Genomic DNA, 72,089 nt, shown 5'->3' with positions numbered 1-72,089 from the left:
TAAAAAGGCGGACATATATTCCGGGCCTGTTCGTTGTCAACCGATCTCACGAGGCATAAGGTGGATGAACCTTGTGTACATTGGCTCACACACAGGGCACATCACACCATATACCCCTCGAGGTTGGTTGACCACTTGTAATGTGCCGCCGCTGCCTTGCCAATATCTACTAAAATGGTTGTAACATCCGATATTGACATTGTTAACAGAATTGTTACACCGCCGCTCTTAGAGGGCGAGACCCGTGAAGATCAGGGGTAGAATAGGTCTTCAGCAACCAATGTTTGCCGTAAAAGGCGACTATGCTTGTCGTAAGAGGCGACTAACGGGATCGGGTGGTCAGGCTCGCTGACTTGGTTGATACATGTCATCGATCTCAATTGCGTGGATCGATGCTCATGATGTCAACCACTGGATTGTCTGGTCAAGACTCGATTATTTTACAGACCGCCGTCATATAGCTGGAATATTGCTAAGTGCGGCGTTAAACAACAAACAAACAAAAGAAACAAACTTAGAGGGGGGGCCTCCATGTCTAGTGTTACCATTATGGGTTCTGGCAATGACATTGTTAGGATAAAACATTGATCAGACGACTGACCAAATATTATTTTGTATATTTTCAGTAACAACATTCACACCACTTTATATGAAGCACAGTTAATTTTCCGCTGGTATATATATCTGTTTCCTTAATAGAATCGCTTTCGCCATTCATTATCGGCTGTTAAGCAATTGCGTGCCATGTAAAGCAATGGTTTCAGTAGCATTGTATAAAACAAACTAAGTCTTAAACAAGCCGGATTCATTTTTCCTCCTTGTTATCACGAAATATTAGGTAATGATTTGAAAATAGGGAAGAACTGAACGTTATCATACTCATACATTTCCGAGTATGTCTCATATTTTGCCTGAGGAAACAAGGCCTGGTTTCTTGTAATTGAGGGTCTGGTGAGGTGAAATGGGGTTTAGAATAACGTCGCGTCCAAGATTATTGCACTTATATAGCCACGTTCATGCACGCGAGTTTGTTTGTGTGGCTGCCTGTACCAGTCGGGACTAGAGCCGATTTATAGTGCTATTCCACTGAGATTCCATGCCGCAGTTTAACATGAATGCCCTACTAAGGCACAGTATACTGACTCCGAGCCGACCAATCCTTGTTTTAGCCCCTTATTGCCTAGCGCCAGACATGGTAACAACAAGTACCATGTTTTAACGTCTTTTGGTAGGACGCAGCCAAGCCCAAATAATATACTAAAAGCAAACAATAAGATCAATTATACATTAAATTTTCTATCTGCGTACGGGCAACAAATTGCAAGGATGTCATAATTACTTCACTGTTCACGGTTCTGTGTTGGGTCGAAGCTTGTTCTTGTCGATGGTTAGGTTTGACAGTGTCAGAGGGTTGGGGTTAGGTTGGGGGGTAGGCACACTGTAGTCGGAGTCGTCCCGGTTGTGGATCCCGGGAATAAGGCTCTTGGTAGAAAGTTGGCGAGGAGGGTCCGTCTCCCGATGTTGATGGGGTAAGGAGTAGATGGGCTCAAGGGCGTCATTCCCTTCAGGGGTAAACCGTAGCGAAGGTGAAACAAAGGTTGGGATGCTTTGTCTCCTGGGTAAAAATAGAATTCATAGATGGTTCTGTGATAACAATTTAATAATATGCGTATATTGATAATTATAAATAGATTTGTCTGCATGCATATATTGAATTTAGACATGTCGTTTCGGAAAATATAGATTTGTCTTGCCACGAATGTCTTTCATATTGACAAACGTCCATGCAAAAAATGTATTGGTGTGGTACCAACCTTTTCATATACAATTTGAAGATAATACCAACAGTTACAAATCCAACCAAAATGCCAACAGAAAGGAAAACAAGCCTTGATCCAACTGAAACATAATTTGACAAATGTGTACATTTAAAAGGAGGTTAAATATAACTTGGCACAGCAGTTGGTAGACGGACTTTACCACCGATACACAGACTTGTCTGAAACAAGCACACACTGTTATTCTATTAACCGAATCACTTGTACCAAACCAAGAACGGCCTTACCTGATGACACTGATCGCGTCCTATCGGTGTTTGGATCTGCTTCTGTCGCTGAAAAAAAAGAAATCGACAATATGTGTGAAATATAATTCGTGTCATTATTATTCTCGTGTCGATATTATTGACAGAGTGTTGGGGTGAGGTTTGAGGGTAGTACGAGTATCTGTACTTTGCTAAGAAAGTGTTATCCCAAATATAACATGTGTTATATTTGACCTCTTTCTAAATGCCATTGTGTGTTCGTATTATTATTCTCCTGCTGATCAAGAATATTTAGATTATCGGAATCCTGACGTTCCCCAAGAAAATACACTGATGTGTTTCTTATACAGACTTTTAGATTTTTAGAAGAAGAATAGTTGTCTAATATCAGTCTCATAGACATGACATAGATAACGATATTATCATGATTGCCTTACAACAGAATAATCTATAATGTGTCAAGGGGCTGAACCATTTATACTCTATCATTTACACTTCATACGAATAAACTCTCCTTTTTCCATTAGTGAAGATAATATAGAGTTAGATGTTGGAGTGATTGTGTTGTGTCACAACAACCATTGGAAAGGGTTTGATAGGCATTACTTAGACGTTGACGGATGACAAGATAGACACAATTTTTATGGATAACAACTTCTTTAATACAGTGAAAGTATAAGGATCTATACCGAAACGTCGCTTTTCACAGTATTAAAGAAGTTGTTATCCATACAAATTGTGTCTATCTTGTCATTAGAAAGGGGAAGTAGCAAAGGGCATACCTGTACACGCGACTGTGACGTCAGATCCGTTGTGTCCTGTGGAAAAAGAAGTAAATTAATTAATCAATTGGCTTCAATGGTATACATTTGAACTATTATTACTATTTTGTAATCAATGTAACCTTCTGAAAATTATTACCTTCCAGTCTCATCCAAATCTTGTCAGGGAGATAGTCACGGACAACATCCACCTGTAAACTCCACTCTGGTTGGCTGATGTTAATCTCCTCCATGAAGTGGACTGTCTGGTCGCCACCATGGATTGTGTACACTGTACGTGTCTTGTCCCTGATGGACAGTGTGGTCACGTGGCTGTTGCCCAGTCTGACGTCCAGCAGGGTGACGCGGCTCGCAGCTTCACTGACTGTACAGGTGCAGGTGCTTGTTTCCCGAGATGACATCTTCAGTCGGTTGCTGCTGATGTAGACCTCCTTGCCTGTTTTGGTATTGCTGTCACACAACATGACACTCGCAACTTGGTCTGAAATTATGTACTCTACTTGTCTGAGAAAGTAAATCACTTATAACTCGATTTGTCGATGTTATACTATTTATACAAATAACAGGAAGTATGTTGTCATTATTATCCATCCTGTATGCTAGCACACATCTAAAATCATTTCAAAGTAACCAATGATAATATTGAATACACAATGCCATTTACAAAGTGGTTAAATGTTACAAATGTTATATCTGGGATAACACTTTCCTAGTAAAGTACAGATTCTCATACTTTTTTGGATTGAGTCCCGTCCGGGATTCGAACCCACACTTGCCAGAGTCAGGCACCCAATCGCCAGCACACAAAGTCAGCGATCTAAGTGTGGGTTCGATTAGGGATATCCTGGATTCGACCCCACTTTCATGCTTCTGGTACCCCTAAGGGACTAAACCATGCACAGCGATTGGCAGTCCTTAGGCGACTGGGTCATTCGTTCACCACCATCCCCCACGGTCCCATACTGGCCTCAGAACTGTCTATGCAATATCTGTGGTGAGCCCATCCAACACACATCATCACTGACCTTCGCCCATATGGGTTTTGCTGTGCTGTGGTACACTGCTGGGAGCGATCCAGTGCACGTCACCAGGTCATTTAGTAGAAGGTAGAAAGTAGAAGGTGTTTGTGCTATATGCTGAATATATGTTCCACAATGATAGGAGTTATCACAACCACGACCATGCTATGTTCACGAATCACATTGGTTACCGGGGCGGTCGGGTAGCCTAGTGGTTAAAGCATTCGTTCATCACGCCGAAGACCCGGGTTCGATTCCTGACATGGACACAATGTATGAAGCCCATTTCTGGTGTCCCCCGCCGTGATATTGCTGGAATATTGCTAAAAGCGGCGTAAACCCATACTCACTCATTGGTTTACCGATGCAAACTGCACAGCCTTGCAATCACACTAAGTCATCAGCAACCCAACGGAGTTAGGCACGATCGGTCCTGCACATTGCTACCATGTCCTCTGTGTCCTTTAGTCCTGTATTATCATACCACGATGGTTACTGTTACAAACACTTTGTCATTCTTGCATTTTCTTACGCTAAAAGATTCATTCAACATGCCAGAATGGTATCTGCGTGTATTTCCGCGAATACGATGTGTTCGTGATCATGCAACTTGCAGGTATCACTGCATGTCATCACTATGTTAACTGTTATCACTCCTATTGCATCACTTACATTTTTATAACTACATGTATTTAACAACAAGCTATCTTCTTTGCAGTTTTTGATTATCTGGCGAAACAGATTCATTAGGGGTAAAAGGCAAAATAGGTGTGAAAAGTATATGAATCCATCACTGAAAATCAGTGAAGACGCCAGACGTTCGCCAAAAGGTAAAGCATGTCTTGCCCTATCGGCAGCCCCGCCATTCACACAATTTGCATAGAAAACCTGGATATGATATGGGTTATATAACAAAGTGGAGCTCCTGCATTTGAGAACGCAATTGGCGCTGTGATGTACAATCTGGAGATAAATATAATCTTAAGATTTTTCTCATATGCCGAGATTGTACAAATATTGTCACAATTGTTAGTGTTAACATGGATGGGTACACTCCTTTGAAATGAGAAGGCTTTGTGAAAAATGTTAAGACAGCTGTGGAGTGGTGATATCAGATTCCGGTCACACAATAGATTACTCAGAAAGTAATGTTCCCAGCTGCCATTGATGGAATCAGCGTGCTTCATTTGTTCATAACACATTAACCACGTGGTGATTCCAAGTTAGAATAGATCCCAGTTACCTTGTGGAATGAGGTTAGGGTGGGCAGGGTGAATCTAGCGTTAAACAAACAAAAAACCTTTAGGAGTGTCATCGCATGTTTTAGGTCATTCTGTTATTATGTGTACAATATGAAGGCAGAAAGGAATGAAACAGAATATATAATACACATGTGAGTGGTGAGGGTAGGACCACAACGTCTACAACGTGGAGCATACTCTTAACATTAAAACTTGCACTAAACATTTCCATAGCTATATCACGATCTTTACCTTTGACACACTGATGCAATACAAAAAGATGTGACGGGCGTTTCTTTCCCTCTCCTACTGGGAGGTCCTTCAGACCATGGATAGAGGAACTCGTGTCACTCTCCAGGATACAATACCTCTTCTGACTACACTCCTCCAGGACCTCCGTGATCGCTGCCTGATAAGCCCTCTTCTGATGCACATCCGATGCATTTAACAAACATTCCCCAACGTCATAATATTCATCATTGGATTTTTCTACACAGGATCTGTCGTCTGCACCGTCTGCATGAGCTTTTTGCAAGAAGCGTTTGACCAACACTGATTCATTTCTGTGACACTTGATCTCTTCACTCCCCTGATTGTAACAAACGCTATTAATGTCCCCTTCTATTTCTGCCGCATCCACTTTGTCACAAATGATGGAACCTGAAGTATAACAGAAAAAGTGCATGAGATTATTTCACAAAGATTATTGATATGTATTTTGAATTCAGGAACAGGGAAGTTCAGGACAACGTCAGTGTGAAGAGTGAGTACATATTCAACGTCGCATTGGCAAGAAGCGAGTCACGCAGGTTTTCCAGATGCCATCCGGCGGGAAATGAAACAGAAGGAAAAAGAGAGGTTCCAGATTACCTATTCAAGGTGGTCAAAACGTACAATGTAAAACCAAAGGGCTAACATCCAGTCTCAAGGCTTTGACGATGTACACCAAATATTTGACAAAATTTAAACGTGGTCTGGTCAACCATTGAGAGCAAACTGAAAACTTGAAAAACTGAAATATTTGAAAAGGGTCCAAGAGGAAAGCAGTTGCAGATAAGAAAGCAACCGTCACATAAAGCACAGGAGTCCGTATCTAAAAATAGTCGCCCTCATGCATATTCATGACCATCTCCACACGCGAGCCCGAAGGAGATGGTCATGAATATGCATGAGGGCGTCTATTTTTAGATACGGAGTCCTGTGTATAAAGTCATATTGTAATTAAAAGACACTCTTACTAATGACCTATTTCAAATTTTTATGCTGCATAAAACACGGTATAAGCAGATTTAATATTTGAAACGCATTTATACAATAAAGTCCGACATTATTTGCCATTGTCGCAGATTTTCATGCCATGTACTTTCTCAAACATCAACACAGCTCCCCGCTTTATATCAGACCTATAGTGGAATCTAATCCTATATGCAACACAGAGATATAAGTAGCATATAGGTGCTTCCAGTTCACTTGAAGAATTCATTTATGTATACGACCGTGTTTCTTAACACATATGAATTGTCAAACTTGATACTTTTTTTCAAGAAGCGCGAAATACAGATGGACGGCGGAAATTTAAGAAATAAGTTAATTCTTTCGGCTGAGGGAAATATTTGACTCACCATACCAGAGCCATACAGCGATATAGAGTGAGCATATTCAAAACACTACAGGTTCATAACAAATACAGTTGACCTCAAAACCGTATCACAATGTAATTACCAGTGGCATGGATTGTTTCATTGAAATATGGTGTCCCCCGCCGTGATATTGCTGGGATATTGCTGAAAGCGGCGTGAATATTAGTCACAAGTACATTAAACTGTATAAACTTGGCGTTGTTAGACCACACATTTTCTTTAACCTGTTTGATTGTCAAATACATCTGATCTTATTATATGGCGAAGAATTATGGGGCTGTCGAGAGTTATATTCTATCGAAAAGGTTCACAAAAGATTTCTTAATGTGGGCATGTCAACTCCCAGTAATATGGTTTATGGTGAATGTGGGAGGTTCCCACTATATATAGCATCTTATACTCGATACCTAAGCTATTACCTGAAGTTATTATGTGTACCTGAACATCGTTTACCAAGGAAAGCCCATAATATGCTGGTATATCTTGATAACATTGGGAAGAACACATGGGCTTCCCGTATACGCTTAACTCTTATTAATTTTGGCTTTGGATTCACATGGATTTCGCAATCTATTGGTGACATAAATATGTTTTTACAACAATTTCGTACTCGCGCTGTAGATATGTTCCGACAGGATTGGCATTCTACACTTTCAGGAAGTTCGAGATACGACACATATCGTAATATTGAGTCTCTCCTTGAACCAGAGTCGTATCTTTCAAATTTAAGATGCAAACACCACCGCAATACATTTATACGCTTTAGGCTTGGTCTGAAAAAGTCACTAAGAATTTGCCCCGTCTGTAACCTTGGTGCTGAAGACGAATTTCATTTTATGTTTATTTGCCCTGTATATAACAAAATAAGAATGAAATATCTTCCCGCCTGGTCATTTTCAATTATACCTACTAATAACTTTGAATGGATGTCTACTGTCAAGTAAAACGTATAGCGTTCAACTACAAGTAACTTTATACATTCACCATGCTTTTGTGTTACGTCAGTTGTTGTCTTGATAGTCCGTATACTTCAATATTTGGTAAAGTAACTGTATGTCTATTATGTAACTCACTTGTATATGGGCCAATGGCCTTTCATGAAAAATACCATTGAATTGAAGTGAATTAAATTCATTAATGCTAACAGGAAATCGGCCTAGATGATGTTTTTGCGTCTCAATGAAGTGGTTCAAGTATTATGGGGAAGGTTTAGGTTTGGGTACATGAAGCGAATATAGATTTGGATTATAACCGATCTTCAGTAATCCCAAATTCGCCATTGCAACCTGCAGAAAATATCAACCGATACCTGAACACTCCTAATTTTGCCATATTAGAATGGAAACCACCTGTGTTATGATTACAGGTTTTACACTTTGATTCGATTATCTTTTATTTAATTCGAAACCACACGCTGAACATATATCTAATCTACGTGTGAAACCTCGACATTGAAAACACGAGATTTATCTCCCAGTTCTACATCCCTGGTGTCCAGGACAGGTCAGATTGCAAGATTCAAAAATGTCATGGTAAAAAGGTTTTCAAATTCATGATTAGGGTTATCCATGTTTGACAAATGGTCGCCTGCTTAACAACGACTAAAATACGTTTGTCAGTATATTGCATTTGAGTCAAGCATTAGGTGGGAAGGAGTAACTTTAGCGACGGACACCCTATCCATTATCATTATCAAACAATACGTAATGTGATGAACAGGACAAATTGTTATTTGTGCGCATTAATCTACTTACCAGAGCAATAGGATACCATTAATACCAGTATTGTTCCAGACACCCTCACGTCGCCCATGGCTGCACACGCGTGCTGTGGCTTCAAAACACTTCCTCATATCGACTCTCGGGTGAACAGGTCACGTGACTTATTTCTTGTGACCTGTGATAGTTTGCCCGTTTGAAAATGGCTTTGTCTACAGAAATGTGTTTTTTCACAATTATTTTATTTCTCCTCATGTTTTTGCATCAATAACCTTTACATCTTGTATTTCTATAACACTACAGTACAACTAATATCTCTTTCACTTAATTAACTAACAGCCTCTGCTGATAACATTGTAAGATTGTGTCCATTAACAGTCGTGTGTGATCACAGGAAGTTAATGGGGCGCCGGCGAGATCTACCCAAATAAGGGAAGATGTTAAGCCCTTTTTTAGTGTCCCGTCGGGTATTGCTTGAACATTGTGTAAAACCTAACTAACGCACTCTTTCTTACAGGATAGGGATAAGGATAAGTTATATTTCATACTGAAAGGCCTCAGGCCCATAGTACAATTCTGTTTTCGAGAGTGGGTGCTGATATGTTTAACAGGTCGTAATCTGATTAACATAGCATGATAAATGAACATTGATAGTTTTTTAGAGTGTCTTTATCAGTTGTTGACATGATCTATATAAAGTTTTGTTGAGTTGGATGCACATAAAAATGTAGTTCAATATATTTAGTTTTAGATGGTCGTATTTTGGACAGACCAACAGAAAATGAAACTCATCTTCAATCACATTTAACCACATTGCTCACATATTCTCAATTCTCTGGCTCTGTTTCTATGTCTGGCTACCTCGATCCTATGTCTATTAGAGCTGCATCTAAATTGTGCTAAAATTGATATCAAACAAATAGTATTCTGGGGGAATAGTTGTCTTAAAAAGCTTGTATAATTGCATTTTTCTGAACTTTTATGTAAGTAAATATCCTTGAGTCTTGGGAGTATAGATACTGAAAACGAATCTGCATTGTTAGGTACACATTGATTATACAAAATATACCCCTTCTTACATATGATGTAACACAAAATCGAGGGACATATTCAAACCTGCCTGGAGTGTTAATTTTTCCCAGCCTCATGTTCCTTGAACTGTCAACTCGTCCTTACCAGAACCTCATATCACACATTGTCCATGTTGGGTGTCGAACAAAGGCTGATGCAGACACTATACTGAATATATCTAACTTAGCAGCAAAAAGATTCAGTGATGTACACTTTAAATGCTTTGTCAATGATTTTAAGAGTGAGTTCCTGTGAGTGAGTGTTAAACTCAGTCTGGACGCAAACAAAACAGTACTATTCTTTGTTAGTGTTGATTGCCAAATTGAAACAATGTGTTAACCCCGAAATCTGTACGTAAAAGAACTGTTTGTGAAACCAATCAACAACCAACAAGAAGTATACAATCAACAAATGTATTACAAAAGTAATTAAGTTTACAAATCAATACAAATTACTGCAAAGCAATTACAATGGCAGTAAACAGAAGAGTTGTAGTACAATATTCAATGGCAATATATAATCGCAGCGGTCAGTACCAAATACAAAAATACTGTGGTGATAGCAAAAGTCAGTGATAATAATATATATTCACCCAGTGGCGACAGTGGTCAAGCTTCCGAGATGGGCTAAGCAGGGATTCAGGGACGATGAGTGATCCTCACATGAAAGCTGGTTCCGATGTATTGAAGAGACACGTTAACGCGTTATTGTCCCCTTAGATACAGCTCAACTAGCTGCTGGAAAGTTCTACACAGTTCCTTCACCAGTATAACGGCACAAGAACATTACAGAGGTTTCTATAACAAACTATCACCGTCCGCGGTATACCGGACCGGAAGTTTACCCACCACACTAGCATCTAAATATACTAACTTCCTGGCGACTGATCACTGTCCAAAAACAATGCAATGAGCATCTACCGAATCTCAACAGAAACAATGCAACACAGTCACAATCATTGTTAAACAATGAAATACGCTGCCATATAACAGCTTGTAAACATCAGTCATATTGCCAAGTCGTTTGTAACATTCGCTAGAAATACAGACGGAATTGACGTGTGGTAACTTGTACTGCGCACAAACCACAACTCAGGCAACATAAAGTAACATTGGTCGCGGAGAGTGGTTGGATGGATGGCACTGTTTGGCAAGTTTGACTCCTACCACACCCTGAAGCACATGTGTCACATGCGGTGTCTCCTTAGGTAAGAGACTTTGTTCGCAATATGAATCTGTTCAACCAGCAGTGAATGGGTACCCGTTTGGATGAGATAATACTTTGATTGTTTACATTCTAGGGCGTCATAAGGCAGCTTGGGTTGTATATTCCCCAGGGAGCTGAGAGTTAAATTCGCGTGCACACTGACCCTTTGATCAAGCGCTTTGAGCATGCTTCAGGGCGTGGATACGGTATGCACATGTTTGTTTGTTGTTGGTTGTTGTTCTTCTAATTCTTCTATCATCATCATCATCATCATTGTTATTATTATGATTATTATTCATAGCAGTGAGAATAAGAAAACAGCGTATCCCGCCGTGTTGCGTGTCAAATGCTACGTCCAGCACAAGATGACCGGTTGCCTTTGCATTGAGTGATTGAGTGAGTGATTGAGTGAGTGAGTGAGTGATTGAGTGAGTGAGTGAGTGAGTGAGTGAGTGAGTGAGTGAGTGAGTGAGTGAGTGAGTGAGTGAGTGAGTCACAGTAACAAGTGTGACCATCCTGGTTTTTGTCTTCGTACCCCGACGGCATGATCCTTACTCATGCTGTCAACCACTGGTTGCCATGCCAAGACGAACATGACGATAAATCTGGCATACTGCAGACTGCGTAGCGTAAAACAACATTCACTCAGTCACTCGTTGTATGGGAAAACCATCGTTTCAAGCAAGGAGACATTGATGAAATCACCAAAAAACAAGGTGGTTTCTAGTGTATCTGGGGTGTCACAGAATATGAAACAACGGAAGTAGGTACAGTGATAGAGATTCACTTTTCTGGTGTTCCCAGCTGTGATATTGCCGGAATATTGCTAAAAGCGGCGTAAAACCTTACTCACTCACTTTTACAAAATAGCCTTTCATCTGTGTCTCTCATACTGTGCCGTTTATGTCAAGTTTCATACTTTTCACATAAAGACCTGGTAAGGATTCAGTTTTTATTGCCGTGTCATGTAACGTGTTATTTTTTAATATTCATGACTTGATGGCCAAGTTCGAGTCGCCTGATATGCGCACATCAATGTTATGTTGTAAACGGACAAGTTTAACGTGGTTTCAGATATTTTAGTCAAGTTATTTAGATACGTGCTATTTCTGATATGGTGCATGATGAATCATAATGTAGTGAGAATAAAAAGCTCTTTAAATCCGAAAACCGAAGATAATACTCAGATAACTCAGCCACGCAAAAAAATTATGAAGCAGTTTGAACATTGAGAGACGAGGAAATACTTTGATAGAAGTAAATACTTAGAGAGTTAAATTTCTGTTATGTATATATACATGTGTAACCGGGGCTGTTCATAAATAACACGGGTTGTTGTATGTGAAGAGGATTTATTGACGGTCTGAACAAACGCCCTGAAACAAATACCTAAAATAATAAATATACACTTAAATATATATTTATATATAAATATACACAGACATAAATATGCAATCATATTATATTATGTTCAGTCACATCGTCAAACCGATGACATCATGGAAATAGATGGAACTCATGTTTTTAACAAAGTACATTGAAGTGAGTCAGTGAATATGGTTTTACGCCGCTTGTAGCAATATTCCAGCAATATCACGACGGGGGACACATGAAATGGACATAGCATTGTACCTATGTCGGGAATCGAACCCGGGTCTTCGGCGTGACGAGCGAACGCTTTAGGCTAGGCACTAGGCTACCCGACCGCCCCAAATACATTGAAGAATGTGTTATAAGTCGCAATAACTGCATATGCATTTCTATCCCTATACATGTGTAATGATATGCTAAATACAACTAATGTTAACATTAATACACAAGAAAATACAAGCATACCCTGATGGTGAAACCGGCGCGCAAACTGAGTTCACCCAACACAAACTGACAAGACAATGATGCCTGCATCTAAATACAAATACAAAGACAAACATACTCACTTAGGTAAAACTTGTAATCTTAGCAAACACACATTATGTGTTACACAAAACATACACATGAACGAACCGCCTCCGTGTTTTAGTGGTAGAGCGTCCGCCCGGAGAGCGGAAGGTCCGGGGTTCGATCCCCGACCGCGTCATACCAAAAGACGTTAAAAGATGGTACTTGTTGTTACCATGTCTGGCGCTAGGCATTAAGGGGCTAAAACAAGGACTGGTCGGCTCGGAGTCAGTATACTGTGTCCGAGTGGGGTATTCATGTTAGACTGTGGCGTGGTATCTCAGTGAGCTAGCACTATCAATCGGCATCAGTCCGGACTAGTACAAGCAGCCACACAAACACACACACACACGTACATGCACGTCGCTATATAAGTCCAAAAATCTTGAACGCGACGTTAAACCCCATTTCACCTCACCTCACCTACACATGAACGCTTTTGTGAGTGTGTGAGTGAGTTGGATTTAACGCCGCTCTTAACAGTGTTCCAGTTATATCACGGCGTGTCAGCTTAATGTGGGAGGAAAGCCCGAAGTGATGCAGGTCTCAGACGTTTACCACATCGGTGAAACCCACGAGCACGGGTATGGTGCTGACAAACCTAGAAACATAATTGAGGCGAACCGGAATTTGAACCCACAATCATAGGTTTCTGGCGTGCCCAAGGGATGCAACTCTGCACAGTAAATCGCGGCGCCTTAGACGACTGGCCCACCCGTGCCCCCTATAAACGCTTTATAGTATACATAAATAACATAGCTATAAGTAAACACATACATGATAAATACATACGCTCTCGCTCACCACTAGACCACGAAGACTCTCATAATGCAGGCATCATCACATGTTCGTATGTGACAAGTATTTTACAGCCCACCACTAGACTCTTGCTGACTATACAAGCTTTAAATCACCATTCTATAATAGTGAAACCCCGCTGTTATATATGATTTGAAGGTTCACTGCGATTGGCTTGTCAGATAACAATTGTATTAAGGATAACGATAATGGATGGAATGAATTATTCAGATTATGTGGAATCAGAAACAACATCCAGGCTCGACAGCTTGCTATTACAGAGGTTCAAGACTGGTTTTGCATGACAACTGCCTATTGATATAATATGTCACACCAGGCTACTCCTTTGTGCCCAACACGACGTTAGATCGAGGGCTGTCTGTGTCATCCCTATCTGTACCGCAGGACCGCGATAGAGCGCTGTGCTCAGTTTTTGGAGGGGGTGCAATTAGAATCTTCGGAGCACTGTGATCAGTTTCAGGGGAGGATTCAACTTGAATCTTTACACATTGTTGTCGGTTTCAGCGGAGAATTCAAGTTGAATCGTCATAGCGTTGTGGTCTGTTTTAGGGGAGGATTCAAATTGACTCTTCATAGCGTTGTGGTCGGTTTCAGCGGAGGATTCAAGTTGAATCGTCATAGCGTTGTGGTTGGTTTTAGGGGAGGATTCAAATTGACTCTTCATAGCGTTTAGTCGGTTTCAGAGGGGGATTCAATTTGAATCGTCATGGCGTTGTGGTTGGTTTTAGGGGAGGATTCAACACTTGAATCAGTGGGATTCAGGGGACGTAGGCCCCCGGCTGTGGGTTGATGAGAGGAGGACACACCCAGAACCTGGTTGGGTACGGCGTAGATAGGATCCTCGTAGTCGTTGTCTTCCGGTGCATCGTGGGCCGGTTGTGGAGCAGCAGTCGTTTTGAGTTCAGCATTCGGTTTGACTTGGCGCTGCTTCCTGTACACAATAATAACTAATGTACTAGTACACTGTAATAACTGTTTGATGTCATAGTGGCTACCTGTAAAGGAAGGAATAACTGACGGTAGCGAAACCCGGGCGCAATACGCTAATGTTCATAATGTTCACAACTGATTTTTTTAGAAAGAGCTCTTTATGAAACGCCAATATATGATATCAGTTAAAAAAGGGTTGGGATTTGTCATGTTACGCATTATCCGTGCCCCAGAATACGTTCATTGCGCGACCCAATTCCTATCATGATCACTAGATCAGCGTGCACTCATATGACATTCCCCGCTCCATGGGGAGCATACAGCTCGAATTGCCTTTACCATCACATCCATTTGGGTATCCTGCTTATTTTAAGTATCCAAGCTTATTTCGAAAGTCATTTAGGAGACATCACATGTAACATGTGTTTCAGTGTCGGGCAGGACAAGAGGCCTAGAACATTTCAGGAGTCACCCATCCACAACTCTACGAAGCCGGCGTTGCTTGACTCTTAACTAGGAAGTTAACAGCAAGAAACATATCTAATCATCTTTGGGAATGTAACCAAAACATATTGGAGAGAGTTAAAAGGTGAAGTCTTTTGTTTGGTTCCTTTGTTTGTTGTTTAACGCCGCACTCAGCAATATTCCAGCTATATGACGGCGGTCTGTAAATAATCGAGTCTGGACCAGACAATCCATCGACTGACATCATGAGCCTCGATCTGCACAATTGGGATACGATGACATGCATCCACCAAGTCACCCGATCCCGTTTTTCAGCTCACAGTAAAAATATGATCATATTTAATTAAATGGCAGTTTAAATGCTTCTGCTCGCAGGGTCAGCTGTTTGTGACGAGGTGCAATTAGGTGATCTAAAAGAAGAAAGCATAAACGTTTGTTACAATAACCAGCACAAAAGCATCCAGTGCTCCAGGAATGAGAAACTCCTGGTGCTGAAGATACTGCAACGGGCAACAGTAGATGCGGACTGTAAAGACTCCAGTATGGAGTACAGTTGTTGTCGCGCTAAGCTCGGTGACAAACTGTATGACATTGGAGGATGTTCTCTCAACCAGACAGATGCTGCTGCCAAGAGGACCTACCAGGCAGCCATCACGGAGGTTCTTGAGGAGTGTAGTCAGAAGAGGTACTGTATCCTGGAGAGTGACCTTGGATCGTCAATCCACGCCCTCAAGGATCTTACAGTGGGCGACGTAGGGGCACGACCACCACATCTGATGGTCATTTATAAGTGCATCAAAGGTAAAGTGAGTGAGTGAGTGAGTTGGGTGGTTGAGTGAGTGAGTTTGGTAACGCTACTTTGGACAGTATTTCAGTTCATGCAGGCTTTAGACATCTACCATTTCTTTGAGGACGGCGACACGCAATAAGACGGGCATGTTGCAAACAACGGTAGACACGGCAGACACACGGTAGACACTAGGAAGACACACGGAAGACACACGGTAGACACACGGTAGACACACGGAAGACACACGGTAGACACACGGTAGACACACGGTAGACACACGGCAGACACACGGTAGACACACAGTAGACGCACGGAAGACACACGGTAGACACACTGTAGACACACGGAAGACACACGGTAGACACACGGTAGACACGGCAGACACACGGTAGATACACGGTAGACACACGGTAGACACACGGTAGAGACACACGGTAGACACACGGTAGACACACGGCAGACACACGGTAGACACACAGTAGACGCACGGAAGACACACGGTAGACACACTGTAGACACACGGTAGATACACGGTAGACACACGGTAGACACAGGGTAGACAGTTACGTATTCTATCATGAACTGCAGATGGCAAAACAACACAAGTAATAACTTTTTTAGTGCTCCAATTAGGCCATTTACAAAAAGGTCCAGTGAACATAGTTCACAGGAGCTAATGCATTGCACACAACCGGACATGTCATATTGGCGGGGGATAAGAGTATTTCATGCTTGTTACTCCTGTGTTTTGAATCGTTGGCGTAAGGACCTGGGCCATATTTGTTACGATGTTAATGTTCAAGGAATCGCAAATCTGGATGGTAAGTCAGCTGGTAAAATGGGTGTCGTGACGCTCGCCTACTACATCAGCACCACCGTCGTGGCCCTGGTTGTCGGCCTCACCCTCGTCCCCGCCATCAGACCGGGACGGGGAAACATGATGCAGTCCACCACACAGGAGGCTGGAGCAGCTCCCCATCTCTCTCCCAAGGATGCTTTTCTGGATCTCCTCAGGTTTCATTTCATATCAACGCAATTGCCAAAATTGTAATATGCCTACTGGGCCATGGATATGTGTGAATTATTTTCAGATATTTTCACAACCCACTCTTGCCGTAAAAGGCGACTATGCTTGTCGTAAGAGGCGACTAACGGGATCGGGTGGTCAGGCTCGCTGACTTGGTTGATGTATGTCATCGTATCCCAATTGCGTGGATCGATGCTCTTCACATCAATAACTGAAATGTCTGGTCCAGACTCGATTATTTGCAGACAGCCGTCATATAGCAGGAATATTGCTGAGTGCGGCGTTAAACAACAAACAAACAAATCTGACTGTAGGGCTACCACTGAAATCTGTAAAAAAAATAATGTATTTAACGTGGTTGAAGCCACGTAAAATCATGACTTTTTACACAAATAGGTATTTGGTATTGTATATCACTCTGTTTAGTATCAACAATGATTATAGTTCATATTTTTAACTTTGCGAAACACTTTAATTTAGACAAGAAACATGTTATAGTACTCGGAAATCCTTTTCAGAAATGTCGTCCCGGAAAATATCGTACAGGCAGCCATTCAGCAAACAGGGACAAAGTATGTTTACATGGACAGGAGTGTCGTGAATAATTCCCATGTCGTACAGGGACCTGGAAGAAATGCTTCTTTGGAGGATATACTAACCCCCAATACCACCGGACTGAGGCCACAGAGGCCGGCACACTGGGAACAGAAGAGTGTTTATATGATAGGGATGAACACAATCGGTGAGAGAACATTTACTTTAAACAGACACTGACTTTGGGAATTCGTTTAGTTTATCGCCACTTACAATATCTCCGTTATATCACGGCGTGTTAACCAGTAAGAAAGCAGTCGGGCGAAAACTAAATGTTTTCTCACTACTTGTGTAATTTATTTTATAACATTTCAGGTGACTTGGTTGATGCATGTAATCGTATCCCAATTGCGTGGATCGATGCTAATGATACTAATCACTGGATTGTCTGGTCCACACTCGATTTTTAACAGACCGCCGTCATATAGCTGGAATATTGCTGAGTGCGACGTTAACAACAAACCAACAAACTAAGATGAGGGTCGTGTTGTCGCTGGCTGACGCTTTGTCACAAATAGTTGCTCATGTTATCAAGCACTGTTCCCCCTCTCTCAGGTATACTGGCGTACTGTGTCGTGTTCGGGCTCTGTTTGGGAAGACTAGGAAAGACCGGTGAAGTGATGCTAAGATTCTTTACCTCGCTCAATGACATCACCATGACAATGGTTACGCTTGTTTTTTGGTACGTATGGAATACAGGTTACGTAATATATGTTAGCTAAATGCTGATAGCTTCTGATATGTGATAATATAAAAATAACGACATGCAAGAACGAAGTTACAAATGCTTTTTAAGAAATGTGTTCATGTCCGCAAACAGGATCGAGAACCAGTGCCAACAAGCAATATGCAATCTCAATCACACATGATATGCAAGAGGCGACTAACGGGATCGGGCGGTCAGACTCGTTGACTTGGTTGATGCATGTCATCGTATCCCAATTGCGTAGATCTATGCTCATGATATCAGGCACTGGATTGTCTGGTCCAGACTCGATTATTTGCCGACCGCCATCATATAACTGGAATATTGCTGAGTGCGGCGTTTAACAACAAACAAACAAACAAACAAATAGACACAGAGACCTAAATAAGAACACTGTGACAATAAAACATGAACACATTAACATGAAATGAAATAATATAAGATTTTCTGAAGTAATGATTAAGAAATACGTGAAATATGGTCATTTTATAATGCATTCTTTCATGTTTCATTTGTTTTAGCCATTTATATGTAAGTGTTTCGTATGGCTAACTTGAAACGCACATGTTTGCACAGTGGAGTAATATCTCTACCTAGGTATTCGCCTATAGGGATCCTGTTCCTCACAATGTCCAAGATCCTGGCTGTGGAAGACTTGCTGACCACAGGTCGTCAGCTTGGCATGTACATGGTCACCAACCTTGTCGGGTACGCTGTCCACTCCGCTATCGTCCTTCCCCTCATCTACTTCGCGCTCACCAGAAGGAACCCCTACAGGATCACTCGTGGAATACTACAGGCTCTGGTCACTGCAGTCGGAACAAATTCAAGGTTTAATTTGCATCGTAATTATAAGAATATCAACGCACAATGCCATTCAGAAAGTGGTCAAATGTGACAAATGTTATAGTTGGGATAGGGGGCACGGGTGGCCCAGTCGTCTAAGGCGCCGCGATTCGCTGTGCAGAGTTGCGTTCCTTGGGCACGACAGAAACCTATGATTGTGGGTTCGAGTCCCGGTTCGCCCCGATTATGTTTCTAGGTTTGTCAGCACCATACCCGTGCTTCTGGGTTTCACCGAAGTGGTAAACGTCTGAGACCTGCATCACTTCGGGCTTTCCTCCCACATTAAGCTGACACGCCGCGATATAACTGGAATACTGTTAAAAGCGGCGTTAAACCCAACTCACTCACACTCACTATAGTTGGGATAACACTTTCTTAGTAAAGTACAGATTCTAGTCCTTTTGGGCGGTTAAGGCACATTCGGGACTCGAAGCCACACTGCTATATTGAAGCACCTAAACGCGAGCACTCAAAGTCAGTGGTTTCAACCTCGAAGGTTTGGTTGTCTAGATCACGTACTTTGTGTACCCCTATGACTTGGTAAGTGTAACTTGGCACGGCTCCCATGGCCGAAAGTGGCTGAGTGGGTTAGATAACTGAATTTGTGTGCTGGCGATCAGGTGCCTCACTCTGGCATTACGGGTTTAAATCAAGGATAAGATTACAATCAAACGTTAACAAGCAGACGGGCAGACAGTCAAATACGCGTGGGGTCATCAATGAAAGTCACTTTCATAACACCTGACAAGGCAAGTGTGTAAAACGTCAGAATCCTCATCATAGTGTAACGTTAATATCGTGTATGTCCACTTTGAGCATTAACTCACGCCAGAACACTTCGGCGGACCGATGACGTCAAACGTCGGATGATCTTGGTTGGGGGGGTGGGGGGGATCGGGGAGGTGGGGGGGGGGATGCGTTGCCATTCGGCAAGGAGGCATTGTTCCAATTCCTGGCGGTCGACCGGAGACACTGGGTGACTTGGCGATCGAGGTGGTGCCATAAAAATTCAACAGGGTTAATGTCCGGCGGACATGACGGCCATGGTGAAACCTGATTGTTCGCGTTCTTCAGAGAGTTCTGCGTCAACCATGCCGTGTGCGGCGTCGCATTGTCGGGCTGGAAAATGATCCCACGGGAGTGTTGCTGGATGAATGGTTCCGCAAACTAAATCTCGATATCGCTGTACATTCATGTTACCATGAATAACCACGTCTGAGACCTGCATCACTTCGGGCTTTCCTCCCACATTAAGCTGACACGTCGGTATATAACTGAAATACTGTTAAAAAGGCCGTTAAACATAGCTCACTCACTCACACTTTACATTTGAACCTTTCTAAACGGCATTGTATATTCATGATGAACATTGTTGATAACAGCGCTGCTACACTTCCGGTGACCGTCCGCTGCTGTGAAGACAACTTGAAGATTGACCGGACCATCTGCCGCTTTGTGCTGCCGATTGGGGTCACCATCAACATGGACGGCACCGCCATCTTCCAAGTCGTCACCGTCGTCTTTATCGCACAACTGAATGCGATGCCGCTAAACGTCATCGACATCTCCATAATCTGGTATTTAACTGAGTTACAAACAGTTAGTTACAAAAAATGTTAAATGATGCTTAACTTAAGATCATTAGTGTCCTGTCCTGAGTAAGTGAGTAAGTATGGTTTTATGACGCTTTTAGCAATATTCCAGCGATATCACGGCTGGGGACACCAGAATGGGCTTTACACATTGTACCCATGTCGGGAATCGAAGCCGGGTCTTCGGCGTGACGAGCGAACGCTTTAACCACTAGGCTACCCCACCCACCCAGTGGACTGAATCAAAGAAGTGGGATATGTACGTGTAGTATGGTGCACAATCGAAGAAGAATTCCTGGCTAAATCCTGATCATAACAAAGATACACGCCCGCACGCACGCACGCACGCACGCACACATAGGAAGTCCCTCAACGGTTAAGTGGTCCCATGAGACCAAACCGACATATATTTTAAATATTTTTTATACACCACTGATGAATAAACTTCAATCTTTTTCATTTATCATTCGTGATGGAATAGTCATTCATGGACGAAATAATTTTAGTACAGCATGCCATCCAGCTATATGATCGACTCGCTGTTAGGCATAAGTCATAATCCTTATATACGATGTTTCATCGGTTTTGCTGGGACCTGTTGTTCGTGTTTCGAAAGTGCAAGTGGACAAATCGGGTTTTTTGTCAGAAAGGATACAGAAGACCCATACTGTCAGATCATTTTCTTCAACATCACGTCTTTTGGCCGCCATTCGTCTAAGCCGCAGCGATTCGCTATGCAGAGTTCTGTCTCTTGGTCACGCCAGAAACCTATGATTGTGGGTTCGAATCCCGGTTCGCCGCGAATATGTTTCTAGGGTTGTCAGCACAATACCCGTGCTCGTGGGTTTCACCGAAGTGGTAAACGTCTGAGACCTGCATCAATTCGGGCTTTCCTCCCACATTAAGCTGACACGCCGTGATAGAACTGGAATACTGTTAAAAGCGGCATTAAACCTCACTCACTCACGCCGAGGAGGCGTGTTTTATCCAACTAATGAACCGTCAATGCAATGTTCTCTATGCAAGAAATACCAGAACAAGATAAGAAAACATCGACATACCTTATAGAGAAATAATACAGTGTATCGCGGTATAAAAGGAATTCGCTAAAACCGTGCGAGAGAAAAAACACGTGCAGCATGAACGAACCAGGAGTCATGACATGATAATTTGAACAACTCTTACCTGCCTCGTTAGCTCCGTTGGAAAACAGTTGGTTACAAAACTTAACACGATATGTGATGTAGCAGGTTCGATTCACGTCATGGAATTTTCATGTGAAAAGAAATTGTGACTTTTAACCAATTACCGAAGACAAATGTGTTCACATCAAGAGGCAAGTTCATAAAACGTAATTTGTGAAACCAAGGTATTACACTTGAAAAGTACAACCTCTAAGCAGGTTTAGAAGAGACCCATTCAAAACCTAGGTCTGGAAGAGAACCGCTTCTTAACCTGGATTGGGAAGGGAAGATGAGCTGCTTACAAGGTTTACCCGAGGTTGTCAGGAACCTAATTTAAAATAGGGTAATACGGTGATAGGTTTATAAACGGCGTTAACGTGACGCAGCCGTAACATCCCTGCCCCTGCCAACAGGCCGACATGTCCAAAGTCCCGTGAAGATCCGGGGTAGAATAGGTCTTCAGCAACCCATGCTTGCCGTAAAAAGCGACTATACTTGTCGTAAGAGGCGACTAACGGGATCGGGTGGTCAGGCTCGCTGACTTGGTTAATGCATGTCATCGATCCCAATTGCGTGGATCGATGCTCATGTTGTCAATCACTGGATTGTCTGGTCCAGACTCGATTATTAACAGACCGCTGTCATATAGCTGGAATATTGCTGATTGCGGTGTTAAACAACAAACAAACAAGGACTTGCCCATATGTACAGCTACATTACAATAAGCATATCTTACTTAATCATACCCTTTATTCATTTTCAGCTTGTGTACAACTTTGACCAGCGTTGGCTCGGCAGGGATCCCCGGGGGCGGCTTTGTAACGCTGTTTGTGATCATGTCCGCCGTCGGCCTGCCTCCTGATGACGTCTACTTCGTCCGGCCCGTTGTCTGGATCCTGTAAGTCCTTATTAGATAGTAAGGGTGCGCGGTATTACCTGTATATCGGTAAACTGCGGTTCAGTTTTTTCCATGATACGTATCATAACATCATGTTTTAGTGCTCGGTATCGGGTGATTTCAAAAAGCGATTTTTATCATGTTAAATTATTAACTTGCCAAATGCTTGTACCTTTGAAATGTTTCCGTAATTCCAAAATGCATTCCGGAGTCCTGTGGCAGTGGTGTAATGCCAAGTCATCACTCTCCCAAAGTGTGTATATTTGCGTATTTGTTGAATGAGTAAACATTAAGCTGTTCCAGCTTCTTGTTTTGTTCCATTTATGAACTTCAAATCCTGCATTGATGTTTCAAATTGCTAAAAAATTTAGAATTGTACAACTTATTGTGATACGTATCGTATAAGCATTGTAAAATAGTGTAATACACTTTAAACATCCAATACCCAACCATATTTAATATTATTTCACATTCTATTTTTTGAGGTTCTATATGTACGTACATTATTACACCGATAGAACCCAGTAGAACACACTGTGTGAAGCCCAATGTTATTAAGGCGTTGTAAAACCATCATCACTGACCACTCACTCATTTCAGGGCCCGGCTTCACAAAGCGGTCTTAGTGCCTCGTTGGTCGTAGCTCCAATACTTTAACATATTACTGCGACTGGCGTAACTCTACGATCTCCTCGTGAAACGGTCCCCAAAACAATAGTGCAGTGCATATTCCACCGTGTCTTCATTATCGACTCCCTGGGAATTCCTGACCGCAATAGGCTTATAATACCATGAGCTGACAACACGTGGGTTGTAACATTATGTGACTGATTGCATATTGGTTAATTGTACCCGACAAGTGTTTATAGTTGTTCTTGCTTTCAACCACTGGTTTGTCATCCCCGTATTCGTCCATGTATTATCCGCCACGATATCTGTGTCACATTATTGTCCGTATATCGTCCCCGTATGTGTTCCGCTCTGAAGCTCCCGGGGGACTAGACCAATTCAAAGACTGGTCCCTAGGCATTTTTTTATAATCACATTCATTAGTTTCGACTTTCTTTACATCTGTTGTATCGAAATAGCATTCACTTTCGTACATAGCTGACAATGACTTAATATTTATATATCGTGCGTTACTAACCAATAATATCACTATGCATTTCCTCTGAGAAATATCAGAGATATTGAAATCTTCGGATGTAAATTGTAAAGGAGATAAAGAAAGTCATTCATTCCATAATGTGGGAAAAGGACCCAGGGCCTTCGGCGTGACGACAAAGACCCGGCTACCCCATAACCCTATGATACACTGTATGTACGTCTTTCTATTGGGAGGTGGGTAGCCTTGTGGTTAAAGCGTTCGATCGTCCGGTCCGGGTTCGGTTTCCCACATGGTTACAATGTGTGAAGCCCATTTCTAGTGTACCCCGCCGGGATATTGCTGGTATATTGTTAAAAGTGGCGTAAAACCATACTCCCTGATTCACTTTTCCAGGGGCCGTGTCATCACCATGGTGAATATCAGCGGAAACTGTGTGGCGGCGGCCCTCCTTGCTCACTACCTCCCCCGACAAGGTGCTGGAGCTGTACACAGGGAGCAAGAGGAGAATATGATAGACCACGCAGACATTGTGTAATGGGAGCCAAGTCGTCTTCAGACATTGTGTAATGGGAGCCACGTCGTCTTCAGACATTGTGTAATGGGAGCCAAGTCGTCTTCAGACATTGTGTAATGAGAGCCAATTGCAAGTCGTCTTCAGACATTGTGTAATGGGAGCCAAGTCGTCTTCAGACATTGTGTAATGGGAGCCAAGTCGTCTTCAGACAGTTGCGCACCTAAGCGTGCTGAAAACCTTATGGGTTCGAATCGCGGTCCGCCCTGAATTATGTTTCTAGATTTGTCAGCACTTTACCTGTGCTCATGAGTCTCACCGAAGTGATAAATGTCTAAGACCTGCATCACCTCAGGTTTTTCTCCCACATCAATCTGAAATACCATTGAAATGCCGTTCGATGCGGCTTTAAAACAAACTCAATTGGTTTTTAATTAGTGATGAAGATGCGAATGCTGTTTGTAATATAACTGAATCAAAGTCCGGTTATATGACATCGAGACTAACGTTCCTAAGGTATGAGCGACATATGTTTGGATCCCACCTTACATTAAAATACTAGCCTCTGATTGGTTAAGGAGAGGGCAATTATTTTATATATAGCCGCTCATGTAGCCCGCAGAGAAATCAATCGGAACACATCATAGGTAACCTGCATATATCGAATAAGTATCGAAGAGTTCAAATGAACCGATGTTTAGCACACGCGTGGGGTAAAGGGAAGTAACTCGGTTCGTTTGCGCCCTCATCTGCAACAAGGTTTCCAAACTCAGTGTAAATGCGGACATATAAGGTCCTGCTTGAATGAATGTCTGTAAGGTTTTTCGTTCTCGGGGCATATGGTGTGATGTACCCTGTGTGTAAGCCTGACGGCTCGGGGTACATAGGCGCACACACAGGGTATATCACACCATATGCCCCTCTAGATCTGTTGACAACTTATAATGGTAATATATATTTTGGAGGACTGTTCTGAATGACGTAAACCCCGCCAGCCTTCTTCCACATTGATACGTCGTCATAATGACACGATGAGACCTATTACAACACGTACCATGGAGTGAAGCAGTACAGACCCAGTGTTTGACATCAGGTAGACACCAGACCCGTGATGACCCGGGTGAGAATAGGTCTTCAGCAACCCATGCTTGCCCTAAAAGACGACTTTGCTTGTCGTAAAGGCTAACGGGGTCGGGTGGTCCGGCTAGCTGACTTTTTAGTGCATGTCATCGTATCCCAATTGCGTGGATCGATGCTCATGATATCAATCACTGGATTGTCTGGTCCATACTCGATTATTTACAGACAGCCGTCAAATAGCTGGACTATGGCTATTTGCGGTGTTAAACAACAAACAAAACAAACAAAAACGTTCTATGTTTTGTGTGTTTATAATTTACGCTACAGCAGGCCAGTAATTGATAATAACCAACGTCCCACAACGCCGGGCTACGATGACAGGCAATCAACCAAGTCACTAAGCCTGACAACCAATCTAATTTAGCCTGTCGTCTCCTACGACAAGAGCTGGAGAGTTGGGGTGTTCACCTTCAACTCACGACAAGACCTGGAGAGTTGGGGTGTTCACCTTCAACTCACGACAAGACCTGGAGAGTTGTGGTGTTCACTTTTAACTCACGACAAGAGATGGGGAGTTGGGGTGTTCACCTTCAACTCACGACAAGACCTGGAGAGTTCGGGTGTTCACCTTTAACTCACGACAAGAGTTGGGGTGTTCACCTTCAACTCACTACAAGAGCTGGAGAGTTGGGGTGTTCACCTTCAACTCACGACAAGACCTGGAGAGTTGGGGTATTCACTTTTAACTCACGACAAGAGATGGGGAGTTGGGGTGTGCACCTTCCACTCACGACAATACCTGGAGAGTTGGGGTGTTCACCTTCAACTCACGACAAGACCTGGAGAGTTGGGGTGTTCACTTTTAACTCACGACAAGAGCTTGGGAGTCTGGGTGTTCACCTTCAACTTACGACAAGACCTGGAGAGTTGGGGTGTTCACCTTCAACTCACGACGAAATGAGAAACGCCCGGTGACACCATAATCTAAGTCGCTTCCGTCATGCTGAGTGCGTTTTCATTTTTAACTTCGTATACTTACAATTTCCCGTTTCAGGACCAGGGTGCCGTTTCACAAAGCGATCGTAGCGCAACGACAAATTCTTTGTTATAGTATGGTGGTTACGAGTTTCCTTATCGCTACGACAGCTTTGTGGAACGGAGCCCTGTTTTCTTCCGCGATACAACCGGTGGCACGTGACTGTGTGCACATTTAGGTCATACGCTCATGAAATAGCAAAAAGTAGGAGAATTAACTTTGTGTCAGGTCGTTGAAATATAAACAGTTATAGTTAGCGAGTGAGTTGGGTTTAACATCGCTTTAAACAGTATATCGGTTATATCACGGCGTGCCAGCTTGACGTCTGAGGAAAGCTGGAACTGAAGCCAACGGTAAATAATAATGAACTTTTACTTTGTGTGACTTTCTTGGGCCGAGAGAGTGAAGGGCGATGTGTTGTATTGTTAACATTTCCTACTGATGAATTAAACTAATTATGTGAGCTGATAGTGTTTTGAAAGAAACCAAAAATGATATGGATTTGACAGTATCCCTTCCTTCCAATTGTAACATGACACTTCAGTGGCAGTAAAACAGTATTTTTATTAAAGCATTATGATAAAAGAAAACCTTTTCAGGAAACTATGCATTATATTAACAACTAAGAATAATAGTTACACTTATGCATTATAGTAACAATTATGCATTATTGTAACAAAGATACATTTTTGCAACAACTAAGAATTATAGTAACAATTATGCATTATTGTAACAACGATGCATTATTGCAACAACTATGAATTATAGTAACAATTATGCATTATTGTAACAACGATACATTTTTGCAACAACTAAGAATTATAGTAACAATTATGCATTATTGTAACAACGATACATTATTGCAACAACTATGAATTATAGTAACAATTATGCATTATTGTAACAACGATACATTATTGCAACAACTAAGAATTATAGTAACAATTATGCATTATTGTAACAACGATACATTATTGCAACAACTAAGAATCATAGTAACAACGATGCATTATAGTAACTACGATGCATTGTAGTAACAACGATACATTATTGTAACAACGATGCATTATAGTAACAACGATGCATTATAGTAACAACTATGCATTATAGTAACAACGATGCATTATAGTAACAACGATGTATTATTAGTAACAACGATGCATTATAGTAAAAAACGATGCATTATAGTAACTACGATGCATTATAGTAACTACGATTCATTATAGTAACAACTATGCATTATAGTAACAACGTATTAACAATAAAAAATGCAAAGGACATGTTCCCTGTGCATTTATACATAGAAACATTTAGATGCTGCACCATTATCAAATAAATCCAAGATAAGCGTCATATGTAAACCATCAATGAATAAGAATGTGCTTATACGTTTCTGATTTTGAACTCAAAAAACATTTATTTAAACCTGGAGTCCTTATTCAATTTTCAACTTACAAATGTATATCATACTCATCTATAATTTTTATCTACCGATAAGAGGTTGTATTATCGGGTGGGATATAACTATTAGCTGTCTTATATAAGTCTAGTTTGTGAAGAAAACAGAAATATTTTTTTTCAGAGATCACTGGTCTCGTCAAAATTAGGATAAGTACTATCGTATTAGTTTTGTATTTATTAATGTTTATACGCAATAAAATTGGCTTGGTAGTATTCAATTTCTATTGTTTTGAGAATATAACTGTCTATATGACGGTGACATATACATAATCGAGTCTGCTACCAGGAAATCTTGTGATTGATATCATGAGCAGCGATCCACGCCGACGTATAACGATGACGCGCAATCAACCAAGTCACCGAGACTGACCACTCGATCCATTTAGTCGCCTCTTTGGCAGGCCGCCTCCGTGGTCTTTTGGTCGAGCGTCCGCCCGGAGATCCCCGGCCGCGTCATACCAACAGACGTTAATAATGGTACTTCTTGTTACCGTGCCTGGCACTCGGCATTAAGGGGCTAAAAGAAGGACTTGTCGGCTCGGAGTTTGTATACTGTGTCTGAGTGTGATGTCTAAGCTGAGGCTTGGTATCTCAGTGGGATAGCGTTTTAACATTTGCATTTGGCATTAGTAAAAGCACACACACACACACACACACACACACACACACACACACACACACACACACACACACACACACACACACACGTGCATCACCTTACGACCAGCATTGGTAGGTTTGTAGAATCTATTCGAATCCCCACGGATAACTGCCTCTGGTATATCCATCAATCAACGGCAACCAGTACACCATCCAAGAAACAAACAGGTTGAAAACTTCGACACACGGGGACAAAGTTAGTATGCAAGAAACCACGGAACCGCACAAAGCAGTTGATGCATCTGACATCGAGTTATGCGGCCGGAAGTGAGTGAGTTTGGCTGTAAGCCTTGTTTAAAAATATTCTTGAAATATCACGGCGGGGGGCTTCACACATTGTTCCAAAGTGTGGAATCGTGACCCGGGTCTTTGGAGTGACGAGCGAACGCTTTAACCACCAGGTTTCGTCAGTGAGTGGGTTGTGTTTAACGCCGCTTTTAACAGTTTTCCCGTTATATCGCGGCGTGTCAGCTTAATATGGGAGGAAAGCCCGAAGCGATGCTGGTATCAGACGTTTTCCACTTCGGTGAAACCCACGAGCACGGGAATGGTGCTGACAAACCTAGAAACATAATCGGGGCGAACCGGGATTCGAACCCGGCCGCAAATGGCATATACAAGGACGGATCCTCATGGTGTTTCTCGCGTTGTTTCCTGGTGTGCTACTGATATGTTCTGTCATTATAATGTGAAACTTGCACATTTCAAGTGTTTCTGTATCCTTGTCTTTGTCTATACACACTGTGAAACACGAGCACAAAAGAGGCGGAAATAAAACGAAACGATTTCCCGAATTTCTCTGCGTAGTCAGTTTTATATTTTTCTCTGTAAAATGTATAGGCTCTTAGTATAGAAAATTAGTATAGGAAATAAGTATAGGCTGGAATTATAAAAAATAAGTGAAGAATGTAAGTATAGGAAATATGTTTAGGCTGTAAGTGTAGGAAAAAAGGAAAGGCTGTAAATATAGAAAATAAGTATAGGCTGTGAGTATAGGAAATGAGAGGTTGTAAGTATAGGAAATCAGTATAGGCTTCAAGTATAGGACATAAGGAGAGGCTGTAAGTAAAGGGAACAAGGAGAGGCTGTAAGTATAGGAAATAAGGAGAGGCTGTAAGTATAGGAAACAAGGAGAGGCTGTAAGTATTGGAAATAAGGAGAGGCTGTAAGTATAGGAATTAAGGAGAGGCTGTAAGTATAGGGAACAAGGAGAGGCTGTAAGTATTGGAAATAAGGAGAGGCTGTAAGTATAGGAAATAAGGAGAGGCTGTAAGTATAGGGAACAAGGAAAGGCTGTAAGTATAGGGAAGAAGGAGAGGCTGTAAGTATTGGAAATAAGGAGAGGCTGTAAGTATAGGAATTAAGGAGAGGCTGTAAGTATAGGCAATAAGGAGAGGCTGTAAGTATAGGAAATAAGGAGAGGCTGTAAGTGTAGGAAATAAGTAGAGGCTGTAAGTATAGGGAACAAGGAGAGGCTGTAAGTATTGGAAATAAGGAGAGGCTGTAAGTATAGGAATTAAGGAGAGGCTCTAAGTATAGGAAATAAGGAGAGGCTGTAAGTATAGGAAATAAGGAGAGGCTGTAAGTATAGGAAATAAGGAGAGGCTGTAAATATAGGAAATAAGGAGAGGCTGTAAGTATAGGAAATAAGGAGACGCTGTAAGTATAGGAAATAAGGAGAGGCTGTAAGTATAGGGAACAAGGAAAGGCTGTTAGTATAGGGAACAAGGAGAGGCTGTAAGTATAGGAAATAAGGAGAGGCTGTAAGTATAGGAAACAAGGAGAGGCTGTAAGTATAGGAAATAAGGAGAGGCTGTAAGTATAGGAAATAAGGAGAGGCTGTAAGTATCGGAAATAAGAAGAGGCTGTGGATTACAAATTGACAATTAAGCATCATCCCGGTTATAAAGATCAAGTATAAAGTGATACTTCAATGTAGTGTCACATTGAACAGAATTGTGTTCTGACAAGTTTCCAAATATTATCATGATTTATCATGAAGTTGTTTGTTGTTTAACGCCGCACTCAGCAATATTCCAGCTACATGACGACGGCTTGTAAATAATCGAGTCTGGACCAGGCAATCCCGTGACTGACATCGTGAGCAACAGTCCACGCCGTCGGGGTACGATGACACAAACCACCGACCCTGATCACACGATCTCCTCCAACGACCAGCATAGGTTGGTGGGGTCTTTTTATTACCCCGGAACCCCAACAGGGATAACTTTCTCTGATATATCAACAACCATCAGTACACCATCCCACTCACCAGGAGGTTGAATACTTCGACTCATGGTTCGACGCATGAATGAGGCCACGGGGCCCCACAACGCCTCCTTCTCTCTCTTGTTTCTAGGTTTGTCAGCACCATACCCGTGCTCGTGGGTTTCACCGAAGTGGTAAACGTCCGAGACCTGCATCACTTCGGGCTTTCCTCCCACATTAAGCTGACATGCCGTGATATAACTGGAATACTGTTAAAAGCGGCGTTTAACCCTACTCACTACTCTCTCTTCTCCCTCCCCACTCGATGACCCTGCGTTATGCGGGATTATGCAGCGGACGATGGTGACAATAGTTATGACCCCTGTTCCATAACACGGTCTTAAGTTCGTGTCAAGATATGTGAGTTAGGAAATCTTCGCGAACACGGACCCCTTCCACAACAAGGCCTGAACCACGTGTGCGTGAATACACGCTACTGCGTATCAAGTGGTATCTAAATCCTTGTCCTTGTGCATGCTCACTGTGACTGTTTGTCATACAACACAAGCACAAAAGAGAAGGAAATAACAGGCCACGATTTCCCGAAATAGATATTTCTCTGTAAAATTGAAACTGTTCGCTCACATCTGATTTAAAACATTCATGGGGCATATGTATCAGCTATGACATTATGAAAATTACGCATCACCATGATGAGTCTGCCTGCGAATGGGATGTGATACTACAAATAGGTGTTATGATGAATAACATTGTCCAATGACATCATGTGTAATTGGCTATAAGGTTCATGTACGACACAACATTACATTTATAACATGCGATATTGATACAACATAATTAATGAAAGATATGAAGTGGTAGGACAATGCATGGAATGGATAGCGGATTACACGATCATACTTTCGAACAGTTCAGTAAAATATACAACTAAAAGGGTAAAAACTTTAATCGATATTAATACAAATGAAGGGACTAACACCGACAAAACGATATCATTATGTCCAACCATTGGTTTTTTTAAACTTTTGCGCTAAATGTGAAATCCGCAATTGTCGTTGCAGAGAACTGAACATTCCACTGAAATATTCTAAACATTCTCTACCCAGACAACAACGCACTGGACATTCCACTGGCTAAACATACTGTACACACACAACTACGAACTGTACTTGCTACAAGCTAAACATTCTGTACACACGCAACTACGAACTGTACATGCTACAAGCTAATCATTCTGTACACACGCAACTACGAACTGTACATGCTACAAGCTAAACATTCTGTACACACGCAACTACGAACTGTACATGCTACAAGCTAAACATTCTGTACACAGGCAACTACGAACTGTACATGCTACAAGCTAAACATTCTGTACACACGCAACCACGAACTGAACATTCCACTAGTTAAACATATTGTACATAGACAAAAACGAACTGAATATTCCACCAGCTAAACAAACTGTACACACGCAACTACGAACTGAACATTTTACTAGTTAAACATTCTGTACATAGACAACAACGAACTGAATATTCCACCAGCTAAACATGCTGTACACACGAAACTACGAACTGAACATTCCACAAGTTAAACATTCTGTACGTAGACAACAAGGAAATGAATATTCCACTAGCTAAACATTCTGTATACACAGAGCTGCGAACTGAACATTCCACTAACTAAACATGCTGTACACACACAACTGCGAACTGAACATTCAACCTGCTAAACATTCTATACACAGGCAACAACAAACTGAACATTCCACTAGCTAAAAAATGCTTTACTCACACAACTGCGAACTGAACATTCAACAAGCTAAAATTCTGTACACAGGCAACAACGAACTGAACATTCCACTAGTGAAACATTCTGTACATAGACAACAACGAACTGAACATTCCACCAGCAAAACATGCTGTACACACACAACTGCGAACTGAACATTCCACAAGCTAATCATTCTGTACACAGGCAACTACGAACTGAACATTCCACTAGCTAAACATTCCGTACATAGATAACAACGAACTGAACATTCCACTTTCTAAACATTGTGTACATAGACAACAACGAACTGAATATTCCACCAGCTAAACATGCTGTACATAGACAACAACGAACTGAACATTCCACAGACTAAACATACTGTACACACGCAACTACGAACTGAACATTCCAGAAGCTAAACATGCTGTACACACACAACTGCGAACTGAACATTCAACCAGCTAAACATTCTGTACACAGACAACAACGAACTGAACATTCCACTAGCTAAAAAATGCTGTACACACACAACTGCGAACTGAACATTGAACAAGCTAAAATTCTGTACATAGGCAACAACGAACTGACCATTCCACAAGCTAAACATTCTGTACATAGACAACAACGAACTGAACTTTCTACAAGCTAAACATTCTGTACACAGGCAACAACAAACTGAACATTCCACTAGCTAAACATTCTATACATAGACAACAACGAACTGAACATTCCACTATCTAAACATTCTATACACAGACAACAACGAACTGAACATTCCACCAGCTAAACATTCTGTACACAGGCAACGAACTGAACATTCCACTAGCTAAACAGTATGTACACAGGCAACAACGAACTGAACATTCCACAAGCTAAACATTCTGTACACAGGCAACAACGAACTGAACATTCCACTAGCTAAAAAATGCTGTACACACACAACTGCGAAGTGAACATTGAACAAGCTAAAATTCTGTACACAGGCAACAACGAACTGAACATTCCACTAGTGAAACATTCTGTACATAGACAACAACGAACTGAACATTCCACGAGCAAAACATGCTGTACACACACAACTGCGAACTGAACATTCCACAAGCTAACCATTCTGTACACAGACAACTACGAACTGAACATTCCACTAGCTAAACATTCTGTACACAGGCAACATCGAACTGAACATTCCACTAGCTAAAAAATGCTGTACACACACAACTGCGAAGTGAACATTGAACAAGCTAAACTTACTGTACATAGACAACAACGAACTGAACATTCCACCAGCAAAACATGCTGTACACACACAACTGCGAAGTGAACATTGAACAAGCTAAACATACTGTACATAGACAACAACGAACTGAACATTCCAACAGAAAAAACATGCTGTACACACACAACTGCGAAGTGAACATTGAACAAGCTAAACATACTGTACATAGACAACAACGAACTAAACATTCCACTAGCTAAACATTCTGCACACAGGCAACAACGAACTGAACATTCCACCAGCTAAACATTCTGTACACAGGCAACTACGAACTGAACATTCCACTATTTTAACATTCTGTACATAGACAACAACGAACTGAATATTCCACCAGCTGAACATTCTGTACATAGACAACAACGAACTGAACATTCCACTATCTAAACATTCTGTACATAGACAACGAACTGAACATTCCACTAGCTAAACATTCTGCACACAGGCAACAACGAACTGAACATTCCACAAGCTAAACATTCTGTACATAGACAACAACGAACTGAACTTTCTACAAGCTAAACATTCTGTACACAGGCAACAACAAACTGAACATTCCACTAGCTAAACATTCTATACATAGACAACAACGAACTGAAAATTCCACTATCTAAACATTCTATACACAGACAACAACGAACTGAACATTCCACCAGCTAAACATTCTGTACACAGGCAACTACGAAATGAACATTCCACTATCTAAACATTCTGTACATAGACAACGAACTGAACATTCCACTAGCTAAACAGTATGTACACAGGCAACAACGAACTGAACATTCCACAAGCTAAACATTCTGTACACAGGCAACAATGAACTGAACATTCCACTATCTAAACATTCTATACACAGACATCAACGAACTGAACATTCCACCAGCTAAACATTCTGTACACAGGCAACTACGAACTGAACATTCTACTATCTAAACATTCTGTACACAGGTAACAACGAACTGACCATTCCACTAGCTAAACATTCTATACACAGACAACAACGAACTGAACATTCCACCAGTTAAACATTCTGTACACAGGCAACTACGAACTGAACATTCCACTATCTAAACATTCTGTACACAGGCAACAACGAACTGAACATTCCACTAGCTAAACATTATGTACACAGGCAACTACGAACTGAACATTCCACTATCTAAACATTCTGTACACAGGCAACAACGAACTGAACATTCCACTAGCTAAACATTATGTACACAGGCAACTACGAACTAAACATTCCACAATCTAAACATTCTGTACACAGACAACAACGAACTGAACATTCCACTAGCTAAACATTCTGTACACAGGCAACTACGAACTGAACATTCCACTAGCTAAACATTCTATACACAGACAACAACGAACTGAACATTCCACCAGTTAAACATTCTGTACACAGGCAACTACGAACTGAACATTCCACTATCTAAACATTCTGTACACAGGCAACAACGAACTGAACATTCCACCAGCAAAACATGCTGTACACACACAACTGCGAAGTGAACATTGAACAAGCTAAACATACTGTACATAGACAACAACGAACTGAACATTCCACTAGCTAAACATTCTATACACAGACAACAACGAACTGAACATTCCACCAGTTAAACATTCTGTACACAGGCAACTACGAACTGAACATTCCACTATCTAAACATTCTGTACACAGGCAACAACGAACTGAACATTCCACCAGCAAAACATGCTGTACACACACAACTGCGAAGTGAACATTGAACAAGCTAAACATACTGTACATAGACAACAACGAACTGAACATTCCAACAGAAAAACATGCTGTACACACACAACTGCGAAGTGAACATTGAACAAGCTAAACATACTGTACATAGACAACAACGAACTAAACATTCCACTAGCTAAACATTCTGCACACAGGCAACAACGAACTGAACATTCCACCAGCTAAACATTCTGTACACAGGCAACTACGAACTGAACATTCCACTATTTTAACATTCTGTACATAGACAACAACGAACTGAATATTCCACCAGCTGAACATTCTGTACAGAGACAACAACGAACTGAACATTCCACTATCTAAACATTCTGTACATAGACAACGAACTGAACATTCCACTAGCTAAACATTCTGCACACAGGCAACAACGAACTGAACATTCCACAAGCTAAACATTCTGTACATAGACAACAACGAACTGAACTTTCTACAAGCTAAACATTCTGTACACAGGCAACAACAAACTGAACATTCCACTAGCTAAACATTCTATACATAGACAACAACGAACTGAAAATTCCACTATCTAAACATTCTATACACAGACAACAACGAACTGAACATTCCACCAGCTAAACATTCTGTACACAGGCAACTACGAAATGAACATTCCACTATCTAAACATTCTGTACATAGACAACGAACTGAACATTCCACTAGCTAAACAGTATGTACACAGGCAACAACGAACTGAACATTCCACAAGCTAAACATTCTGTACACAGGCAACAATGAACTGAACATTCCACTATCTAAACATTCTATACACAGACATCAACGAACTGAACATTCCACCAGCTAAACATTCTGTACACAGGCAACTACGAACTGAACATTCTACTATCTAAACATTCTGTACACAGGTAACAACGAACTGACCATTCCACTAGCTAAACATTCTATACACAGACAACAACGAACTGAACATTCCACCAGTTAAACATTCTGTACACAGGCAACTACGAACTGAACATTCCACTATCTAAACATTCTGTACACAGGCAACAACGAACTGAACATTCCACTAGCTAAACATTATGTACACAGGCAACTACGAACTGAACATTCCACTATCTAAACATTCTGTACACAGGCAACAACGAACTGAACATTCCACTAGCTAAACATTATGTACACAGGCAACTACGAACTAAACATTCCACAATCTAAACATTCTGTACACAGACAACAACGAACTGAACATTCCACTATCTAAACATTCTGTACACAGACAACTACGAACTGAACATTCTACTATCGAAACATTCTGTACACAGGTAACAACGAACTGACCATTCCACTAGCTAAACATTCTATACACAGACAACAACGAACTGAACATTCCACCAGTTAAACATTCTGTACACAGGCAACTACGAACTGAACATTCCACTATCTAAACATTCTGTACACAGGCAACAACGAACTGAACATTCCACTAGCTAAACATTATGTACACAGGCAACTACGAACTAAACATTCCACAATCTAAACATACTGTACACAGACAACAACGAACTGAACATTCCACTATCTAAACATTCTGTACATAGACAACGAACTGAACATTCCACTAGCTAAACATTCTGCACACAGGCAACAACGAACTGAACATTCCACAAGCTAAACATTCTGTACATAGACAACAACGAACTGAACTTTCTACAAGCTAAACATTCTGTACACAGGCAACAACAAACTGAACATTCCACTAGCTAAACATTCTATACATAGACAACAACGAACTGAAAATTCCACTATCTAAACATTCTATACACAGACAACAACGAACTGAACATTCCACCAGCTAAACATTCTGTACACAGGCAACTACGAAATGAACATTCCACTATCTAAACATTCTGTACATAGACAACGAACTGAACATTCCACTAGCTAAACAGTATGTACACAGGCAACAACGAACTGAACATTCCACAAGCTAAACATTCTGTACACAGGCAACAATGAACTGAACATTCCACTATCTAAACATTCTATACACAGACATCAACGAACTGAACATTCCACCAGCTAAACATTCTGTACACAGGCAACTACGAACTGAACATTCTACTATCTAAACATTCTGTACACAGGTAACAACGAACTGACCATTCCACTAGCTAAACATTCTATACACAGACAACAACGAACTGAACATTCCACCAGTTAAACATTCTGTACACAGGCAACTACGAACTGAACATTCCACTATCTAAACATTCTGTACACAGGCAACAACGAACTGAACATTCCACTAGCTAAACATTATGTACACAGGCAACTACGAACTGAACATTCCACTATCTAAACATTCTGTACACAGGCAACAACGAACTGAACATTCCACTAGCTAAACATTATGTACACAGGCAACTACGAACTAAACATTCCACAATCTAAACATTCTGTACACAGACAACAACGAACTGAACATTCCACTATCTAAACATTCTGTACACAGGCAACTACGAACTGAACATTCTACTATCGAAACATTCTGTACACAGGTAACAACGAACTGACCATTCCACTAGCTAAACATTCTATACACAGACAACAACGAACTGAACATTCCACCAGTTAAACATTCTGTACACAGGCAACTACGAACTGAACATTCCACTATCTAAACATTCTGTACACAGGCAACAACGAACTGAACATTCCACTAGCTAAACATTATGTACACAGGCAACTACGAACTAAACATTCCACAATCTAAACATTCTGTAAAGAGACAACAACGAACTGAACTTTCCACAAGCTAAAAATTCTGTACAGAGGCAACAACGAACTGAACATTCCACTACCTATAGATACTGTACACAGACAACAACGAACTGAACATTCCACTAGCTAAACATACTGTACACAGACAACAACGAACTGAACATTCCACTAGCTAAACATTCTGTACATAGACAACTACGAACTGAACTTTCCACTAGCTAAACATTCTGTACAGAGGCAACAACGAACTGAACATTCCACTAGCTAAACATTCTGTACATAGACAACTACAAACTGAACTTTCCACTAGCTAAACATTCTGTACATAGAAAACTACGAACTGAACTTTCCACTACCTAAATATTCTGTACATAGACAACAACGAACTGAACTTTCCACAAGCTAAAAATTCTGTACAGAGGCAACAACGAACTGAACATTCCACTACCTATAGATACTGTACACAGACAACAACGAACTGAACATTCCACTAGCTAAACATTCTGTACATAGACAACAACGAACTGAACATTCCACTAGCTAAACATTCTGTACACAGGCAACTATGAACTGAACATGCCACTATCTAAACATTCTGTACATAGACAACAACGAACTGAACATTCCACAAGCTAAACATTCTGTACATAGACAACAACGAACTGAACATTCCACTAGCTAAACATTCTGTACACAGGCAACAACGAACTGAACATTCCAGTAGCTAAACATACTTTACACAGACAACAACGAACTGAACATTCCACTATCTAAACATACTGTACACAGACAACAACGAACTGAACATTCCACTAGCTAAACATTCTGTACATAGACAACTACGAACTGAACTTTCCACTAGCTTAACATTCTGTACAGAGGCAACAACGAACTGAACATTCCACTATCTAAACATACTGTACACAGACAACAACGAACTGAACATTCCACTAGCTAAACATACTGTACACAGACAACAACGAACTGAACTTTCCACAAGCTAAAAATTCTGTACAGAGGCAACAACGAACTGAACATTCCACTACCTATAGATACTGTACACAGACAACAACGAACTGAACATTCCACTAGCTAAACATTCTGTACATACACAACAACGAACTGAACATTCCACTAGCTAAACATTCTGTACACAGGCAACTATGAACTAAACATGCCACTATCTAAACATTCTGTACATAGACAACAACGAACTGAACATTCCACAAGCTAAACATTCTGTACATAGACAAGAACGAACTGAACATTCCACTAGCTAAACATTCTGTACACAGGCAACAACGAACTGAACATTCCACTAGCTAAACATACTTTACACAGACAACAACGAATTGAATATTCCACTATCTAAACATACTGTACACAGACAACAACTAACTGAACATTCCACTAGCTAAACATTCTGTACATATACAACAACGAACTGAACTTTCCAGAAGCTAAAAATTCTGTACACAGGCAACAACGAACTCAACATTCCACTACCTATAGATACTGTACACAGACAACAACGAACTGAACATTCCACTATCTAAACATACTGTACACGATAACAACGAACTGAACATTCCACTAGCTAAACATACTGTACACAGACAACAACGAACTGAACATTCCACTAGCTAAACATCCTCTTCATAGACAACTACGAACTGAACTTTCCACTAGCTAAACATTCTGTACACAGGCAACAACGAACTGAACATTCCACTAGCTAAACTTTCTGTACACAACATACAACAACGAACTGAACCTTCCACCAGCTAAACATTCTGTACATAGACAACAACGAACTGAACATTTCACCAGCTAAACATTCTGTACACAGACAACAAAGACTGAACATTCCACTAGCTAAACATTTTGTACACAGGCGTCTACGAACTGAACATTCCACTAGCTAAACATTCTGTACACAAGTAACAACGTACTGCCATGGGCGGCTATTTCTCCAGACCTCTCCCACATAGAAGATGTCTCGGGTGAGATTGAGAAATCAATCGGAACACATCGTAGGTAATTTCCATATCTCGAGTATCGATAAGTTGAAATGAACCGACGTTTATCCGAATGCTTAGGTAAAGGCGAGTAACTCGGTTTGTTTGCGTCCTCCTGCTTCGAGTTTGGCTAACTCAGTAAAAAGGCGGACATATATTCCGGGCCTGTTCGTTGTCAACCGATCTCACGGGGCATAAGGTGTGATGAACCTTGTGTGCATTAGCTCACACACAGGGCACATCACACCATGTACCCCTCGAGGTCGGTTGACCACTTGTAATGTGCCGCCGCTGCCTTGCCAATATCTACTAAAATGGTTGTAACATCCGATATTGACATTGTTAACAGAGTTGTTACACCACCGCTTTTAAAGGGCGAGACCCATGAAGATGAGGGGTAGAATAGGTCTTCAACAACCCATGTTTGCTGTAAAAGGCGACTACTATGCTTGTCGTAAGAGGCGACTAACGGGATCGGGTGGTCAGGCTCGCTGACTTGGTTGATACATGTCAATTGCGTGGATCGATGCTCATGATGTCAACCACTGGTTGTCTGGTCAAGACTCGATTATTTTACAGACCGCCGTCATATAGCTGGAATATTGCTGAGTGCGGCGTTAAACAACAAACAAACAAAACAAACAAACTTAGAGGGCGAGCCTCCATGTCTAGTGTTACCATAATGGGTTCTGGCAATGACATTGTTAGGATAAAACATTGATCAGACGACTGACCAAATATTATTTTGTATATTTTCAGTAACAACATTCACACCACTTTATATGAAGCACAGTTACTTTTTCCGCTAGTATATATCTGTTTCCTTAATAGAATCGCTTTCGCTATTCATTATTGGCAAGTGCGTGCCATGTAAAACAATGGTTTCAGTAGCATTGTATAAAACACACTAAGTCTTAAAAAAGCCGGATTCATTTTTCCTCCTTGTTATCACGAAATATTAGTTAATGATTTGAAAATAGTGAAGAACTGAACGTATAATGTACAATCGAATATAGAAAAGGTTATGTCTCTGTGACTGAACACGACCGATCATACTCATACATTTCCGAGTATGTCTCATATTTTGCCTAAGGAAACAAGGCCTGGTTTCTTGTAATTGAGGATCCGGTGAATGGTGAAACGGGGTTTAACGTCGCGTCCAAGATTATTGCACTTATATAGCGACGTGCATGCACGCATGTTTGTGTGTGTGGCTGCTTGTACCAGTCGGGTCTAGTGCCGATTTATCGTGCTATCCCCCTGAGATACCATGCCGCAGTTCAACATGAATGCCCTACTAAGACACAGTATACTGACTCCGAGTCTAAAAGTCCTTGTTTTAGCCCCTTAATGCCTAGCGCCAGACAGGGTAACAACAAGTACCATATTTTAACGTCTTTTGGTAGGACGCAGCAAAGCCCAAATAATATGCTACTAGCAAACAATAAGATCAATTTTACATTAAATTTTCTATCTGCGTACGGGCAACAAATTGCAAGGATGTCACAGTTACTTCACTGTTCACGGTTCTGTGTTGGATCGAAGCTTGTTCTTGTCGATGGTAAGGTTTGACAGTGACAGAGGGTTGGGGTTAGGTTGGAGGGTTGTGGATCCCGGGACTAAGGCTCTTGGTAGAAAGTTGGCCAGGGGGGTCCGTCCCCCGATGTTGATGTGGTAAGGAGTAGATGGGCTCAAGGGCGTCATTCCCTTCAGGGGTAAACCGTAGCGAAGGTGAAACAAAGGTTGCGTTGCTTTGTCTCCTGGGTAAAAATAGAATTCATAGATGGTTCTGTGATTACAATTTAATAATATACGTATATTGATTATTATAAATAGATTTGTCTGCATGCATATCACGAATTTAGACATGTCGTTTCGGAAAATATAGATTTGTCTTGCCACGAATGTCTTTCATATTGACACACGTCCATGCAATAAAATGTATTGGTGTGGTACCAACCTTTTCATATACAAGATGAAGATAATACCGCCAGTCACAAATCCAACCAAAAAGCCAACAGGAAGGAAAACAAGCTTTGATCCAACTGAAACATAATTTGACAAATGTGTACATTTATATATATAACTTGGCACAGCAGTTGGTAGACGAACTTTACCACCGATACACAGACGTGTATGAAACAAGCACACAATATTAGTCTATTAATCGAATCAAACAGATACATGCACTTGTACCAATCCAAGAACGGCCTTACCTGGTGACACTGATCGCGTCCCATCGGTGTTTGAAGCTGCTTCTGTCGCTGAAAAAAGAAAACGACAATATCATTTAACCAAGCTGTTTAGGACTTCCTTTTCAAACGTAATATGACGAAATGTGAAATATAATTCGTGTCATTATTATTCTCGTGTCGTTATTATTGACAGGGGGTTGGGGTGAGGTTTGAGGGTAGTACGAGTATCTGTACTACCCTGAGAAAGTGTTATCCCAAATATAACATTCGTTACATTTTACCTCTTTCTTAATGGCATTGTGTGTTCGTATTATTATTCTCCTGCTGATCCAGAATATTTAGATTATCGGAATGCTGACGTTTCCCAAGAAAACACACTGATGTGTTTCTTATACAGACTTTTAGATTTTTAGAAGAAGAAAAGTTGTCTAATATCAGTCTCATAGACATGACATAGATGACGATATTATCATGATTGCCTTACAATAGAATAATCAATAATGTGTCAAGGGGGCTGAACCATTTACACTCTCTCATTTACACTTCATACGAATAAACATTCCTTTTTCCATTGGTGAAGATAATATAGAGTTAGGCGTTGGAGGAATTGTGTTGTGTTACAACAACCATTAGAAAGGTGGAAGTAGCAAAGGGCATACCTGTACACGCGACTGTGACGTCAGATCCGTTGTGTCCTGTGGAAAAAGAAATAAATTAATTAATCAATTGGCTTCAATGGTATACATTTGAACTATTATTACTATTTTGTCAACAAAGAAGCCTTATTAAATAGTTACCTTCCAGTCTCATCCATATCCTGTCAGGGAGATAGTCACGGATAACATCCACCTGTAAACTCCACTCTGATTGGCTGATGTTAATCTCCTTCATGAAGTGGACTGCCAGGTCGCCACCATGGATTGTGTACACTGTACGTGTCTTGTCCCTGATGGACAATGTGGTCACGTTGCTGTTGCCCAGTCTGACGTCCAGCAGGGTGACGCGGCTCGCAGCTTCACTGACTGTACAGGTGCAGGTGCTTGTTTCCCGAGATGACATCTTCAGTCGGTTGCTGCTGATGTAGACCTCCTTGCCTGTTTGTGTCTTGCTGTCACACAACAAGACACTGGCAACTTGCTCTGAAATTATGTGCTCTACTTGTCTGAGGAAGTAAATCACTTATAATTCGATTTGTCGATGTTATACTATTTATACAAATAATAGGAAATATGTTGTCATTATTATCCATTCTGTATGCTGGCACACATTTCCAAGTAACCAATGATAAAATTGAATACACAATGACTTTTAGAAACTGGTCAAATGTAACAAATGTTATATTTGGGATAACACTTTCTTAGTAAAGTACAGATTCTCATACTTTTTTGGATTGAGTCCCGTCCGGGATCCGAACCCACACTGCCAGAGTGAGGCACCTAATCGCAAGTACACAAAGTCAGCGATCTAAGTGTGGGTTCGAATCCCGCACGGGACTCAATCAAAAAAATTACGAGAATCTGTACTTTTCTAAGAAGTGTTATCCCAAATGTAACATTTGTTACAATGATAAAATTGTCTAAAATCGTAGGTAATTTGTGTCTGGATATGAACTTCATTTTCACTGGACACATTTTTCCAATACGTTTCATGTTTCACATTTTGAAGTTTGCCGATCAATCAATTCGACAGGCAGTTTTCCCTTTTAACCAAAATGGGTGACCTTTGTGCCGGTTTTAAGAAGAGCAGTATTCCTTAACGTAGAGTAGTATTGACTATGACAATTTGAATCATATTTCAGTAATATCATGGCTGCAGAAAAGCCCAAAGTGATGCAGGTCTTGGATGTTTACCACTTTGGTAAAAACCACGAGCACGGGCGTGGTGCTGACAAACCAAAAAACATAATTAGGGATATCCTGGATTCGACCCCACTATCATTCTTTTGGTACCCCTAAGGGACAAAACCATGCACAGCGATTGGCAGTCCTTAGACGACTTGGTCATTCGTTCACCACCATCCCCCACGGCCTCAGAACTGTCTATGCTATAACTGTGGTGAGCCCACCCAGTCCACATCGTCACTGACCTACGACCATATGGGTTGTGCTGTGCTATGGTACACTGGTGGGAGCGATCCAGTGCACGTCATCAGGTCATTTATAAAGTAGACGATGTTTGTGCTATATGCTGAATATATGTTCCACAATGATAGGAGTTATCACAACCACGACCATGCTATGTTCACGAATCACATCATTGGTTACCGGGGCGGTCGGGTAGCCTAGTGGTTAAAGCGTTCGCTCGTCACGCCGAAGACCCGGGTTCGATTCCTGACATGGATACAATGTATGAAGCCCATTTCTGCTGTACCCCGCCGTGATATTGCTGGAATATTGCTAAAAGCGGCGTAAAACCATACTCACTCATTGGTTTACCGATGCAAACTGCACAGCCTTGCAATCACACTTAGTCATCAGCAACCCAACGGAGTTAGGCACGATCAGTCCTGCACATTGCTACCATGTCCTGTATGTCCTATAGTCCTGTATTATCATACCACGATGACTACTGTTACTAACACTTTGTCATTCTTGCATTTTCTTACGCTAAATGATTCATTTGTGACGAAAACATGCCAGAATGGTATCTGCGTGGATTTCCGCGAATACGATGTGTTTGTGGTCATGCAACTTGCAGGTATCACTGCATGTAATCACTATGTTAACTGTTATCACTCCTCTTGCATCACTTACATTTTTATAACTACATGTATTTAACAACAAACTATCTTCTTTTTTTATTATCTGGCGAAACAGATTCATTAGGGGTAAAAGGCAAAATAGGTGTAAAAAGTATATGAATACATCACTGAAAATCAGTGATGACGCCAGACGTTCGCCAAAAGGTAAAGCATGACATGCCCTATCGGCAGCCCCGCCATTCACACAATTTGCATCGAAAACCTGGATGTGATATGGGTTATATAACAAAGTGGAGCTCCTGTATTTGAGAACGCAATTGGCGCTGTGATGTACAATCTGGAGATAAATATAATCTTAAGATTATTCTCATATGCCAAGATTGTACAAATATTGTCACAATTGTTAGTGTTTACATGGATGGGTACACTACTTTGAAACGAGAAGGCTTTGTGAACAATTTTAAGACAGCTGTGGAGTGGTGATATCAGATTCCGGTCACACAATAGATTACTCAGAAAGTAATGTTCCCAGCTGCCAGTGATGGAATCAAAGTGTTTCATTTGTTCATAACACATTAACCACGTGGTGATTCCAAGTTAGAATAGATCCCAGTTACCTTGTGGAATGAGGTTATTGTGGGCAGGGTGAATCTAGCGTAAAACAAACAAATAACCTTTTGGAGTGTCATCACATTTTAGGTCAGTCTGTTATTATGTGTACAATATGAATGCAGAAAAGAATGAAACAGAATATATAATACAAATGTGAGTGGTGAGGGTAGGACCACAACGTCTACAACGTGGAACATACTCTTAACATTAAAACCTGCACTGAACATTTCCATAGCTATATCAAGCTCTTTACCTTTAACACACTGATGCAATACAACCAGATGTGACGGGCGTTTCTTTCTCTCTCCTACTGGGAGGTCCTTCAGACCATGGATAGAGGAATTCGTGTCACTCTCCAAGATACAATACCTCTTCTGACTACACTCCTCCAGAACCTCTGTGATCGCTGCCAGATAAGCCCTCTTCTGATGCACATCCGATGCGTTTAGCAAACATCCCCCAACGTCATAATGTTCATCATTGAATTTTTCTACACAGGATCTGTAGTCTGTACTCCTGTCGTCACCGTCCTTTACATGAGCTCTTTGCAAGAAGCGTTTGACCAACACTGATTCATTTCTGGGACACTTAATCTCTTTACTCCCCTGATTGTAACAAACGCTGATAACGTCCCCTTCTATTTCTGCCACATCCACTTTGTCACAAATGATGGTACCTGAAGTATAACAGAAAAAAAAGTGCATGAGCTTATTTCACAAAGATTATTGATTTGTATTTTGAATTCAGGAACAGGAAAGTTCAGGTCAACGTCAGTGTGAAGAGTGAGTATACATTCAACGTCGCATTGGCAAGAAGAGAGTCACGCAGTTTTCAATGTGCAGAAATAAAGAAAGTTTATGACAAATACGGCTGACCTAAACAAGTATTAGGACAAAACTGTCTACCTTGAAGCAGTTGCATATGATATATTCTATCCCTGACAAGAAACTCCCCCAGACATTAACTCACCCACTCTGCATATAAGATTGACAGGAAATAGAGAAAATGAACATTTCCTGTTATTGATCGCGGGGGAAATATTTACTAAAATTCTGATTTCACTGTCTAATATTTCTCTTTAACATTCATCAAATATCTTAATAGAATATGCATCGCCAGTGAAAATAGTTTTGTTTGAAGCCTTATTCAATACTTCATCAAGAAAATCTGAAGATAGTCAGGGAGGAGACTGGGATTTTGTTTTGAGACCAGATACTTTTTCAGCTATAGATGCAATACCAGATATTATTTATATATAAAGCTATGAGCCCAAATATGTATTTATATATAAAGCTATGAGCCCAAATATGTATATATTTTAAACACATATGCAACAATGTCACATTGGCAGACAATTTCTGTATTTTTCCAAAAATGTGAAGCATAATTATTTTTTCACGATTTTTCGGGGACAGTTTATTTTTTGCGATAAAATAACACCCCAACCCCAACCCCAACCCCAACCTCTGCAGAATATCAATTTGTCAGGTCTCTAATGGGTCGGGGTCGTTTATAACAGAATATGCATTGCCAGTGAATACAATTTTATTTGAAAGTTCATTTTAAACTTCATTCAAGTAATATGTATTCAGTTGCACCTTTCGTTCCAAACAACTATAAAATGCCGCTCAGTTAAAGCCATTCTGATAATCTGAGTATATTGCCTTTGAGTAATATTATCATACTAGTGCCTATCACGAACAGCTGGAAATATTTGAATTTCCTAATGTTTATTATCAAACTGTGTATACAATGTGCACTGACAACCGTTGGTCAATATATTCATGATTATGAGCTGCAGTTGAGGTATTACGCTTACTTGTCAGTTAACATAATGATTAAACACTGAGTTATGGTATGTTATCACCCAGAACGATTTCGAGGGCAGCATGCATGTTGATTTTGGCATTATACACTCCCACTTTCCTATTATAGTCAAATTGTCTTACTTTTCCTCAGATACAGATACATTTTCGAAGTCAACATACGGAGTTGCCTGTCAATACAAGATTCCGCCACCCAACCTCGTGTGGCACTGTTTGCCAATATTTAGTAATTAAAATTCACTGTATGCTTGTCACAGACTGTGTCAAGCAAATGCTTACTAATATCAAGCAATTTGATATCCTTTTATACCGGACTTTGGCCTCCAAATAACAGTGTAAGATGGGTTTGAGATGGGCGTCTCTGGCTCCGTTTCCCTCCGTGTCTACCCCTGGATGATCATTTTAGACTCTGTTGCCGACGTCCCAGCAGCCGGCGGATCGCCTGATTACAGATGGGGAATTGTCTGCTCAGATGAGTAGTATGCGAGCCAACATGGCCCAGAGCGTGGCCTAGCTCAAGTTTATGTTTGCTTCATTCGGCCAAGCTTGGTAAGCAGAAATCGAAATCCCCGCGGCCTTAGTCGTCTAAGCCCGACATGCATCACTCTTGAAATCGAAGTCCTCCGGGGACGGTTCTTGGTTCACGTCGGCTGTCTCGAGGATCAGTTATGGTCCACTCCTTTTGCGGATCTTCGGCAGGTAATTACTTCCACAACGACTAACGGGATCGGGTGGTCAGGCTCGCTGACTTGGTTGAAGCATGTCATCGATCCCAATTGGCTGGATCGATGCTCATGATATCAATCACTGGATTGTCTGGTCCAGACACGATTATATACAGACCACCGTAATGTAGCTGGAATATTGCTGAGTGCGGCGCAAAACAACAAACCAACAAAACAAAAAAGCCTATGCTTTCTGCCTCTCCGTCGAAGTCTTCATCGTCCAATGTTATTGTACCTCTTTGAGGCGGTGCCTACCATACAGCTGAAGACAGAAGTGTCCCCTGGTTGTTCTAGAGCGCTCGGACAACCCGGTGTCTCTGTTTTACCGTATTCAGGAGGCCGACATTTACCTCGCCATGCCCCTGAGATTAGATCGTACCTGGGATGGTTCTCGGTCAGTGTTTGGGAGATCCTTCCCACCACTAGAGCTCTGAAGAAATTACCCGACCCGTCCGAGGGGTCCCATCCAGTCTTGGTTCTACATTCAGTCCTTAATTCTATAGCCCTCAGTTACTTTGACTTCCTTGATTGTTTGCCCCACTCGGTGTCGGGGTCTCAATGCGGCCGGCTTATAGGCAATGTTCAGATGGCGTAGGCACTGTGAAGCAGCCTCCGACGTCTTCAGCCTTGAAGGAGGTGAAATGGGGTTTAACGTAGCGGTCAAGATTGCTGCACCTATATAGCGACGTGCATGTGCGTGCGTGCGTGCGTGCGTGCGTGCGTGCGTGCGTTCGTGGCTGCTTGTACGAGTCCAGACTTATGCCGATTTTACAGTGCTAGCCCACTCAGAAACCATGCCGCACTTTAACATGAATACCCAACTCAGACACAGAGCCGGCCAGTCCTTGTTTTAAATGTAAATCCTTCATGCCGAGCGTTAGGCAGGGTAACAACAGATATCATCTTTTGACGTCTTTTGGTATGACACGGTGAACCCCCGACCTTCCTCTTTCCGAGCAGACGTGCTACCACGAGACCGCGGAGGCGGTCTAGTTTGTTTTGGAATCCGATTACGGAGCGTGTAATTTGAGCACTTTCACATGGACAATTTAATACTTCCTGTGAATGTTATGGTATTCTTTTTCTCTGGATTTGACTTAAAGTGGCTAGGAAAACTGATATTCGCAACGACATTGATCAGAAGAATGTAAAAATATTATTATGTATATTTTCAGGAACATAAGATTTACATCACTTTATATGACGCACTAGACATGGGTGTCCCTGTGGTATAAGGTGCTGCAATTAGTTGTGCAGAGTTGCGTCCCTTGGGCACGTCAGAAACCTCTTTGACAGTGGGTTCGAATCCCGGTTCGCCCATATTATGTTCCTAGGTTTGTCACCACCATACACGTGCTCGTGGGTTTCAACAAAGTGGTAAACGTCTGAGACTTGCATCACTTCAGGTTTTCCTCCCATATTAAGCTGACAGCCTTAATGTAACTGGAATGTTTAACGGGCGTTAAATCCCACTCACTCACTCACTCACTCACTCACTCACTGACTCACTCACTGACTCACTCACTCACTCACTCACTCACTCATATGAAGCACAGTCACTTTTTCCGATTTAATTCCGGATTTAAAAATGTCACATAGTGAATAATAATAAACCATTATTAAATCACATACAAATATATTTATTATTACAACACGAACTGAATTTGCTTTTAAAGGAGGTTGTTATATACCTGGATTGTTTATTGAGTCAGTTAAGATTAGAATTAAAACTGCTTTGAAAATTATGTCAGTTATATCTCAGTGATTACTGACAAGAAGTTAACAATATATCAATTCAACTGTAAATTACTATAAACGATAAGTGACATGCTACAAATAATTCATGGTATTCTATTTACTTAGCTTGAATGACCAAAGTACAGCAGTTATTCATATAGTATCAGTACATCCTTCGTATTTGAGTTTCAGAGGTTAATACAGCACTTACCACCCTCCTCTACATTTGCATTCCTTGTCAAAACAATCTGATGTTTTACCATCAAAAGACAATTTCAAAAAGAGCATGCGTGTAGGTCATGTATATTATCAGTTACAGTCAACATCAGAATTGGCAAAGTGGGATAAAATAAATTTTAGAAACCACAAGAAATCATGTTCAACAACACTACACATACGAATAATGTTTAGTTTGTTTGTTTGTATGTTGTTTAACGCCGCACCCAGCAATATTCCAATTATATGACGGCGGTCTGAACCAGACAATTAAGTGACTGACATGAGCAACGGTCCACGCTCTCGGGGTACGATGACACAAATCACCAACCCTGATCGCTCGGTCTCCTCTTACGACCAGCATCGAGCTACTAAATATGCGAGCCTCACCACCCGAGCCTACGACAAGCATAGGTTGCTGAAGACCTATCCTTACCCTGATCTTCACTTGTCCCAGCGAATAATGATAATACGATTTGAAGGATTCTTAGAGTTGGTTCTATCAGGATGCAACAGTGTAGACATCTACTTACAAAGACAGGAATTCGCCAGTAACACCAATAATCCAAACACGCTGACCGTCTCCATAGCTGTACGCGAATCATTTGAGTTAAAATTTCCCTATCAATTGTGATCGTGAGTCATATGCAGCCGGTTTCAGATATGGTTATGTCTTTCTACACTTGAATAGAATGTTGAATCTGTCAAAATCCCGCCTTGATGTTTCAGGCTCTAATATTGAAACGGATCTGATATGCAGTCCGTCATTTGTGTCTTCCTTGTCGGCCGGACACAGGCTTGTTAAACTACTAAACTAAATGTCTATTTCCAAAGGAGCAGGAGCTGTGTACTGTCGTGAATTAAAGACACAAAACCTTTCCATATTCAAAGGCGACTGTGCTTGTCGTAAGAGGCGACCAACAGGATCGGGTGGAAAGGCATGCTGACTTGGTTGATGCATGTCATCGTATCCCAATTGCATTGATCGATGCTTTTGATGTCAATCACTGGATTTTCTTGTCCAGACTCGATTACTTACAGACCGCCGTCATATAGCTGGAATATTGCTGAGTGCGGCGTTAAACAACAAATATAGAATCAATCATAAGGTTTTATGCGTCCCTCGTTAGTTTTTCGGAAGGCGCATTAAACGACATGTACCCCTCGTGATACTGATACAACCTATGTTGGGCGTAAAAGGAAAATGAGGGATACAAATTATATGAATAGATCACTGAAAATCAGTGATGACACCAGGTGTTCGCGAGTGAAGCTTAATCTAGGTACTGGGAAATATACTTTCGCTTTTATCCTTGATAGTTAAACTAGGTCCAGAGTAACCTATGTCTGTCTCGGGAGGCGACAGGAAGGATCGGGTGGCTGGCCTCGGCTGATTGCATGCGTCGGATCCCGAAGGCTTTGGGGGTCTCTCTTAATGTCAGTCACTGGTTTGTCTGATTAATTACAGGACACCATGATGTAGTTTGTTCTATATGTTGTCGAGGTCTACGACTGCTGAACTGTGTCCACTGTGTAGAACTCAGATGAAACCCACCACCACAGGTAAATAAGAGACAAACAGAGGACTACAGTCAGGGCGTACGTAGGATTCGAACATTCCATCATCGGATCCTGGCACGACTCAGGGACGCAACACTCGAATGTGTGTTTTGCGTCTGTCGAGGAATTTATTGACCAGGGGTTGACAGACTGAGCAAAGTAAAGTTTTCAAAACAAGGATTGTGTCAACCAAATCTGATTTGTCTGATTTGGTCAGACAACCAAACTGTCTGGAAGTAAATGGAGAAAGGGACAGGTGTAATTAAACTGTACCCATAGGTTCTTCCATTTTGATTATAGGTCGAAATTGTATAGCTGAGTAAGGTACAGAAGAACTTGAGATTCTACACAAGTCTTTTGTGCCTAGTATAGATAAGGTCTACCTCGAAAATCCAATTTATCTATAATAGTTTTTATCATATTATGCTTAGCATATGTTCTATAAGTGAAATGGATGCAAATGATCATTACAAATTACAAACATAAGGCTCTTTTCTTGTTGATACACATATGGACAATCACATGGTAGGAGGCAGATTTTATTGCAGGCAAAGCATGGGGACAGGTCTTTTTTACAAGTTGTTTATAATCAAAACTCAATTTATCAGTGAATAATCATGTCCTGTCAATTGTCCTTGAATTAACTGTGCTTACATCAAGGGTTCCTGTAATAAAATATGGTAGACCAGCTCCATTCTTGTATTTTGTGACCCTAGATCCTTTCTTTAAAATTCAGACCTCGATGTTTATGCACTGTTCAATGCCAGTACAAGGTGTTTACAATAACTAAAAACGACAAAACTCGTTTCCAAACATAACATAGTCTAAAAGCACCATGCACAATAAACAATGGTCCGTAGAGTGGAAGGTCGGTGGTTCGATCCCCTGGCCCCGTCACACCAAAAGCTGTTATAAGATGGTACTTGCTGTTACCCTGCCTGGCGCTCAGCATCATACAGCCATGTCTGGTCGGATCGGTGTCTGTGCAATCCGCCTGAGGCTGTGTTGTCAATTTTAAAATACAGCATGGTATCTCAGTGGTTTAGCGCTGTAAAACCGGCATAAACCCGGACTAGTAGCCACAAACATGCATGCACGTGAAGGTCAGGGGTACAATAGGTCTTCACCAACCCATGCTTGTCGTAAAAGGCGACTATGCATGTCGTATGAGTCGACTAAAGGGATCGGGTGGTCAGGCTCGCTGACTTGGTTGATGCATGTCATCGGTCCAGATTGCTCGGATCGATGCTCATGATATCAATCACTTGATTATCCGGTCCATACTCGATTATTTACAGACCTACGTCATTCAGCTGGAATATTGCTGAGTTCGGCGTTTAACAACAAACAAACAAACAAAACATGCACGTCTATAATTGAAGTAAACATAATCTTGAACGCGACGTTAAACCCCTTTTGACATCACCATATAATATCAAAAAGTAAACGTTACAAGTGACATGGATGAGGAGTTCCACATTCCATCAGATGACGCTATCAATGTTAATGTCAGGTGTGGTCACCAACGATATCGACAGTACAAGATGCAAAATGGTCTGTAAAATACTGTCTCCTTAATAATAGTGCAATAAACAAAGCAAGAAGCATTGACACTATTTCAGCAAGGCTGGCGAGGCTGGTTTATCGTGTCTGTCGGTGAACAGGCACCAGGTAGTAATCATTGCATCCTGTTGCTCCCTGGTCACGTGGGTCATCCGGCATGTGGTAGTGAGGTTCAGCAGCATCTCCTTCTGGTGATCCGATTGGCTGCTGGACACGTGACTCATCCGGTTGAGAGTAGTAGACCACGCCCTTATCGCCTCCGTTAGACGTGGAGCCCGCGTGTCCTGACCTCCTGAAACACGATAATGCTCTGTCAGAACGAATGGATAATATTGTTGTGTTTCTGCGTTTGTTGATATGTCTCACAAGATGTTTACATTATGACAAATACTAGTTCAAGTCCGTGTTCTTATTATTTACCTTTTGACACTAATAGCCATGATGAAACCAACAGAGACAAACCCTGTGACAAAGCCAACACACACAAACACAATCTGGGTGTGACGTTCACCTGCAATGAAAAGGAAACAATGGAAATATGTTATCCAGGACAAAAAAGAATATCCTGACGTCGAGGTGCCAGGGGACAGATTTGACCAGTAAAGACACGGGGCAGAATTGGTCTTCAGCAACCCATGTTTGCCGTAAAAGGCGACTATGCTTGTCATATAGCTAGAAGATTGCCTAGTGCGGCGTTAAACAACAAACAAACAACTGAAGACAAAACTTCGCGCGTAAGACCCCAACATGATGCAGTTCACAGAAAATATCCCATTTACTAGAATCATCGAGTATGGCTGCAGTGTTGACCTGGAGTCATAATTAGAAGGGTGTTTTTTAAAAACGACCATCAGTGGATTACTGAACTGCCACTAGACACAACGTGACATGACGAGATACGATGCCTCAGAGTAATCATCAATCTATGCCCATTCCAGCCTCCCCTCCCGAGATGCGTTCATGACGCACTTGTAAAATATGTAGATATTAACCACCTGCCACAGATGTAGTGATAAATACAATAGTACTATGTTCTAAACAATTCAAACACTCTTCACCTGACGAAGATCGTAGCGCCACATGTGTGTCATGAGTCTCTGATTCTGAAACAATTTTCAAAAAATGAAAAGGGGGGTTATAGATCAATGCAATAACGATGTAGGACAAAGACGTCCAGTTTGACCAACTCAAGTTTTAAACTATGTTTTTCTATCCAATTGACATTTTCTCATTCGAAAGAAAATAAATAAGATGTCAGAAGAATGTATTCATTGAGCCATGCCCTATAAACATTGCAATACATACATAATATATTTTGGCCCACATTTTGTTTCTTCTCCAAATACAACATGCCCTGAATGGTCTAGGAACCTCAATTCAGCTGCTTGCAACTTACAATAGCTAATATCATTATTGGAATCTCCCTATTTATTATGGTTGAGAAAGAGGTGCCTCCTTTCAGTATCACTTTCGCTTGATGCGGTACACCTGTTTTAATCCGATATGGAAGAAGGATAACTTGGTGAATTTGGAATAAATAAAATTGAGTCTCTCCAACAGACCATAGAGTATATATTTTTTTAAACAATCGCATTTTAACCCATCAGCTCGTTGTAAATAAGTTACCATACTTTATACATACATGATAGATTATTTTTCATTTCCTTAGCACTGTACGTTGATAATAATAACGTTTCGTTTTTTCGTTGGTGTCTCAAAGTATGTCAGCTTAATTTTGTAAATAATTATGTTGAATGAGTGAGCGAGCATATATTGACAAGTAGAAATAGTGAGTGAGTGAGAGAGTATGGCATTACGCCACCATTAAGCAATATCACGGCGGTTACACCAGAAATGGGCTTCACACATTGTACCCATGTCGGGAATCGAACCCGGGTTTAACAACTAGTCTAAATAGTCTCCATGTAGAAATAGCAAAGGACATACCCACATTACATGTGACTGTAACGTCAGAGCCGTTGTGTCCTGTAGAAAAGGAAGATAATTAATTAACGAAGACGTTTAATTTTAATGACAACATTACACGTTTTGTCATCAAAGGTGCCTTATTAAATTATTACCTTCCAGTCTCATCCATATCTTGTCAGGGAGATAGTCACGGATAACATCCACCTGTAAACTCCACTCTGATTGGCTGATGGTAATCTCCTCCATGAAGTGGACTGTCTGGTCGCCACCATGGATTGTGTACACTGTACGTGTCTTGTCCCTGATGGATAGTGTGGTCACGTGGCTGTTGCCCAGTCTGACGTCCAGCAGGGTGACGCGGCTCGCAGCTCCACTGACTGTACAGGTGCAGGTGCTTGTTTCCCGAGATGACATCTTCAGTCGGTTGCTGCTGATGTAGACCTCCTTGCCTGTTTTGGTCTTGCTGTCACACAACAAGACACTCGCAACTTGGACTGAAAAGTCATATCACGTTTAATGAGTTCTTCATGAGGAGGGGTGGTCGGGTAGCCTAGTGGTTAAAGCGTTCGCTCGTCACGCTGAAGACCCGGGTTCCAATCCCGATATGGGTACAATCTGTACCCTGCCGTGATATTGCTGGAATATTGCTAAAAGCGGTATAAAACCACACTCACTCACTCACTCACTCACTCACCCACTCACTGTATAAGGAGTCATAAATTTGATTTGTTAACAAGGGATGATGCTTTGCTTTAAACATGATATATAGGAAAGTATATAATCAATGATTTTGGTCGTATTTGCATATGTGAATATAAGTACGCACATCTGAAACTATGTATATGTAATTATATATTCATGCATACACTCCTTCGGAAATATACAACGCTTTAATATTATATTATACATTGTGATAAATGGTAAGACAACTGCAGTAGGGTTTCCAGCTGCCAGTGACAAATCCCCGTGTACAGCATGTTCCTTACACACTTGCCACATGGAGATTCCGGCTTAGAATAGATCCCCAGCAACCTTTGTCGAGCGAGGCGACTTAATATTGGGCCGACCGTCGTACAGCTGGAATATTGTTAATTGCTGCATAAAACGACAAACAAATCACTTTACTTTGGAGTGTCAGATATTTGGGTCAATGTGTTATAAAGAGTACAACGCGATTACAGAAAGGAATCAAACAGAGAGCAACATACAGACTTGAATGGTTAGAATAGTCTGGTCAGCTGGCAGTTTCGGTACGTTTGCTTCGTGACATTCAGGTTCCACTATTGTAGTATGTGAGCCAATCTATGTAATGAGCATCACCTTGAAAACTAGTGCACAAAGACGTTGTTTCAGTGGTTACATGGCACAAACTAAAACAAACGTGGAACATAGTCTCGCTTAAAGTTAAAAATCTGCACTATATGTCCCTGTAAATGGCAGGCTGTAATTTACCTTTAACACACTGATGCAATACAACCAGATGTGACGGGAGTTTCTTTCTCTCTCCTACTGGGAGGTCCTTCAGACCATGGATAGAGGAACTCGTGTCACTCTCCAGGATACAGTACCTCTTCTGACTACACTCCTCCAGAACCTCCGTGATCGCTGCCTGATAAGCCCTCTTCTGATGCACATCCGATGCGTTAAACAAACATTCCCCAACGTCATAATATTCATCATTGAATTTTTCTACACAGTCTCTGTAGTCGTCACCGCCCTCCCTTACATGAGCTCTTTGCAAGATGTGTTTGACCACCAATGATTCATTTCTGGGACACTTGCTCTCTTTACTCCCCTGATTGTAACAAACGCTAATAAGGTACCCTTCTATTTCTGCCACATCCACTTTGTCACAAATGAGGGCACCTGAAGTAAAACAGAAAAAGTGCATGAGATTATTTCACAAAGATTATTGATTTGTATTTTGAATTCAGGAAAAAGGAAGTTCAGGACAACGTCAGTGTGAAGAGTGAGTATATATTCAACGTCGCATTGGCAATAAGAGAGTCACGCAGGTTTCCCGGATGGCATCCGACGGGAAATGAAACAGAAGGAAAAAGAGAGGTTCCAGATTACCTTTTCAAGGTGGTCAAAACGTACAATGTAAAACCAAAGGGCTAACATCCAGTCTCAAGCATTTGACGATGTTCACCAAATATTTGACAACATTTAAACATAGTCTGGTCGACCATTGAGAGCAAACTGAAAACTCGAAAGACTGAAATATTGGAAAAGTGTCCAAGAGGAAAGCACTTGCAGATAAGAAGGCAACCGTCACATAAAGTCATATTGTAATTAAAAGACACTCTTACTAATGACCTATTTCTAATTATAAATGCTGCATAAAACACGGTATAAGCAGATTTAATATTTGAAACGCATTTATACAATAAAGTCCGACATTATTTGCCATTGTCGCAGATTTTCATGCCATGTATTTTCTCAAACATCAAAACAGCTCCCCACTTTATATGAGACCTATAGTAGAATCTAATCCTATATGCAACACAGAGATATAAGTAGCATATAGTTGCTTCCAGTTCACTTGAAGAACGCATTTATGTATACGACCGTGTTTCTAAACACCTTTGAATGTCAAACTTGATACTTTTTTTCAAGAAGCGCGAAATACAGATGGACGGTGGAAATTTAAGAAATAAGTTAATTCTTTCGGCTGAGGGAAAGATTTGATTCACCATACCAGAGCCATACAGCGATATAGAGAGAGCACATTCAAAACACTACAGGTTCATAACAAATACAGTTGACCTCAAACCCGTATCACCATGTAATTACCAGTGGCATGGATTGTTTTATTGAAACATGGTGTCCCCCGCCGTGATATTGCTGGAATATTGCTGAAAGCGGTGTGAATATTATTCACAAGTACATTAAACTTAAGTAAATCATTGTTAAATTTATCAACAAGAGCAAAGAAAGCTGTCTTTCAATTGCAGTCTGTTGTGTATAAACTTGGCGTTGTTAGACCTCACATTTTCTTTAACCTGTTTGATTGTCAATTACATTCGATCTTATTATATGGCGAAGAATTATGGGGCTGTCGAGAGTTTTATTCTATCGAAAAGGTTCACAAAAGATTTCTTAATGTGGGCATGTCAACTCCCAGTAATATGGTTTATGGTGAATGTGGGAGGTTCCCACTATATATAACATCTTGTACTCGATACCTACGCTATTGGCTGAAGTTATTATGTGTACCTGAACATCGTTTGCCAAGGAAAGCCTATAATATGCTGGTATATCTTGATAATATTGGGAAGAACACATGGGCTTCCCGTATACGCTTAACTCTTATTAATTTTTGCTTTGGGTTCATATGGATTTCGCAATTTATTGGTGACATGAATATGTTTTTACAACAATTTCGTACTTGCGCTGTAGATATGTTCCGACAGGATTGGCATTCTACACTTTCAGGAAGTTCGAGATACGACACATATCGTAATATTAAGTTTCTCCTTGAACCAGAGTCGTATCTTTCAAATTTAAGATTCAAACACCAACGCAATACATTTTAACGCTTTAGGCTTCGTCTGAGTGATTAAAAAGAGAATAGAGGAAGATATTTAGATATTGAAAAGTAACTAAGAATTTGCCCCGTCTGTAACCTTGGTGCTGAAGACGAATTTCATGTTTTGTTTATTTGCCCAGTATATAACAAAATAAGAATGAAATATCTTCCCGCCTGGTCATTTTCAATTATATCTACTAATAACTTTGAATGTATGTCTGCTGTCAAGCAAAACGTATAGCGATCAACTACAAATATCTTTATACATTCACCATGCTTTTGTGTTACGTCAGTTGTTGTTGTCTTGATAGTCCGTATACTACAATATTTGGTAAAGTAACTGTATCTCTATGTAACTCATTTGTATATGGGCCAATGGCCTTTCATAAAAAATACCATTGAATTGAAGTGAATTAAATTGAATAATGCTAACAGGAAATCGGCCAAGATGATGTTTTTGCGTCTCAATGAAGTGGTTCAAGTATTATGGGGAAGGTTTAGGTTTGGGTACATGAAGCGAATATAGATTTGGATTATAACCGATCTTCAGTAATCCCAAATTCGCCATTGCAACCTGCAGAAAATATCAACCGATACCTGAACATTCCTTATTGGGTCGTATTAAAATGGAAACCACTTGTGTTATCATTACAGGTTTTGAACTTTGATTCGATTTTCTTTTGTTTAATTCGAAACCACACGCTGAACATATCTAATCTACGTGTGAAACCTTAACATTGAAAACACGAGGTTTATCTCCCAGTTCTACATCCCTGGAGGACGAGTCAGATTGCAAGATTCAAAAATGTCATGGAAAAATAGTTTTCAAATTCATGATTAGGGTTATCCATGTTTGACAAATGTTCGCCTGCTTAACAACGACTAAAATATGTTTATCAGTAAACTGCATTTGAGTCCAGCATTAGGTGGGAAGGAGGAACTTTAGCGACGGACACACTTTCCATTATCATTATCAAACAATACGTAATGTGATGAACAGGACAAATTGTTATTTGTGCGCATTAATCTACTTACCAGAGCAATAGGATACCATTAATACCAGTATTGTTCCAGACACCCTCACGTCGCCCATGGCTGCACACGCGTGTTGTGGCTTCAAAACACTTCCTCATATCGACTCTCGGGTGAACGAGTCACGTGACTTATTTCCTGTGACCTGTGATAGTTTGCCCGTTTGAAAATGGGTTTGTCTGCAGAAATGTGTTTTTTCACAATTATATTTTTTCTCTCCTCATGTTTTTGCATCAATAACCTTTACACCTTATATTTCTATAACACTACAGTACAACTTATATCTCTTTCACTTTAATTAACTATCTTTTGAACAGCCTTTGCTGATAACATTGTAAGATTGTGTCCATTAACAGTCGTGTGTGACCACTGGTAGTTAATGGGGCGCCAGCGAGATCTAGGATTGATTACCTAAATGGGGAAGATGTGAAGCCCTTTTTTTAGTGTCACCCGTCGGGTATTGCTTGAACATGGGTCGAAACTTAACTAACGCACTCTTTCTTACAGGATAGGGGTAAGGATAAGTTATATTTCATACTGAGGCCTCAGGCCCATAGCACAATTCTGTTTTCGAGAGTGGGTGCTGATATGTTTAACAGGTCATATTCTAATTAACATAGCATGATAAATGAACATTGATAGTTTTTTAGAGTATCTTTATCACTTGTTGACATGATCGATATAAAGTTTTGTTGAGTTGTATGTACATAAAAATGTAGTTCAATATATTTAGTCTTAGATGGTCGTATTTTGGACAGACCAACAGAAAATGAAACTCATCTTCAATCACATTTAACCACATTGCTCACATATCCTCAATTCTCTGGCTCTGTTTCTATGTCTGGCTACTTCGATCCTATGTCTATTAGAGCTGCATCTAAATTGTGCTAAAATTGATATCAAACAAATAGTATTCTGGGGGAATAGTTGTCTTCTTACATATGATGTAGCAGTAAATCGAGGGACATATTCAAACCTGCCTGGACTGCTAATTTTCCCCAGCCTCATGATCCTTGAACTGTCAACTCGTCCTTACCAGAACCTCATATCACACACTGTCCATACTGGGTGTGGAACAAGGGATGATGCGGACACTATACTGAATATATGTAACTTAGCAGCAAGAAGATAGAGTGATGCACACTTCAAATGCTTTGTCAATGATTTTAAGAGTGAGTTCCTGTGAGTGAGTTCCTGTGAGTGAGTTAGTTCCTGTGAGTGAGTGTTAAACTCAGTCTAGACGCAAACAAAACAGTACTATCCTTTGTTAGTGTCGATTGCCAAATTGAAACAATGTGTTAACCCTGAAATCTGTACGTAAAAGAACTGTTTGTGAAACCAATCAACAACCAACAAGAAGTATACAATCAACAAATGTATTACAATAGTAATTAAGTTTACAAATCAATACAAACTACTGCACAGCAATCACAATGGCAGTAAACAATAGAGTTGTAGTACAATATTCAATGGCAATATATAATCGCAATGGTCAGTACCAAATACAAAAATTCAGTGGTGATAGCAAAAGTCAGTAATAATAATATATGTTCACCCAGTGGCGACAGTGGTCAAGCTTCCGAGATGGGCTAGGCAGGGAATCAGGGACGATGAGTGATCCTCAAATGAAAGCTGGTTCCGATGTGATGAAAATGCGTGAGAGACACGTTAACACGTTATTGTCCCCTTATATACATCCCATCTAGCTACTGGAATGTTCTACACAGTGCCTTCACCAGTATAACGGCACGATAACATCACAGAGGTTTCTATAACAAACTATCACCGTCCGCGGTATACCGGACCGGGCACAATGCAATGAGCGTCTACCGAATCCCAACAGAAACAATGCAACACAGTCACAATCATTGTTAAACAATGAAATACGCTGCCATATAACAGCTTGTAAACATCAGTCATATTGCCAAGTCGTTTGTAACATTCGCTAGAAATACAGACGGGAGTGACGTGTGGTACTTTGTACTGCGCACAAGCCACAACTCAGGCGACATTAGGTAACATTGGAGGCGGAGAGTGGTTGGATGGATGGCACTGTTTGGCAAGTTTGACTCTTACCCCTTCCTGAAGCACCTGTGTCACATGCGGTGTCTCCTTAGGTAAGAGACTTTGTTCGCAATATGAATCTGTTCAACCAGCAGTGAATGGGTACCCGGTAGGATGAGATTATACTTTGATTGTTTACCTTCTAGGGCGTCATAAGGAAGCTTGGGTTGTATACTCCCATTATTATTATTATTATTATTCATAGCAGTGAGAATAAGAAAACAGCGTATCCCGCCGTGTTGCGTGTCAAATGCTACGTCCAGCAAGATGACCGGTTGCCTTTGCATTGAGTGAGTGAGTGAGTGAGTGAGTGAGTGAGTGAGTGAGTGAGTGAGTGAGTGAGTGAGTGGCTGGGAGGGTGGGTGAGTGAGTGAGTAAGTGAGTGGCTGGGAGGGTGGGTGGGTGAGTGAGTATGGAGTCACGGTAACAAGTGTGACCATCCTGGTTTGTGTCATCGTACCCCGACGGCATTGATCCTTACTCATGCTGTCAGCCACTGGTTGCCATGCCAAGACGAACATGACGATAAATCTGGCATACTGCAGACTGCTTGGTGTAAAACAACATTCACTCAGTCACTCGTTGTATGGGAAAACCATCGTTTCAAGCAAGGAGACATTGATGAAATCACCAGAAACAAGGTGGTTTCTAGTGTATCTGGGTTGTCACAGAATATGAAACAACGGAAGTTGGTACAGTGATAGAGATTCACTTTTCTGGTGTTCCCAGCTGTGATATTGCTGGAATATTGCTAAAGGCGGCGTAAAACCTTACTCACTCACTTTTACAAAATAGCCTTTCATCTGTGTCTCTCATACTTAGCCGTTTATGTCAAGTTTCATACTTGATTGAAATTCCCATAATGATAAAGACATGGTAAGGATTCAGTTTTTGTTGCCGTGTCATGTAACGAGATATTTTTAATATTCATTACTTGATGGCCAAGTTCGAGTCGCCTCATTTGCGCACATCAATGTTATGTTGTAAACGGACAAGTTTAAATTGGTTTCATATATTTTAGTCAAGTTATTTAGATACGTGCTATTTCTAATATTGTGCATGATGAATCATAATGTAGTGAGAATAAAAAGCTCTTTAAATCCGAAAACCGAAGATAATACTCAGATCACTCAGCCACACAGAAAAAATTATGAAGCAGTTTCAGTTTGAACATTGAGAGACGAGGAAATACTTTGATAGAAGTAAATGCTTAGTGAGTTACACTTCTGTTATGTATATATACATGTGTAACCGGGGCTGTTCACAAATAACACGGGTTGTTGTATGTGAAGATGATTCATTGACGGTCTGAACAAACGCCCTGAAACAAATACCTAAAATAATAAATATACACTTAAATATATATTTATATATAAATATACACAGACATAAATATGCAATCATATTGTATTATGTTCAGTCACATCGTCAAACCGATGACATCATAGAAATAGATAGAACTCATGTTTTTAACAAAGAACATTGAAGTGAGTGAGTGAATATTGTATAACGCCGCTTGTAGCAATATTCCAGCAATATCACGACGGGGGACACATGAAATGGGCATCACACATTGTACCCATGTCGGGAATCGAACCCGGGTCTTCGGCGTGACGAGCGAACGCTTTAGGCTAGCCACTAGGCTGCCCGCCCGCCCAAAATACATTGAAGAATGTGTTATAAGTCACAATAACTGCATATGCATTTCTATCCCTATACATGTGATGATATGCTAAATACAACTAATGATTACATTAATACACAAGAAATACAAGCATACCCTGAAGGTGAAACCGGGGCGCAAACTGAGTTCACCCAACACAAACTGCCAAGACAATGATGCCTGCATCTTAATACAAATACAAAGACAAACATGCTCACTTAGGTAAAACTGGTAATCTTAGCAAACACACATTATGTGTTACACAAAACATACACATGAACGAACCGCCTCCGTGTTCTAGTGGTAGAGCGTCCGGGGTTCGATCCCCGACCGCGTCATACCAAAAGACGTTAAAAGATGGTACTTGTTGTTACCATGTCTGGCGCTCGGCATTAAAGGGGCTAAAACAAGGACTGGTCGGCTCGGAGTCAGTATACTGTGTCGGAGTGGGGTATTCATGTTAGTCTGTGGCATGGTATCTCAGTGAGCTAGCACTATAAATCGGCATCAGTCCGGACTAGTACAAGCAGCCACACACACACACACACACACGTACATGCACGTCGCTATATAAGTGCAATAATCTTGAACGCGACGTTAAACCCCATTTCACCTCACCTCACCTACACATGAACGCTTTTGTGAGTGTGTGAGTGAGTTGGGTTTAACGCCGCTTTTAACAGTATTCCAGTTATAATGTCAGCTTAATGTTGGAGGAAAGCCCGAAGTGATGCAGGTCTCAGACGTTTACCACTTCGGTGAAACCCACGAACACGGGTATGGTGCTGACAAACCTAGAAACATAATTGAGGCGAACCGGAATTTGAACCCACAATCATAGGTTTCTGGCGTGCCCAAGGGATGCAACTCTGCACAGTAAATCGCGGCGCCTTAGACGACTGGGCCACCCGTGCCCCCTATCAACGCTTTACATTATACATAAATAACATAGCTATAAGTAAACACATACATGATAAATTCATACGCTCTCGCTCACCACTAGACCACGGAGGCGGTCACTCTCACGAAGACTCTCATAATGCAAGCATCATCACATGTTCGTATGTGACAAGTATTTTACAGGCCACCACTAGACTCTTGCTGACTATACGAGCTTTAAATCACCATTCTATAACAGTGAAACCCTGCTGTTATATATGATTTGAAGGTTCACTGCGACTGGCTTGTCAGATAACAATTGTATTAAGGATAATGATAATGAATGGAATGAATTATTCAGATTATGTGTGTGTGTGTGGGGGGGGGGGGGGGGGGGGGGGGGGGTTAAAGAGGACCAAGCAAAATATCTCTCTTCAATCTCGTTTATTCGCCGTAGTAGCTAGAATCGTAGCCACCCATGGCGTAACCTAAAACAAACACACATAACATTTCTTATAAACATGGCCATATGGTAACAGTGTACATAAGTTATTATGGTGAAAAAGCATTTCAATTCATAACAAACTTCATACAATATTATTCAGACGTAGATATTACTCCCGTCAGGATGTTACATTCACCAGGATGAAAATCCATTTCAATTACATGATAAACCAACATATCCTACACTGAATAGTTCATACCAACATGATGACAATTAAGGAATGTTATATGAAATTACAGGTTGATGAAATAGAATGATATAGTTGAATACGACTTAATACTGATAATAAATAAATGGACAGTGACTAGATTGGTAATTAAAAGTTGAAATATTGTTAATGTAGCTGCTGATCAGCACTCACCCCCAAGGAGTCTACAAACAGCTGAGACACTTCAGATGGAGCAACACATCTCCATGGTGACGCCTATGCAGGAAAACAAAACTACTGTTATGGTTTTGTCTCCAACAATATTCACTGGTGCAACACGACACAGTCTATGTTGTGATATTATTATCAGTCTACGAAGTAAAACATTTAGGTTCACGGACTAGGTTAAAATACAAAAAGGAAAACTAATTCACTACTTTCGCAACATCTCGACATCATCATCCAAAACGACACGAGACACAGTTGACAATTCCCGAAGCTAAGGGAAGTAACTCCTGTCAGAAGTCATGTTTGATTGAGAAAAGTTACGACAAGTAGGTAAACTTTGAAAAATAATTTTGATGTGATTCATAATGGTCGAATACCTGTTGATAGACTAACACGGTATCTGGAGACTTTGTGACAAGCTGTCCGCATTCACGGAGTTCATTTAGTTAAATGTAGGACACAGGATCACCTCGCTGGGTAAGTTTTCTTTTCATTGCATGTTTAATTATTTTTGTTTTGATTTCAAAACCTATTTGTGTTCAGCAAAGTGCATCGATTTCGCAACCAGATGTTGGTAATCTTGTCGCTAAGGTAGCACTCGGTGCTACCCTTGATCTCCTTCAAAGTAGGCAATTCGAATTCTGAACCGTCTGATGTGCATGCCGAAATGATAAATTTGAAAAGAATAATGTTTAGTTGCACATTTCCTGTCATTAACCCTCATAGTCTTATGGTGCCCGTACTGTGCTGACGTCGCGGTTACAAAAACGTATAGCCTGCAACCTCGGGGTATCGCGGTACTCGTCATGTACGCTAAACGGAACAAAATGCACTCACTAACCTTTATGTTTATTCGTGTTCTCTGTATCAGATATCATTCATGTTATCAAACAATGCATATTTTACTGATACAAGTTCATTATTTACATTAGTAGCTCCGAGTAAAAGCCGGGCCTCGCGCTCTGTTTGACAAGGTAGAGAACTCCATCGTATCGCGGTACAGAGAAAAGTTGTGTATGGAGGTCCGAATTGGACAAAAAGAGGACATAATTCTACCAACCACTTGGTATGATCATGCCAGACATCAGTGATTTGTCCAGACAAGTGCAAAGACAGCACAAGTAAAATTCTAAATGTGTTATCAGCAATAGGTATTCAATGCATATTTACCGAAAAGTAAGAGAAAAATATTTTTATAAGTCAACATCAAAATATCAGAAATGATATTTTTAGATTGTTTAAAAAAATTGGATGACAATAATTTGTCACAAAAGGGAAAAATGTTAAAAGTCAACAATAAATATATAAAAAGCACTCCTAGTATGCCCAAAGTATGTATTTATCTTTTGGTTACTAGTGAAGAACGTATTTCTAAGTTTGGATTCTGGGCACAGAGCGGGGAAAAATGTGCGGATTACGTAACTTCCGTTACCTCATTAGTCGCCATGAATATGCAGATGATCTAGTTCAGGTCGATAGAGAAAGTTTACTTGGGGAACTGCGGGTTATATCGTTGGCCATTGATAGATGGGGGTAAGGCAATATTACAACAGATGCCAGAAATATGTATCAACGGATTAATAACTCCTTACTTACAGCAGACGGAACATTCCGAGGAAATTGAAATTGTGTACGAAGTGAGCACTTCCTGGTTACTGATTTGCATTAATAGACAGCCGCTAAGCGGCGTGTCCCGCGTGAACTACCGGAAATCACAAATGCCGCGATACGATGAATGCCGCGGTACCATGGGGTCCGAGTATACATTGTATAAAAAAGTGTCGCTTTCTATTTTCTTCACACAATGTTACAAACTTAAATTCTACGAAATGGCGTATGTTTATAATGTCTTTCGGAAAGTCTAACTGTTGTTGCAAAAGGAATTTGTTTTTATTCTTATGCTATCATTGAAAGCGTGAGTAGTCTTATTTTTCGTGTTTTTCTTACCAGTATAAATTTGAACTAAGTTCATGTAAACTTGTCAAATTTAGTCTTTTTCATTGTGTTTTCCTTTTCATTGGCAGTTATCGATATCATCATCGTTCACAAAGGCAAACCTGTCTATACAAAGTCCGGTTTTGGGGGATTCGTGTGGTCGAAAGATTCGCCAAACAGCAAGTCCTCTAACACAGACGCAAATCCGGACTTGGTGGTGTTGATTTTTAGCGCACTAGAAACAGTTTCTGGCAACATCACAATCTGAATCTTGGAACTTCAATCTGGCCATATGCATTTTTCACAACAAAGACATTAAATGTGTTCAGAGGTTGAATTATACGAATAACTCTTCCTGTCAGATCTCCGTCTACTTTAACGAGGTCATTTAGTTTGACAGGTGTCAAATGGTCAGCCATGTTTGTTTACAAACAATGCAGACGTAGTTTTGTTTTTTTGTAATTACGCTTATTGTAAACTAAAACTCGTGCGAAATAAATGCTTTATTCATTATACTGTGAAATCATGTGGTTGATATGAAACTATGTTCTAGTCTTATAAATCTCGATTAAGTGAGATTGTAGCACGTAAAACATGTGAATGAATGCCCTGGATTTGTGAATGAACTCAATGAGAGAAAAATAGTCCCGTTGACCAATGAAAATTGACATTTGTTTAACTGACCAATCAGCTTCGAGAATCACTAATTGCACACTGTGCAAATATCAAAAAGTTATTACACTGCATATTTGAGCCCATATGGGTAATAATTCTCGTTAATTTCTGGGAAATGAAGTATAAACGTTGAAAATGGCTTGCTGGGAAAAGACACATTAGCATGAGCTTGGCGCGAGATGAGATGATAACAAAAATGCACCATGCGAAAATGTAGAACATTTTCGTTACGAGATATAGAAAGTGAAAATACTACTAATTAATAAACTGAATATGGAAATTAATTAGTTCTGCCAATGTTATAAATTGCAGAGAAAGGCTTTATTTAAAATAGGAAAAAATTGACATTTACGATTACTTCCGGAAATTGCCGATGATTATAAGCTTACGAGCCAAAGACTGGGGGTACAATAATTGTGTACTGAAACTCTTTTACATGTGGAATCAGAAAATATGATATAATATGTCACACCAGGCTACTCCTTTGGGCCCAACACGACGTTAGATCGAGGGCTGTCTGTGTCATCCCTATCTGTATCGCAGGACCGCGATAGAGCGCTGTGCTCAGTTTTTGGAGGGGGTGCAATTAGAATCTTCGGAGCAATGTGATCAGTTTCAGGGGAGGATTCAACTTGAATCTTTACAGCATTGTTGTCGGTTTCAGCGGAGGATTCAAGTTGAATCGTCATAGCGAGTAAGTGAGTGAGTGAGTGACTTGAGTGGTTGAGTGAGTGAGTTTGGTAACGCTACTTTGTACAGTATTTCAGTTCATGCAGGCTTTAGACATCTACAATTTCTTTGAGGCCGGCGACACGCAATAAGACGGGCATGTTGCAAACAACGGTAGACACGGCAGACACACGGTAGACACGCGGAAGACTCACGGAAGACACACGGTAGACACACGGAAGACACACGGCAGACACACGGTAGACACACGGTAGACACACGGCAGACACACGGTAGACACACGGTAGACACACGCTAAACACACGGTAGACTCACGGTAGACACACGGTAGACACACGGCAGACACACGGTAGACACACGGCAGACACGGCAGACACACGGAAGACACAGGGTAGACACAGGGTAGACACGGCAGACACAGGGTAGACACAAGGTAGACACACGGTAGACACGCGGTAGACACAGGGTAGACAAACGGTAGACACACGGTAGACCCGGTAGACACAGGGTAGACACAAGGTAGACACACGGCAGACACACGGTAGACACGGTAGACACGGTAGACACACGATAGACACACGGAAGACACACGGTAGACACACGGTAGACACACGGTAGACACAGGGTAGACACACGGTAGAGACACGGCAGACACACGGTAGACACACGGTAGACAAACGGTAGACACACGGTAGACACACGGCAGAAACAGGGTAGACACACTGTAGACACCCGGTAGATACACGGTAGACACAAGAAAGACACACGGCTGACACACGGTAGACACAGGGTAGACACTCGGCAGACACATGGTAGACACACGGAAGACACACGGTAGACACGGTAGACACGGTAGACACACGGCAGAAACAGGGTAGACACACTGTAGACACCCGGTAGATACACGGTAGACACAAGAAAGACACACGGTAGACACGGTAGACACACGGTAGACACACGGAAGACACACGGTAGACACGGTAGACACACGGTAGACACACGGTAGACACATGGAAGACACACGGCAGACACACGGTAGACACGGTAGACACAGGGTAGACACACGGGAGACACAAGGCAGACACACGGCAGACACACGGAAGACACGTTAGACACAGGGTAGACACACGGCAGACACACGGTAGACACACGGTAGACACACGGTAGACACAGGGTAGACACACGGCAGACACACGGAAGACACACGGCAGACACGGCAGACACACAGAAGACACAGGGTAGACACAGGGTAGACACACGGCAGACACAGGGTAGACACAAGGTAGACACACGGTAGACACGCGGTAGACACAGGGTAGACAAACGGTAGACACACGGTAGACCCGGTAGACACATGGTAGACACAAGGTAGACACACGGCAGACACACGGTAGACACGGTAGACACACGATAGACACACGGAAGACACCGGGCAGACACGGAAGACACACGGAAGACACACGGTAGACACAGGGTAGACACGGCAGACACACGGTAGACACACGGTAGACACACGGTAGACACACGGTAGACACAGGGTAGACACACGGTAGACACACGGTAGACAAACGGTAGACACGGTAGACACACGGCAGACACACGCTAGACACACTGTAGACACCCGGGAGATACACGGTAGACACAAGGAAGACACACGGCAGACACACGGCAGACACACGGTAGACACAGGGTAGACACTCGGCAGACACATGGTAGACACACGGAAGACACACGGTAGACACGGTAGACACACGTTAGACACATGGAAGACACACGGCAGACACACGGTAGACACGCGGTAGACACACGGGAGACACACGGCAGACACACGGCAGACACACGGTAGACACACGGTAGACACACGGTAGACACACGGCAGACACACGGTAGACACAGGGTAGACAAATGGTAGACACACGGTAGACACAGGGTAGACAAATGGTAGACACACGGTAGAGACACGGCAGACACACGGTAGACACACGGTACACACACGGTAGACACACGGCAGACACACGGTAGACACACGGTAGACACACGCTAAACACACGGTAGACCCACGGTAGACACACGGTAGACACACGGCAGACACACGGTAGACACACGGCAGACACGGCAGACACACGGAAGACACAGGGTAGACACAGGGTAGACACGGCAGACACAGGGTAGACACAAGGTAGACACACGGTAGACACGAGGTAGACACAGGGTAGACAAACGGTAGACACACGGTAGACCCGGTAGACACAGGGTAGACACAAGGTAGACACACGGCAGACACACGGTAGACACGGTAGACACACGATAGACACACGGAAGACACACGGCAGACACAGGGTAGACACGGCAGACACACGGTAGACACACGGTAGACACACGGTAGACACACGGTAGAGACACGGCAGACACACGGTAGACACACGGTAGACAAACGGTAGACACACGGTAGACACACGTCAGAAACAGGGTAGACACACTGTAGACACCCGGTAGATACACGGTAGACACAAGAAAGACACACGGCTGACACACGGTAGACACAGGGTAGACACTCGGCAGACACATGGTAGACACACGGAAGACACACGGTAGACACGGTAGACACGGTAGACACACGGCAGAAACAGGGTAGACACACTGTAGACACCCGGTAGATACACGGTAGACACAAGAAAGACACACGGTAGATACGGTAGACACACGGTAGACACACGGAAGACACACGGTAGACACGGTAGACACACGGTAGACATACGGTAGACACATGGAAGACACACGGCAGACACACGGTAGACACGGTAGACACACGGTAGACACACGGCAGACACGGCAGACACACAGAAGACACGTTAGACACAGGGTAGACACACGGCAGACACAAGGTAGACACACGGTAGACACACGGTAGACACAGGGTAGACACACGGCAGACACACGGTAGACACACGGCAGACACGGCAGAAGACACAGGGTAGACACAGGGTAGACACAGGGTAGACACACGGCAGACACAGGGTAGACACAAGGTAGACACACGGTAGACACGCGGTAGACACAGGGTAGACAAACGGTAGACACACGGTAGACCCGGTAGACACAGGGTAGACACAAGGTAGACACACGGCAGACACACGGTAGACACGGTAGACACATGATAGACACACGGAAGACACACGGCAGACACGGAAGACACACGGAAGACACACGATAGACACAGGGTAGACACGGCAGACACACGGTAGACACACGGTAGACACACGGTAGACACAGGGTAGACACACGGTAGACACACGGTAAACAAACGGTAGACACGGTAGACACACGGCAGACACACGGCAGACACACGCTAGACACACTGTAGACACCCGGTAGATACACGGTAGACACAAGGAAGACACACGGCAGACACACGGCAGACACACGGTAGACACAGGGTAGACACTCGGCAGACACATGGTAGACACACGGAAGACACACGGTAGACACGGTAGA

General features: G+C 41.5%; 2 protein-coding genes and 1 long non-coding RNA gene across 3 annotated transcripts; all 3 read right to left on the bottom strand.

The window, feature by feature from the left end:
* Positions 1 to 42,351: 42,351 nt before the first annotated feature.
* Positions 42,352 to 47,658, bottom strand: LOC124125814. The gene is made up of 5 exons (XM_048383410.1): positions 47,637 to 47,658; positions 45,941 to 46,363; positions 43,172 to 43,513; positions 43,034 to 43,069; positions 42,352 to 42,443 (listed from the first exon to the last, which is right to left on the bottom strand). Exons 1-5 carry the CDS (start codon positions 47,656 to 47,658, stop codon positions 42,352 to 42,354), a joined length of 915 nt encoding a protein of 304 aa, XP_048239367.1.
* Positions 47,659 to 53,118: 5,460 nt separating this feature from the next.
* On the bottom strand, positions 53,119 to 58,668 carry LOC124128203. The gene is made up of 7 exons (XM_048383409.1): positions 58,635 to 58,668; positions 56,696 to 57,109; positions 55,396 to 55,737; positions 55,262 to 55,300; positions 54,373 to 54,417; positions 53,735 to 53,825; positions 53,119 to 53,606 (listed from the first exon to the last, which is right to left on the bottom strand). Exons 1-7 carry the CDS (start codon positions 58,666 to 58,668, stop codon positions 53,393 to 53,395), a joined length of 1,179 nt encoding a protein of 392 aa, XP_048239366.1. The 3' UTR covers positions 53,119 to 53,392.
* A 6,144-nt stretch (positions 58,669 to 64,812) lies between these two features.
* On the bottom strand, positions 64,813 to 65,340 carry LOC124133515. Its single transcript, XR_007218237.1, has 2 exons — positions 65,280 to 65,340; positions 64,813 to 64,901 (listed from the first exon to the last, which is right to left on the bottom strand). It is a non-coding gene; the product is annotated as an uncharacterized LOC124133515 (long non-coding RNA).
* Positions 65,341 to 72,089: the final 6,749 nt, after the last annotated feature.

The sequence above is a fragment of the Haliotis rufescens genome, unplaced genomic scaffold, assembly GCF_023055435.1.
Source record: "Haliotis rufescens isolate VD_foot unplaced genomic scaffold, xgHalRufe1.0.p SCAF_48, whole genome shotgun sequence".
NCBI classification, from domain to species: domain Eukaryota; kingdom Metazoa; phylum Mollusca; class Gastropoda; order Lepetellida; family Haliotidae; genus Haliotis; species Haliotis rufescens.
This window is presented reverse-complemented; position numbering and strand designations above follow the sequence as displayed.

What these genes read in the sequence shown, in the direction of transcription:
- LOC124125814 (XM_048383410.1), bottom strand. Translation starts at nt 47,658, where the DNA reads ATGTATCTGTATCTGAGGAAAA. An exon ending in GATATGGATGAGACTGGAAG is followed by an intron (nt 43,070 to 43,171) that starts GTAACTATTTAA and finishes CTTTTTCCACAG; the next exon opens with GACACAACGGATCTGACGTC. An exon ending in CGTCACAGTCGCGTGTACAG is followed by an intron (nt 42,444 to 43,033) that starts GTATGCCCTTTG and finishes TTCTTTTTTCAG; the next exon opens with CGACAGAAGCAGCTTCAAAC.
- LOC124128203 (XM_048383409.1), bottom strand. Translation starts at nt 58,668, where the DNA reads ATGCCAATCCTGTCGGAACATATCTACAGCGCAA. An exon ending in GATATGGATGAGACTGGAAG is followed by an intron (nt 55,301 to 55,395) that starts GTAATAATTTAA and finishes CCTTTTCTACAG; the next exon opens with GACACAACGGCTCTGACGTT. An exon ending in GGCGCTACGATCTTCGTCAG is followed by an intron (nt 53,826 to 54,372) that starts GTGAAGAGTGTT and finishes TTTTCATTGCAG; the next exon opens with GTGAACGTCACACCCAGATT.